Source organism: Nothoprocta perdicaria, unplaced genomic scaffold (genome assembly GCF_003342845.1).
Source record: "Nothoprocta perdicaria isolate Ctin4 unplaced genomic scaffold, notPer1 scaffold_14, whole genome shotgun sequence".
NCBI lineage: Eukaryota > Metazoa > Chordata > Aves > Tinamiformes > Tinamidae > Nothoprocta > Nothoprocta perdicaria.
Genome location: NW_020454538.1, coordinates 6,623,445 through 6,695,371, shown reverse-complemented (window position 1 = coordinate 6,695,371; position 71,927 = coordinate 6,623,445). Strand labels below are relative to the sequence as shown.

Sequence of the window (71,927 nt, the reverse complement as noted above, 5' to 3'; positions counted from 1 at the left end):
CCTTTGCTCTTGCCCTGGGCAGAGGGAGAGGGAAGTAGGATGCCCTAATAGAGAACCATGTTCTGTGGTGGGACCTGAGCTCTTCAATAATATACACATAAAGCTCAGCTGTGCGCTGTGTTTGTGTAAGGTTGGCTTCTGAGCAAGGCCCGATGTTCTCCGTAGGGTTTGCTTGTAATAGGCTGATGCATGGTTATTACTCAGTTGCTTTTCTGCTTTTTTTCCCTTGTGAAATCATTTTTGCTGAAAAATGCTTAAAAGCAAACAAGGAGATGAAATGAGTAACTTAACTAGCACTTTGTTTCTCTATATCTTTCCTTGTTTAATTGTGCTAATGTTTTTCTTCTTATGTTAGCATTATGTCAGTGACGCTGCTCTTGCTCCAGCAGGAAGCACATCCTCAAGAGCATCACCAGGTCCTGCAGGACTTGACCAAGTTCACACTATGCTTCTGCGTAGAGGCGGGTGCAAAGCTACCCCAGATACCTCTTGGTGACTGTGTCCCTCGCTGTGATGTTCAAGAGAAGGTTACCTAAGAAGAGAGTTGTTTTGGCTAGTGGGTGGCTGATAGGGCTGTTAAGCTGCTTGCTGTCTAGCTCCACTCTTGGTGATGAGCCATGCAGATTGAAATATCAGCTATGAAAAAGACCACACAAGGAAATGTTGGGCGCTCTCTTGAATCTCTCCAATTTGCTGCAAATTCTTCCATTAGTTTATTGGGAATAGAGCTGACACTTAAAAGCAACACTTTAAAAATTAATTATGAATCCTTTTGCTGACTTTATAACTATGCAAGTTAGAATAAGAAGCATTTTGACTTTCTTGTGCTTCTGGAATACATTAGTTATGCAGGAAATTAATACATTAATTATAAAGGAAAACAAAATTTCAAGGACTGGTAATAATTGAAAGTTAATCCATTTTTAGTATTCATCTTAAAGACTTTTAATACTGTGGCTTAGCAGAAGCGTATCAGAATCCTAGATATGAATAAATCTAGATCAAAATTAGCCCTAATTTCTTAATAGTAATTAAAAAAGCCCTAATTAACAGTGGTTGCTCTCCCACCATAGTTTTTAAGGTATGAGAAGGTTTCTTCAGCTCAGCATAACTGTAAAGTTTTAAACTCTCATATTCTTTTATGAAAAAAAAATCTAGAGAACTTCAAAATTGATTTACAGAAAAAGGACTAGATTATCTATTGCCATAAATTTAAAATGATTGCACTGATTCATTCTTTTTATTGGAAATCAGAAATACATATCTAGGGACAGAATTTTGATTTACACAGTATTTTCTTCCATTGAAATGCAGCCACCTGCAGGCAATTATTTAATAGTGCGTAACAACACTGCAACAATTGCATGTAATATATGGCCAAATTTAAAACTTCTCACTGCTTGGCACTGAATATTATTAATGTTAATACTGTGCAGGACAAGTAAGGAAAAATAAACTACTCTTAGAAGAAGCTTCAAGTAGGTAAACTGTAATTATCTGCTTTAAAGGGTTTGTTTGTGAGCTTGCATGGGAATGATTTTTCTAGGAAAACTGAATTCAAAGCATTTTCTTTCACAGAGCCTGAGAAGTTGGGAGGTGCTGAAATGCAGCAAGGCTCATTCATCTAAGTTATTACAGCATTCCTAAACTTTTTGTGGGCTTTCATGTAAAACAATAGTATTTTCTTATTAATTTAAAAATGAAACAAAAACTAAACCAACTAGTGCAGTTGTGTGGGGCTTATGAAGCAGAACTGCGGTCTGGTCCCAGGCACCGCTCTGTTTTTGCTGCCCGCAGCCTCATGTGGCTCAAACAATTTCTTTAGGATTTATCATGAGCGTTATATACAGCTAGCTTGGTTAAAAGATCTCTTGCCATGCAATTGGATGTAAATCAATAATGATGATATATATAGATAAGGGCTATAATGTGGAATGTGGAAATAGAGCATTTGGCACATGCTAAAGGAGGAAAAACTGCTAAGTTTTGCAATACATTAGCGTGTGTTTGGTCACTAGTACCACTGCAGAAATAAGTACTTCAGTTTTGGATGGCAATTGATTTCTAATGGTACCTCTATCGCTATAATGGTACCTATAGCTCTTTTTCATGCCTATGTTGAGATGATTAGCTGTTATAAAGACAGACTAGGGATTTAAAGGTAAAAATAACAGTCATTATACTTCTTAAGGAGGAATTCTCTGAGGATGTGTGTCTGTGCTTCACTTGTACTTGCTTTCATACAAAATGCACTGTGAGCTATTCAGAGCTTTGGGGAAAAAAGCTGCTAAAATTAAAATATGATTTTTTCTTGTCTTTTTTTCCTTTTAGAGGATCTTTCTTTGTAGGATTCTCTGTTTAAGCATGCATTGTTTAATGGCCAGCTTCACCTTTCAAATATAGTAGTTTATTACACAAAGACTTTGTATTTTTGACAACTCTGAGTTCCAGTAGTCTTCTAATAGAAACTTTAGGTGCTAAGGCAAACAAAATGTGCCTTATTAATAAACCAGTTAATATAAGGAATTAGTCATACTGAGGATTATAGTACCCCTAAAGCAGTTTAGAAGTGGTTAAATGTACTTTTCTTGTGTCTGAAGCACTTGCTAATTTTTCATCCCAAGGTGCCATGGGATGTGCCATCCCATTTTTTACCACCTGACTATTCGCCATCGGTGATTGCCACAGGCTTCATTTTTAGAGTAAACTTTGAGATGCTGAATGCAAATTGAATTTATCTAACACCTGACAGAATGGCATTCGAATGCAGCTTGCTTGGTCTTCTTTGTTAAAGCAATAAAACTCGACAGAAGGCAGCAATGGGATTTGTCTGGGATTAATGAGGCAAGATTTGGACCTGATGTCCCTGTGGCTCTTTGCCACCTTCCATATGTATTTATGTACCTTGTGATCTTATAAAATGTGCAAATTGGAGGTCTGCGTATTGAAAAACACAGACAGTCAACATATAATACAAAACATGCAGCACTTCAAAGGGTAGCAGCTGGTGGGAAACATTGATTAAAAAATACAGGATCTTCTGTTATGCACAGTGATATAACTCTTCAATCAGCATGTAAAACCAAGGTATTTTTCCACTGCTTCTTGGATAATAGCAAAGTCTTTGTTTTGGGGCTGTTAATGGATTTGCCTGGAGGAAAACTTTCTTTGGAAAAGGGTTCCTGGCATAAAATTCATGTTTGTGAAGCTGAGGAGGGGAATAAGGAGACAAATAGGTAGCCTACTGAATTCCTTCCCTTCTCGTTGTTAAAAGAGGAGACAGGATCCAAAAGTTTTCTGGTCTTGGGAAGCTAGGCTGTAGCTGAGCACAGGCGATCTGCACAGTCTGAATGTGCTCTGTCCTTAGAAGGAGAACTTGAATAGGATCCACTGCCACCCAGGGCAGAAGATGCTGAATCAGAGCTACGCACTGTGGAGGACGGACCAGGCATCTCGCTGCTCATCCCAGTGAGACACCAGCGTGATACTTATCAGTGAGGATATTACAGTTGCTCCTGCTTCATCAATCTGCTCTGAAATGCTTGAAGGCGAAATAACTCAAGTATTCCCCAGCTGTCAGTAAATTTCTTGGGGGTATGGAAGTTGGATGCTTGTGTACTTAATAAAAGCGTATTTAATCTCTGTTAAGTGTCTTGTTAATGTGCAACAGAGGAAAAGAAAACACAGATATTTATCAGGTTTAAAAACTGATTGTATCAGTGTCAAATATAATTAATATTACATTAAGAATAAAAAATGGTTTGTGTGAGTTGCTGCATTGTCTGTATTGCTGTGCCCTCCTTTAACCACTTGCAGTGCTATTTTACTTATATTCTATGAAACACAATATAATAATATTAGGCAGAGCCAGTGATGCTAGCCTTGTCTTTAATAGATATTTTCTTAGGAAAAGGTACAGAATCAATTACTATCTTAAAGTATGCTACTCAGAACTCAGTCACAATTTTGAGTGGATGACATTGCATAAATAGACTTTTATCCAAACAAAAATTTTGGATTTGCAATTAAAATATTTTCTGGGATTTAAATTTTTTTTTTCCTTTCTTTCGCTCTTCTTTAGGTAGTAGCAAAAAATGCCTTCCAGCACTCAGGTATTTCACAGCTGTTCAAATCTGCTGTGCTGGGTACTTCAGTGTATTAGCAGCGCAACCAGACATGAGAAAAATAAGACTCTGCGGAAAGGGAATGCTGCTGAGATGCCACGTTTCTTTTGCAGGTGTTGCATGCAAACTGATTCACTCTCCCCACAGAGTCTTGCCAAATTTCCCAAAGCCCAAAGGCAAAAATACAAGCCAATTAACCACCAATTTCTCAATATCCCAGAGCTCACCGTACAAAATCGGTTTATCTGATAAGGACAGGACATCTGGATGATGCTCAGAACTTCAGCATCATTCTCTCCCTTTTTCTATTTTTAAACATCTGTGCAACTATGCTTGGTGTTTGGGCAGCCCTCTCCCCTGTGAACCCCCTCTTGCTCGATGGAGCAATTCCAGCACAGTGGATATAAAACACTCTGTGGTGCAAGATGCAAGACAATGTGATGCAAAGTATTTCATATCTTCAAAAAAATGAGTGGTAGCAGGCCTGAAGGAAAATGAAAATGAAGCCGCCAAAGGAATTTTCAGTTCCTCTGATGCTACTGGGGGATGACAGCACTGAATTATTTTGGTAACTTGCTCACAGAGTGCTCTCCTAAATGAATCGAGTGGCTTGTGGCCCTAGCTATAAGAAACCTTACCATGTTCTAAAGGCTTGGAGAATGGCCTAGAGGAAAGATTAGGTGAGTTAAAAATTTATAGCCTAGAAAATTTGGAAATCCTTAAAGTGCATTTTCCTGAAACCATTTTATAAGTCTTGACAACTAGCTTAAAAAGGGAGAAAAGAAATCCATATACTTTTTCCTTGCCCCTCCAGCAGTCCTCCAAAAGAAGTTCAAGCAGGATTGCCATGACTAGAGGCGATCCCTGCAAAGTTAATCCTTTGATCCTGTCCTCACTCTGCTAGAAATTTTTGCTTGAAAAAGAGTATGTTACTCTGAACACATGTAAACAGCAAATCTGTTATTTCATGAAGATCAATTAATGCAATGATTCGCATATGTATGTGAATAAAAGCACAATGATAAATAAGAGGCAGATATACTGTCTCTTAAGTTATTAATTGTGAATATGATGTCTACTGTTGTATTAGATATTTAATAATTTGAGTGAGAAACCATTATGATTATCAGACATACAGATCTGGCTTTCACTAAAATAAGATGCTGGCTCATCAGTGGTTTCAGTTGTGTTGAGCAGAAAAAAGGAACTACAAAGTTAGTATAACTTTGTGGGATTAACAGAGGAAGCAAACATAAAGCGAGTACTCTAAGTATCTTTTTTTTTTTTTTAAGTGATATACTATTAGAAGCCACATGGAAATGAACACGTATCACAATTCTGAAGCTTATTGGGCCCTTTATAGTGGGGAGGGCTCCTGAAGTTGTTTCTGAGCTTACCAAAGCTCATTTGAAGAATGAAAGGATGTTCTTGAATCAGAGCTGGATGAAATTTTGCTGGATTGATTTTGCCGTTTATCTCAACTCTCTTGTTCTCCAAGGCATTCTCCCTCATACCTAGAAATTGCTTATAGATACTTCTATCACCTCTTCCCCCCCAAAAATAAAGAAGACAAAAGTTTTACGGATGTGATCAATATTTATCTTATTGTAAAGTTTTAACTAACGGTCTCATCTAAATGTTCTCTACTGCAATTCAATCTATTAATACTTTCAGTGACTACTTTGGACAAGCATTTGGAGAAGCGTTCTTTTCACAGAAGACTTTACCTATTTTGAAACATCTTCTCTGATGAGGCCCAGGGACTAGTTTCTCAGTCCTTTTCGCTAAATTCAGCCGATGTTTTTGACCCCACAGTGCTGTTTCTGGGCTGTCCCCGTGCTGCCCCTCTCTCTCGGAGCAGGATCCTGGCTTTTGCAGCGTGCAAACCTGGCTCTGCAGCTGTGAGCAGAGAGCACGGCTGCCTCCCTGCGCTCTGCGGGCCACCATGCGGTTGCCCTATCTGCAGCACAGGGACATTCTCCATGTATCAGCTTGTAATCCAAAGTAATCCCTAATGTACCGCTGCCTCACCAGTTATTTATCTTCTGTTGGCTTTTTGATCCATCCTCGGATCTCTCCTAGAGCAGAGACCAGCTGGGCAAAAAAATACAACATCCTGTATGTGCTCCCGTTAAGTTTCATCTTATTTTTTTTTTTTTTTTTTTCCTTTTCAGTCCGTTTGAATCATTTTAACAGCAAGAACCGTAGCAGATTGTCTTTGAAAGTGAAGAGTCATTTTGTTAAATCTTTCCTGGATGAATTCCAACAGAGAAACGGATCATGCGTTGGGATAAGGAGCGAAGAAGCAGAGGGGTTTGAATCCCTTCCAGTCCCATGTTTTCATATAATGTTTTTTTTTATTTTATTGTTTTCTTTGCAGTTAACAAAGCAAGCAGGAAAGTGACTGCGGATGATTCCTCAGTAGTGAGCTCCACCAGCTGCTGTATCTTGTTTGCTTCAAACCATGTGGATAAATTCCCATTCCACTGAAGGAACTAGGTAATTTTCTTCTATGAAAAATACATTTGAATTTTGGATTCAATAGAAACATAATGAGTATTTTCTGATTAAAATATAAGGAAGAACAGGGAACTGCAGATTCTCTCACATGTTGAAAATGTGCTACTGCTGCTGTGCTTCCCTTTTTACAAAGGCAGAATTACATGATTTGTTTCTTTATCAAGAACAGTATTTTTAGGAAGTGTATCTCAGAATGAAGCATTTGTTCTATCTGTAATTCATACAAGTATATTAATACTGCATTTTAGCACTGGAGAAGAATAGATAAAACATGTTAAAAGCCAAAGAACTGCTCTTAATTTGGTATTTTCTTGTCAACATTTCTTGTCAGCATTTGCTTAAACCTAAACTGAAGGATATTAAGACTACAAAGGCAAGTGGTCCATGGGACCTATAGAAGGGACCACTCTTGTACTTGACTTTGCAGCTGCTTCTGCCCCTTGGGTAGAAGCAGATTTTGTTCTTAGTTTGTTTGCCTTTATTTGCAACCTGATTTCTTTTGTTTAGAGGGCTTCTCTCTGACTTGGCTCTTGGCAGGGAGAGGGTAGGAAAGAACTAGGTGCTACAGCATTTAATGTTAATTTCTATATTCTTAGTATAGAGAACTTAAATGGTGATAAATGTCAGTAGTAGTAATCTTTAATGAAAACTGATAGGTTGATTTTGAGATGAGTTTTTATTTGTGTTGAAATTCTCAGAGATAGAATAAAGTTTCATGATACCATGAGTGCTGGTGTGTCCACAAGCTCGCATGGCCTTTTCTCCAGCTGTATCCCTTCGCCTGATACAAGCTATTGCCTCTCCCCAACACGTTGCTGTGCTAAGTGATTCATAAGGCACTTCAGAAATGGAGTTCAGTAGCTCTTGCAGCAGAGAAGCAGAGCTATAGAAAATGATAAACGTGATCCCTGACACCAGGCAACATGTGAGCAGGAGAGCAAGGCAGGATGCTCAGATGCTTTGGTATTGTTGTGCTCTGGTCCCCAGTTTTACACTTACAGTCATTGCGTGGAAGAACTTCATGATGCAGAGATGACTTTAAGTCTATGCTGAAAGTGGCTTGATGTTTTTAGCAAGGCTGTTGATTCAGCACTTGAATTTGGAAGCCTGATCTTGCTTTTATATTTTTCTTCCCCCATTAATAAAAATGTAAATTACAGGGTATATTTGATGACAGAATCTGCAGAGAAAGCCACATTTTCATCTGTACGTTAGTGTTTTGTTTTTTAATGCAGTTGCATTTTTAAATGTTTGCTGTGAGAAGCAAAATGTATCAGTAATGAAACGTTTCTGATCACCAGAGTTGTCATTTTGGGATGCTGACTTTTTTTTTGGTCTGTTGGGAGATAGTATTTCATGGGAACACATGCTGTCCAAAAATTTTAAATGAAATTAGCCATTTTTGAGTAAACATTATGGTAACTTAAAATTTTGAGTAAAATCCATGATGTCATTCAATCACATTCCTGTCTTGTTGCATCAACTTTTTACTGAAAGACCTCTGCTTTTGTTTTTTGTTTAAAAAAAGCTTTCTACAGGAATTTATCTTCAAATTTCTCTAGCATGCCATGTAAAATAACAGTATTGACTTTCCTCTGCAATTGTTTTCTGTATGCTGCTTTTAGTCATATGTTTAACAATATTTGGTTTAAAAATATTAAATATTTAAATAATTGGATGCTGCAGGCACTCAGGGGCATAACTTTGTACCTCTGTCAAAAGCACTGACTAATTGTAGAACTCCAATTATATGGGGAGTGCAGTTTCAGAAACTTCTCAACAACTCCAAAAATAAGAGTTAACTGGATCATCCTGGCTAAATTCCATATTGATATATGTAGTTAGAAATATATGTTTTGTTTTGTCCTGATAAAGGGAGCATTTATTTTGTAACATTTATTAGTGTTTAACAGTTATTTGTACTGATAAACAATAACCGTATTGCACTGCAGAGGTGACCATCTTAATGGCACATGGAATAATTCCTTACTAATGCTAATATTTCTTGGAAAGTTCAACAAGATGACAAAGCCTGGTACACACACTGCATTTGAGTCATTCCAACTCAGGCTGCTTAATATGTATAGGTTGAAGATATGTATGCCTGTGCATGACTGGTAGTATAATTAGAAAGGAAAATTTGTCAGATTTTTTTTTTTTAATAGAAGCGGAATCTGGAAATCTTCTATGAAAACCGCAGCCAGGCAGCCAGTCCACTTTTGTAACACTTGAATTGATAAGCTTTGCTCAACATTACCATTTTTAAATAAATCTTTTTAGAACTTATGTCTGGATAAGCTGATATAGTTCATTTAAAACCTATGGATTTCTGTTTTTTGTTGGGGGTTTAAAAACTCTACATTATTAAAACACTGATTCTTCTCTATCATTGTGGGTTAAAAAAAAATTTTAGTGTTGGTCTTATCTCTTTGATTCCAGAAAATTGTAACTTTATGAGTAGAAAGGAAACAATGAAATGATTAAAGAAAGGACTTAAAAAAAAAAAAAGACTGAAGAGAATGAAAAAACACTAATGGAGCCTCTTATACATTCCAGCCTTCCTAAGTGTTCATGCAAAACTGTGTTTTTAGGTACTTTTTTCCCACAATTTTGGAGTATGGGCTATGAGAGCTGTTGTATGAACTTTCTATTCGGAATCTGCCTGGGAACAGGATGATTAGAAGCATGGGCAGTAGCTTTTTGTGAGTTCTCACTGGCAATTTTAAGTCTTGAAAATCTGTGCCTGAATAGGAACACTCATACAAGGATCTATATCCTGGAAAATTAAAAAAATATATATACACAAAAAAACACTTATTTTCATTAGCCTTTAAGGAAGTTATTTAAAAAGATGGATGAGGATTGAGAGATGTGTTCAGGAAAATATTATTCAGACAAATGCATTTTTCAAGAAGACCTAAACACATGGATTTGTCAGGATTTAGAGTAAAATGTTTTCCTCTGTCCCGTGGGAGTAGATCTAAAGAATACCCTGTGGCTACAGAATTATCCTGCTGATGCTCTTTCACATGCAAATGTTGGAATATTTCTTCCTGGGTCCTCATAAAAAACTGCTACACAAAATTAAGCTGTAATTGTGTTGACATCTCTTTTAATGATAGCTGCCTGGTGTACCATGGTTGTGCAGTTCCCTTTTCATGCTGAATAACATCTTTCCATTCTGTCAACCTCAGGTATAGGTAACTATACCTAAATTCAATATTGTGCATTTTTTGTTTCTGATGTCCATATGGTTTTCTTTTGGACATATGAAGCAAAAGTGTGGAATACACTTTGAATTTAGTTTTTCAGGTAAGAGGTTTGAGCTCTGAAATAAAAAAGCTTGTAAAAGGCATATTAAGGGTAAGAAAGTGAATTAAAAAAAATTTAAAGGCTAGCAATTCAATAATTATACAGTATATACATTTTATTCCTTTAAAGAATACTAGTATGAAGAATAAAAAGATTTTTCTTTTTTTTTTTCTTTTCTTCTTTTATTTATGTAGAGTTATAGAAATAGCATCTGGATAAATGGACAAGGATAACTTACATAATAGTGAATAGAAGTTCTCAGGTAATATCCATCACCCTCTACAATTCATCTTGCAGTAACTACTGAAGAATCTAGATGTTTCTTTGTCTCTCTACCTTGCATAGTTGTGTTTTCCCTGCTGCATGCTCAGTTTTATTGAATTTTATTTAGTGCACTGCTTTTCATCAGGCTTTATATATTTTGCTCCCTATACCATCAACACACCCTGCATAAAAAAAAAAAAAAAAAAGAAAAAAGAAATCAAGTATCTTGTGTGTGCCAAATGTTCACCTTAGAGTAAAGCAGTATAGCATTTGACATTAATTATAGTGCTTCATTTTTTTTATTGAAATATACCCCATGTTTTCTTTTTTATTTTTATTTAAAAAAAAAAGGGGGGATAGGACTAGATGATCTCTAAAGGTCCCTTCCAACCATATGATTCTATGATTCTTATCACTTTTGTCCCTCAGCAATACATTCTCTGTTGTCTATACAGCCAAAAACTTAAAAGACAGGTTCGAAAGCTGTTGAACAGTCAGTCAATTTATTCTTCCTGACCTTGCAAACACCTGGATCTGCAACAAGGCTTTACAGTACTAGGCCAAGTACAACACTTGCTTGACTTTGAAGAGCATTAGATTTAAAACTGGCTTATTCCAACTCGCTTTATGCAATCAGATTAACCACTAAAACAGCAAGAGTTGCTCACTTGCAATAGGTCTCTTCTTCTCTCCTTTCATCTCCATCTGTTCTGATGCTACGAGCCTGATTCCACCTCCACAGAGGATGACTGTGACCCAGCACCTCCAGGAACTATAACCCTCCAGGTTTACAGAGCCGATTCCTGCTGCCTTGAGGAATCAAAGGAAACATTTTCCCACCTTCCTGGCCTGATTCTCTCAAGAACAGGGCAGCAGAGCTGCTGAGCTATAAAGAGCTCCTGCCTTTGATTCTGGTGGCAGCCCACGCTTCATCATGTTCAGCGCTCCAGGACAGGGCCGTGAACAGCCACGTGCCTCCTGTGCTCTCCAGCTTCAGTCTACAAAGCAAGACCAAAAAAATTTCTTTAAATCGTAGTCTTTGCTGTTTTAACCTTTTATTTTTGCTGTTGTCAGTCTTGCTGCCTCATTTTTCATGTTGATGATTCAATGCTTAAACACTTCAGTGATTTTCAAAAGCTGAAAACTTGAAGTTCCTTTTCCTCCAGTTTCTGCTAGCATTATCCAGAAGTCACTTTGAAAAAGTACCAGATACCAACATAGCACTTTTAATAGAATTTTTTTTAAAATTTTAAAATTTTAAAACAACTTGTTTTCCAGGTCCAAAAAAAATGAAATGAAGGTCTTAATTTTCTTCTACTGTTATATGTCATCTATTAAGATGAGTAGTTTTTATGAAATTTTATAATCAATACTTTGAGTTGGAAATTAATTTTGTCGTCCTGAAGGCATTTGGATATTATTCTTCAAAGTCTGAAAATTTAAAAATATTATAGTTGATTCTAGGTTTTCAGTTTCCTCTACACTGAACGTTGCTAAGTCATTTTTCTGTGCAAAATCCTTCTTAATTATTCATAAAGTTACAGTTACAAAACAGATTTAGGATTATAAAAGCTTTTGAGACCTTTTAAGCCTTCCGAGAGCCTTTCGGTCAAATAATGCTAGGCTTTTTAGCATAGAAAGAAAAGAATTTTAAGGTTATTTAAAAGAGCCGTGCTGTGCTGTGGCTGACGCTGCCTAACCAGGCTAACCCTGAGCTGTGGGCCGCCCTCCTCGCTGGACGAGTGACACGTCCCACCACCGTGCCCGGTGTTGGGGATGGAGGGACAGGCCCGGGACAGCGAGGCCCCTCTCCTGCCCTCTGTGTTACCACACTCAGCTCCCGGCTGCCCCTCAGCTGGCTGCCCGGTGCCCTGGCACCCCTGGATGTGATGCCCGCTCTCTCTTGCGGAGTCACAAATTGTGTTAGTTCAGGAAAACCAACTGAGGCCCAGCACAAGCTGCCAAGCGTTGCAGCTGCTTTGGTCCCTCGATTGCTTGAGGTTAAACTTGAGGTTAAATCAATCCTATGGAGCAAGAACAGCAGCAGTCAAGTTTTACCTCCCGCTACAGGGGTGCTGCTGTGGTCAGCAGCGAGCTCTGAAGAGCACCAAAGCCAGCAAGTTAGATAACACGTGAAAATCATTTTGAGGTGCTCTAACTGCTAAGTACCTTTCCCTTCCCTTCCCTTCCCTTCCCTTCCCTTCCCTTCCCTTCCCTTCCCTTCCCTTCCCTTCCCTTCCCCCTCCCTTCCCCTTTCCCTTTCCTTTCCCCTTTCCCTTTCCTTTTCCTTTCCCTTTCCTTTTCCCCTCTCCTCTCCTTTCTCCTTTCCTTTCTGTCTTTCACTCTCAGATATGCCTTCTTTTTCTTCCTGGATTTTTTTTCTAAAAGAAATCTGATTTTTCTCACTTGCTGAGGGTTTTTGCATGCTGTCAGACCAGTAGCTAATTGGGTGCATTACACCTGGAAACCTTGCATATGGGAAGTGGGTGCTGCAAGTCTAAGCCTTTAATTTGTGGATCTGATCAGTCTAAACTGGGGCTAAAATTGTAAGACTTGCATGTAATTTAAGCTCCTATTAGTAAATTAGCATTTCACACTGTCTGCTCTGTGTGATTTCCTTCAAAAAGCAAACCTAATCTCAATTTCACAGGAACAAAGTGGAATGTATTGCTTGTATTTATATTGAAATAGCTTCTAGGAACCTGATACTGGATAATGCCCAGCACATAGCACCCTGTTCCCACTTTCATAAATGCCTGTGAGTTCAGGAAAATCGTGTTTTCTATCATTTTAATATAAATCACTTTATTTCCTCTACTACACAATGGAAGTTTTTACTAGCTGAAATGCAGCAAAATCTTTAAAGACTAAGGAGTGCTATTGCCACCTGGTGGGAAAGTGGTGCATATCAGCTGAGTAATTACCAGCAGCATTTTAAAGATGTTGAAAAACCTCAAAGAGGTCAACACCATCCTGAAGGAACATGGGTTACAGCTGTCAGCAGGGAATTACAAGACACTTGCCTTTGCTATGGCAAAATAGCATTATGGAAGAGCTGAATCCTGCACCTCACAAAGTCAGGTAAAGTTACTGCTAAAGTTACTAAACTCTACTGCTTTTCAACTTAGTTAACAGGATTGGAGTAAATAAAATCTGAAGAGGCATAGTGAAAAATATATAGTAAAGAAGTTGCTTCCGAAAGGTTTTGAGGAGATATGAAATGACTGAATGAAGAACAGACCTTAAGTCTTTGTGTTTCAAATTAACTTTGTTGTGGTTATTTTAGATAACTGACAGTTAATAATGTGAACTTTTATACTAACAATTTGGAAATTCTCTAGCAAGTCATTAACACTTTCATACGTATGCACATGTGCTTGTATTCTGCGCTTACAAATGGGTGGCCAGCTCCTAGGCAGGAAGCAGTAGGGTTTGCAGACATCAATGATCTGAAAGTGCAGGAACTAACACAGGACTAAGAAGGTTTCTGGACTAAAAACATGGAAAGCCACAATGTGACAAATACAATTTAGCATATATGTGACTAAGAACATGTATTATTATCAAAAATTTGTTTGCACTTAAAAAGTGTAATTAAATTCTATGAAATCTCTATTAAAGAATCCTTTACAGTAAAAATACCTTATATTGGGGAAAAAAAGCAACTCAGCTTCTCAAATACCAACCTATCCATAATGTTTGGGGATGGAGAACAAAAGGTCTGTGCAGCTGTGCACCAGATGGAAAGGTGGGATGACGGTTTACAGAAAATGTTTGTAAATTTTGCTTTGCAAACTTTTTTTAATTCAAGTAATATGAACTTGTCTGTTCAACAGAGATGGTAATTTCTATTTGTCCATGGTGATCCAGAGATCACTTCCTCCTGAAATAAGTGAAGATGCCTATAATATTAATTCTGAATATTCAAGAGTTAACTATGTTAATTCCAGAGCTAAATTCCCTTTCAGACAGATTTTCCCTGACAGATTTAAAACTGTCAATTATCAGGAATTTTCATGGACAGCTAACTTTCTGTGATGTTCTTCACTTTCTTCTTTTATCCTGTAATTTTGACAAAAATAACAACAAAACACTTCACTCTAAAGCTATAACTTTTAATCCATTCAAATTGTACAGAGAATGAGGCGAGGGGAAAGGTGGTTACTGAGACATATAGGGTTAAAAAGTATGTGTGTATATACATATATATATATAGTATTGGTTAACTCATAACTGGGGCCATAGACTGGAGGATCTGTATATTTTACAGCAGTCCTTATAGAAACTTTTGCCTTGCTGCCAAATCAAACGATTTGTATGTCAGAAACAAAAGCTAACACAGAGTTGTATGGAACATAAAAGCCATCTCCTGCACCCTGGGAATACTGGAAAATACCTGAACCACACTTCTTTTGTTTTCAACTGCTACATAAGGAAAAATCTAAGCAAAATTACATAGGAACCAGGGAAGATTTTTATATTCCTTGGATATTTTGTGTGTATCAGGGAATGTTTTGTTTCTTATTCATGCTTTGCTTGTTTAACCTATAAAACAGTTTGGTATATAGTCATACAGGTAGTACATGCATGTCCCATCGTGTACCTTGCACAGGTAACAGTATCAATGTATACAATGTATATGTATGCAACACGTTATCACAGAATCCCAGAACAATTATGGTTTGAAGGGACCTTCTGAGACCATCTAGTCCAACCCTCCTGCACAAGCATGGTCACCTAGAGCAGTTGCTCACAGTTGCATCCAGATGTTTTGAATATCTCCAGAGAAGGAGACTTGGTTATCGCATATTCCCATACCTTAACATTGGACTGGATCTGGAAGTTTGCTTCTGATTGAGTGTTACGAGAGCTGAATTTATCTCGATTATTTCCTTCATTTACACTAGAGGTCACTGTGTGCAAAAGATTATGCTCACCTTTCAAAGGAAAAGAACACTAATACATTAATGTACAGGACAAAATTCATGGCACACTTTGCAATTTGAAATATTGATGTGAATTCATCTGGGCTAAATGTGTTGTTTGGCCATGATACTTACTACAACCTCATTTATTTACAATTTACAAATCCTAACATGAGAGAGGACCTACACCAGGAAATTCTCAGCGTTTAAAAACAGCCCATTTAATTTTAGACAAAACTTCATCTCTGGTAACATCAAATTCATTCAAGGTATACTTCCAGACTTTGTTTTTATTGTTGCTGGTTTTTAACATATAAGGATCTGAGCTTATATTCCTTTCTTCTACAGAAAACCAGCCAGGTTTCTCTAGGTTTTAACACAACAGAATAAAATGCAATTTGTTTCAGGCACAGTTTTAGGCTTTGCAGAGCTACATCCCATTTAGACTGTGGTTTAACGGTGGCACGAGCAGCTGTCTCATAGGAAAGCTGTGAAAAGAAGAGCCCAGAACGGTCGAGGAAGTGAAAGAGGAGTTTGCTCCCCTTTGCACCCACCTGAGGAGTTGCCTCTGAAGAGCTGCTGTGTTAAATACACAAGGCAGTGGACTTCTATAGCCTGGTTTTACAATACTTCTCACAGTATATGCCTGTGGTTAGAAAAGACAGTTGTAGACACGGAGAGAAAAGTGAACAGCTGATGCCATAAAACAGCATTCGTGAAAAGGCAAATATGGTCCCTTTGGTCCCTTTCCCTAGTGCTGTGCAAGCTTATGGGAGGACCACTGTTGCCGTTTTAAACAAAGCAAAGATCCCAGATTCAGAATTCCAGAATGGATGAGGCTGGAAGGGACCTCTAGAAATGGTCTACTGCAAGACTCAAGCAGGGGCTCCTACACCACGATAATGAATATAGCTTGCATGCTGCCATCCAAAGACTATCTGGCAAAAGGGGCAGAGGAACAGAGAGAGAGGTTAAGCAAGCAGGGGAAGATACTCACATTGCCCTAGGTACTTTTGCCATGCAAAGGAAAAAAAAATAGCCTATCCCAACCCTGGGGTGCTAGTGGTCTTTAACAGGCAGACCTGCGAAGAAGATTCTTCATCCCCAGTCTTGACAAACCTCCTTGAACCTAACTGCTTTTCTAAAAGAAATGCTTACAGCTTGAGGCTTACTTGCTGTCTGGAGAAAATAAAAAGGAAAAAAAAGTCTGGATTAGGTTGCTCCTTAGTGTCTTGGCTGCTCATGAGGCATGCTAGGCCTTTACTGCACTAATTTTATGCTGATGTAATTCCTCAGTCAATTAAAATATACTGTTAAAATGGGTGTAAGAGAGTAAACAACTAAGGCTATTATTTTGAAATGACAGCTGTTCCCTTAATTGGAAAGGTGGGGCAAAAAAGATCATTTTAAGACAACTTTAAGTACAGGTTATTTAACATCACTTACATTCTGTTTTCAAAATGTAGAGTTAATTCCCTTTTTGTCTTTTGTCTTCCTTTTGTCAAGGGATTATGCCTTCCTTCCATAGTATGTAATTACTGAAGATGCACATGACACTTCTATGAATTTTTCAGTCTTTCTCTCATAACGTGAGTAGTATCAGCATTTTTTTTATTAGGATTATCGTATTCCAGAAACATCCAGGTTAGTTACCTCAGATCTGTTTCTGATTCTAAAATAAAGAAATGGACTCCTATGCAAAGGTATCATGACAAGGGTAATCACTGGAGTGATTCACTCAGATCATTTCTCTTGGATTATCACTGCTTTATCTCTTCATTTTAGGAGCTCTTTGCATAGCTCCTTCTCTGGGCCGTCCAGAAGCTGCTTGTGTGCAAGCAGTGCTACAAATGGGATTGTATCTCAGCAATATGACAATAAATCAGTTTGCATTGATTGATTTAATAACAAGATGTGGCTCAGCATGACCCTGTGGCTGTTATTTAATTTTCTAAGAGACAGACCTTTTTAATAATTTCCATAATACATGCATGTAAATGCTGGAATACGAATTTTGCAATAGAACTTCAGTGAAAACTTTAGACTTTGCAGCACACACCAGTCACTGCAGCATTACAGAGGCTTTATACGAGTTAGTGGCTCATTAGATGTCCCTGCTCACTTGTATTTCTAGAACTCACTGACAAGTATATGACAGAGTAATTAATTTCAGCTTATAGCTGGGTACTGCCCATAAAAAATTCAGGCTATCATTCACACTGCATATTATCATATCTTGAGTAAACAATGGTTACAGAAATCAGCTAAAGACAACTAACACCATTCTGTAACCTTACAAAATGGTTCTTGACTATTTAATAAAGATAGAACAAGCTGAACTGCAAGCTTCTTCTATTGTGTTCTTACTGTATTTTTTAAATCATAGTACATAGATAAAATAACAAAGATTGTGATAATGCCCAATGCAAACTAATGGTTGTGGGAAAGGTGAGCCAAAGTGAAATCAGTGGGGCCGATAACAGAAGCTGCCCACTGTTTCAATCTGAGCCATTGCCAGTAACATTACATGTATTTGTATATAAGTAGGTGTCCATAAAACATGTCAGTCCCTTTAATGTAGTGCTCTTGCTGGCTTTTCCTAAATTAAGGATCTGATTTGAGTTCAGCAACAGCATCAGTCCAGTGTAGGGCTCATAAGCAATCACAGAATATATTTCACAGTTTTTCACGGTGAATTAGACCAGTATTTAGTGGGGGCAGTTTTCACCTTGAACGCAGGTCCTTCGGAAGGGCCTGTTCCCCTTGTGGCTGCACAGAAGCAGCATAGGGAGCTCTATGTCACCCGTTTGGGTCGGTTGCTTTTCCAGCTCCCGCTTGTTCCCTGTGCAAATCACACCACCAAGCACACTCATGAGCAGGTTACTGCAGGAAAAAGTGCTTTATCTCAGCTAAACCACACTGTGAGATCAAAGAAACAGCTGAACAGTAACATGAGACAGGCTTTTGAGGCCTCTGGTGAAACAGTTAGGTTTAGACTACAAAAAGCTCTTCAACACTTGTTTTATTCCACACTTTAATTTCATTTAAAGTATTATTTGTTATGACTTCCAAGGAAAAGACTAACAAAACCTTGGATGCTGAGGACCATGTTTCTATTTAGGGCTTATACAAAACACAGCGAAGTCAGTTTAGTCAGATCTGAGACTGTAAAAATCATATACTTCAGCTTCCCATGACGCGCTACAGACTTGCAACTTCTGAAAGATCATAAAAAAGTGATTAAATCACTCATCTGAGCAACTCCCAAGTTTAAATTTAATCTCCTCTTTGGAGCTTGTGGTTTTATTTAACTAGAAGCTATTCACTGTCCCATACAGAAACTAAATCCTTTTAGGTTGCTTTGTAGGTGGATCATAAATAAGAAACCACAGATTATTTCTGGACAGAGATTGCCACAAGAACAGCAGCAACCCTCTGGCATTAACTCCTGTCTCCCACACGCATCCAGGCACTTCCCCTGCACATCGCAGAGCCCTGACACTGGCAGCAGTTTTTATTTATCAATATTTATCGGTATTTAGCTTCCTTCCCTTCCTTTCGCCCCCTCTCTACATCCTGACATAGCTGCTCCAGGTCATATTGAGGCCTGCAGGTGGGAGGATGCATCTTGAGCCCCTCAGGCTATGACGTTCAGACCTGCCCCAAAAAAGGCCTTTCTGCGCCCAAACGGGGCAGCTTCGGGGCTAACGGGGTGGACGTAAGGAGCCCGTCTCCATTAGCGCTCCCTCAGCCCCAGCCTCCGCGGCCATCTTGGCGCGGGACCGCCCCGCTCCATGGCGGCCGCGCCGCCCCCTCGCCGGGCGCCGCGGGGCGGGAGGCGGTGGCAGGGGCCGGGCCGGGGCCGCCTCTGTAAGGGCGGCGAGCAGCGCAGGGCGGCCCCACTCCGCGCCCGGCCGCCTCCCCCAGCGCCGGGAAACTTGGCGCCGGGAGCCGCTGCCCGCGGAGCGCCGGGAGGGGCGGCCGCAGCACCGCCCGTCGCCGCGGCACCCCCGGCCCGCGCCCGCGGAGCAGCCCCCGCGCAGCCCCGCGCAGCGGTGAGTGCCTCGTGGCCGCGGGCGTCCCGGGCGGGCGGCTCCGCCAGCCGCGCAGCCCGCGGGACGCCCCGTTGCCCTGCCCTTCCTCTTCCCTTCTTTCCCTCTCTTTTCCTTTTATTTTTTCTCCTTTTTCTTTCTTTTCTCTCTTTTCTTTTAAACCCCGGGCAAATTCACCGCGAGGTTTTAGCGTGTGCCCGGCCGCGCGGACCCCCGCGGGCCCGTCCCGCCCCGGGAGCACCAAGGTCGAGTCTGGGACCGCCGCAGAGCAACTTTTGTTGTGTTTTGTGATCGCCTGCCGGCTAAAAATACCCCGCTGCTTTACTGGGAAAGTATTCTAACCGCTGCGTTTTTCCTAGGCCTGTTGCAAGGCTGAGTATTTGAGCTCTGTGGATTTATTTGTAACTTTTTATAGGATGTCAATGCAGAAATGCGTTTGTTTCCGCTGGAAAAGTTATCTGTGCTTTTTTGTTTGGCTTTGTTTTGTTTTCAAGCGAGTGAGGGGTGTAAATTTTAAGTCTGTGTGTCGCTCGTGGTGCTTTTAGCATCCTGTCGTCGTTTGTAGTGTCCTCTCTTTAAGCAGACTGCAAGTTTCGGCTAAACTTGGTATTTGGTTATTTTACTTTAGTCTAACTTTTTTTTTTTTTTTTTTTTTTTGAATGAGATCATCTCTAAGGTGGTGTTCTGAACTTACAGAATTAAAAAGCAAATTCTTTAGGCAGGTGTTTACTGCTGTGTTGTGGGGAGTGCGTAAGCTGAAGGTAAGGGCTGCTAGGCAGCTGGAGAAGGTCTGTGTGGGTGCCATGTGCCTGCCCCCCTGTGTGTGAAAGCAGAACTCTCTATCAGTGCTATTTCTTTAAATAAGTAAGTAAACTTTTAGAACTTTCTCTCTAAAAAGGGAGATTTTCTAATCTCTCCCTCCCTCCCTCAGTGGGATTTGTGTAAATTGTATTCCATAAAATCAGATAATATTTGAATAGCAAATAAAGTCAGAGGGTTTGTTTTAGGTAGGTGATTTCTATCTTTCTATTGCAAATAGTCTACACAAGAGCAAGCAGACCTGATGCGCCCACAAGGTCCCATCTTTCTTTCATTCATTTCCAGTGATGGAGTTACCCATCGTCTCCTTTTTTGCCTTCTCATCCTTCTTCCCCCTCCCCCCCCAGTCATTTAAGTGAGGTGGTGGCTGTAAAGCAGGCCCTTGATGCTGAATGAGCCTTGCTGTCAGTATTGACATGTCGATACCAATACCATTCTATAAAAGATAAGTGCTTGTCTTTTGCTCTTCTGCAGGTAAGCAGAAAGTTAGATTCAGAGGAGCTATGCACTATCTATATGTTTCATCCATGAGGTTTAGAATTTATCTGTACCTGGAAAGCTTTGCTTAGGTGTGAGAAAAATTACTATTAAATAATTCTATATATGATAAGTTATTTCATAATAGCTGTTCATGCTTGGAATTCTGCAAGAATTTATAAATACATTTTTGAAGCAGCTGCCAGCATTCTTATCCTTCTCTGGACTTTTTGTTCAACTGATCATATATACACATACACACACACACACACACACACACACATATACATTCAGGTGTGCATTCTTTTTTCCTTTGGTCTTACAAAGGAATGATTAATCTTTATTCTTTTCTTCCTTTGCAGCTAAAATGAATTCTGATCCCGATCCCCGCTCAAGTCCCTCTCACTCGCAGCTACATCTTGGGAGATCCCAACTGAATGCAGCCGCTGTGGACCGTGGTGAGAGCAGTCAGATGCCTGGATCAGCTTCAGGAGATGCTGCAACTTCCTCTGCAGTTCCTGGTTACTCCCATAGTAGAGAGAGAGCTGAAAAAAATGGTAAGTGTGAAAGCAGTTTTTATGCAAGATGTGCACTGAACATTAGGAGATTGACAGATACATACATATATATGTGTCTGTGCAAGAACGTATGCTTATGTATACATCTGTATATAGGGTGTTTTAAATCTCAAACTGTCAAACAGAAAAATAAATTTCTCTAATGTATCTTAACCTATTGTTGTAGAAGACAGACTGTGCTTATGCTGCTGCTTTTTTATTTTTGTGCGTGCTTTCCACTTTTTCTACTTCTTTTTTTCCTTGAGTGCACAGAGCAACTTGGATGTGATTTGTTTGTAAAACAGGCAGGAAAACATAAATATAATTTAGTATAGATTAGTTTTCAATTTAATTTCTTCAGTTGACTAGACCACATGCTAACTATAGCCTTAATATGAATTATAAGGAAGATGAACAGAACTGTCGTGCAGACTATAAGAGTAATAAGCTGATACATGAAACCAGAGCAACAGAAATATGGTTAAGATTAGCAGGCAAATAAGATGGATTAAGAATCACGATACAATTTCAAAGTCAGAATGGTACTTTGAAACTCAATAGGTTGACACTGGGGTGGGCAGGAGGAAAGATTAGAAGTAGTGATGGAGGGATAAGTGAAATGCCTCATGCTAGATAGAAAGCCAAGTAGAAAACAATGTCCTGGCTGAGTTACAGTTTTAAAATCAGTTGTATTCTAATATTTATGCAAGAACTCTTGCATTCCAAGTCTAGCAAGATTACTGCTCTTTAGCTTTCTTTAAAGCTTTAAAACTTAAAAACATAAATAAAAACAATTTAAAAATTTATTTTTTTTTATTCCAAAGGAGCATATGTGCAAACCCTTTAATTTGTGTGTATATCAGTTGCTGTAATGAAGGTAATAAATAAGAGTTTGAAATTACTAAATGTGTGAATCCAAGAATGTCTACCCGGGATGTATCAGATGCAGGTGAGCTCTGTACATGGGTCGGAGTGACTATGTTACCACATCCGTTATTTGCATCTAGTTTAAAGTTGGTTTTCGAACTTCATGGATTCTTGACACCAAAGAGCACATTCCGAACCAAGAAAATAACCTTTTGCATACCTGCACTTCTAACATGCCTCACAGTTTCATTACCAACTTTCTCATCTTGCCCACCAGTAAAATAATTCAAAGCTTTTGAAGAATTGACACTTGTGCTGTTAATTATATGATCCTTCATTTAGGATCAGAACTGACAGGTACCTTTTCTCTCTCTCTTTTAATTCTCCAGTTTCTCTGTATGTTTCGACAAAAAAGAAAATAGCAACAATAGTAGGAGTACAGCAAGGGAATGTCTTGGGTTTTGTTACAGTATCTTTTAAAAGAGGAAGGCGTAGGCTTCTTGTCTTGATACCTACATTGCAGCAAGATTATGAAAATGAATGCCAATATAGTGGTATGTTCAGTAGAGGTTGTCAAGTATTCTTATCCAGCTAACTTGGAAATTTCCTTATTCTTTATAAATATCTGACTTTGTGAAACATGATTTTGTCTAACTTCTGTCTCGTTATGGGCCTGTGAATGATTGAGCATTCCTGTGCTGTTACCTTTGCTGCAGGTAATTGTGTTAGGGCTCTTATAGAGGAGTATCAAGCACTGCTATATTTCTGTGTTTCAGTAGTGACTCATTCCTGATGACTTCAAATCTCTTTCCATAAAAATATTTTAAGTGCTTGATGTTGTTGTAATCACCCTTTTTATTCCTTTCTTAATATGTTTAAGTATTTAATGCTGCAGTGATCTTCTGTTGCCGTTGTTTTGTGTCAGAGTCTTACAGCCAGGATTTTACAGCATTTAGATAGCAAATGTGACAATGAGAAAGTGTTTATTCATCCAGTGTTTTCTTGTACTATCATTTTCCATAATACTAACAGTTTCTATAACTGAATTTTCATTTGAAAGAAGACAAGAGAGTTCTTCTACCCTTTACAGCCTCGCTCGTTAGAACTTACGGATTTAAGTGCTCCAGAAGAAGCCTTAGAAGTATAAATAAAAAAAGAGTGTTCTCTCAATCGGAGAATTCACAATTGCAAATTTGACTGTTTTTAAAATACTCTGATAAAGGAGAATCACTGGAAACCCTATCTATAGATAAAAGTTAAATTCCTGGTAGTGGCAGGAGCAATGAAGCATCTGATCCCTTAGCCATGGGGTGTACTTCTGGTTTTATGAAAGGACAAATACACTGTGCACAACCAAATCCCCGGGAAGGGTGTAGGTCTGACTCCTTCCTTGGACAATTAAGGAGTCGGCTACTTTGAGCAGTGTCACCATGTGTCACTGCTGTCCTCTGAGGAGTGAACCAGGAATGAGGCAGAAAGGGACTGGGAAAAACAGCAAATTGTTATAACCAAAAGATCAGTAGATAGTAAGGATGTAGAATGCCTTCTGCTCATGGTGACTTGTGTTTTGCACAACATCTGGAAGACTTAAATTTGTTAGAAATTTAAGCAAATAAATATGGTTTGGAGATAAGGAGATGTGTTGTGTTCGTGTTAAAACACTGTTGTGATATAGTTTTAGCTCAAGGTCTGCCTAGCTCATGTCTTTGGCATATTCTTGCTTTATTTCTGGTCTGTGCCTTTTTTCCTCCCAATTTTTTGCTCCTGTTTACTGGGTTTAAAGCTATAGTATCCATATTTCATCCATATTGTCAAACATCATCCATATCTTCCAGGATAATTCAGGAAAGGAACGAATGCTCTGGCACTCGTTCAGTGAAGTACTTAAGCCCTTATTAGCTGGATATTTATTTTATTTGGGTCAGATGCCAATCTTAAAGATTTTTTTTTTATTAGCACTTTCTGAGTTCACTTTCTGCTAATTTATCATGAGTCTTTGTTGTTGTTGTTATCCCTTATATAATTCCTTTCACAGTGGAAAGGAACAATACTTTAAGTATTTCATATGTTAATCAAATCTAGATTTGATGAAAGCACCAATATTTAGCTGGTAAGAAGATAATTTGTAGATCTTACTGTTTTGTGTGTGTGTGTATACATATATTTTTACTTTCAAAGCAGGAGTTTATTTTTACTTCTGACCAAAGCTGTTATGTTTTCTTGAAACCTTCTGCCTATGTAAGTTACAGAGTTTAGTGTATATATTAGGAATGTAATGAATAACAATTTGTTGACTTTTATGTATAAATCGGACTTGTTACCCTTTTGTGGATATGTTTGTGGATATGGACAGGAAGTTTATTAGTGAGAGAGTCCTACTAATCACAGCCTCTGAAAATTTAAAGCCAGTGAGTCATTGGCATTCATGTAAGGAAATCACAGGAGAATTGCCAGTTGCTTAAACAAAAAGGTTTTGCCATTAGTTGTCTGGGGCAACAGGAACATTGTCTAGAGCAAGAAAGATCAGTGTCTGCTTGAAGTCTGGTGAAGACTGAATTAAATTAAGATCCAAATCTCCCAAAAAAGCTTTTTCTGCCTCCAGGGTGCACAAGCCCCTCAAAACTTGCATCCATCTTCTACCTGCCCTGTCCGAACTTGCATCTTTTTGTTATCTGTATTTCATCAGCTTTGATGTGTGCGCTTCTTCCCTGGGATATACAGAGCTAAAGCAATACACAAAAAAATAGCTCAGAGCAGAGCCCTGGAGGCCACAAGACAGAATTCAGCAAATTGCCTTAAAAAACTCATTCTTGCAGGTGGAATCATTTCTAACTGCACAGTTAGAAAAGAGGACACCATCAGCAACATACTCACTTAGTTGAAAAGTTGGATTGGTTGTTTACAGCACCTTTCCTGCGCACTTGTTGACTAATCAGGTTGGAGAGGCTGAAGTGGGTAGGAATTCAAAAGTGAGAGTTTGGGTAGCTGCAAGAACACTGTGTGACTAAATTGTAGTGCTTTAAGATGCATTTTTTTTGTTGTTGTTGGTTTTTTTTTTCCTGTTAGAGGACTAATATTACGTTTCCTGCGTGCTTGCTTTTAGAGAATAGGGCACAAAAACTTCTTGCTCTGGAACCCAGAACCTATGTGGAAGGTATTTGTACTGAGAGCTTTGCCCACAGGAATCATTTTCTTCCTTTTTGTTTGTAGATGTGCAGAGTTTTGTTTTGTATTTAGGGAGGGTTTTTCAATCTCAGAAGAGGATTACTTTATGATTTGTACGACTTAAAATTTTTTATACTATTTATACATGCCATAAGCACTTTGCATGTTTCTAGCACATTGCTCAATGAGGGCTAATGAATAAGGGCTCTCCAACTTATAAATATATTCTGTCTTAGTCTCTTCCAGTTAAAGCTAGAAAGAATCTTTGCTTGAAGGTCCGTTTTAACACTTGTCTTTGGGTTCTGACAGCTTGCTTGTACAGAGTAATTCTTGAGGAAAAGTGAAATGCTGGGCAAAGCTTCAGGAAAATGCAGAGAAATCTTTGATTGTTAAAAGAGGAGGAATGTGCCTTGAAGTATTAATTGCTTAACAATTTATCTGTCAGTTTATTAATGTCCCTTCAAACTCTGCCTGTAATTACGAAGGCTCTTTGAAAGCTTATTTGCCTTTTCAAGCAAATTTCATTAATGTGGAAAAAAGATTCTATCCAAACAAAACTCAACGGCTGTGTATTCCTTAGTAACATTTTGGGGCACACTCACTCTACAGTCATGGGAATTTGCATGTTCAGGTCTGCTGCTATTTGGGCCAATAGTATTCTGGTGTTTTGCCTTCTGTGGGGCAAATTTTGTCCAAAAAATTGGGCACCCACTTATATAAGAAAATACTTCTCCTTCATGACTTTTTTCACCAATCAAAATATATGATTTTTTTTTTGTCTTTAGCTGAAAGCTGGGATTTGCACAATGCATTTCCTTTATCAGAAATGTCTTGTAACGCTGAAGCTGCAGAGGGAATATACTGGTGTTGGACACACACCTAGGCATTTCTTAGGGGTGAAAACTGTTTCCCTGTAGGTGAGTGAAGTTGTCCTGACCTTCATTCCTACCCAGTGGTCTGGGACTGCAGGATTTTTTGCAGTCTCACGATGAACCAAAGTAAGGAAGGTGCTCTAGTTTAATCTTCCTCTATCTTCATTATTTTTCAGGTGGGGTATTTCTTGGTCTGGTTTTGATGCATGCTCACAGTATATTTGTGCTGTCCCTGTACCAAATGCTACAGGGACAGAAATGAACAGCAGAAGGGTAGCAGGACAACAGTGTTCATGTTAGTAGGTAATGCAATGAAATAGGAGTGGATCTATCAAGTACTTGTTGCTAAGGACCCAAGGTTCATACTGTACACGTCCTGTAAAAAATAATGTATATTAAATTTCATCAGCTCTAAATTTAACTCAGCAATTGGAATGCTGTTTTTCAATTTACTGCCTTCTAAAAGGAATCCAGTGCTCATGTACTGCTATTGTGCAAGTTAAACCCAATGAATGGGAACAATGGTGAAGTTCAAAGCACATTTCTCATCTAAAGCAAGTTCTGGAGGCATCTGACTAGCATCTGTAGGCATTTTTGCAGTGGCTTTTTTAGGAGAGCATTTAGAAGCACCTCGTATCTGTATATTTATCTTCAAATATGGCTGCAACAAATCTCCAGTAGCCAACACGCAGGAAAGAGAATAAACTTGTGCTGTTAGAGGGCCCTTTGTAAAAGCAGGCAGCCTGCTTCAGTGCAGGAGGGGAAAGGTGAGACTGGAGAAGCAGAGGGAGAAATAACTCCAATTCTCTGCCAAGGCAGTTAACTATTGCAGTGCTTTAACTATTGAATAAGGAATTGTGAACCTGCAAATCCTTTTCTTTTTTGTAATGCAGTAAGTTATGAACTGAGAGACTATGTTGAAGAGCCTCACTGCACTACAATTTCCCCAGAACATTGTGTGGATGTTATGATAACTTTCAGTCTTCACTTAAGTTATGATTTTGACTCGTACTGTTTTTCTTTAAGATTTTTTTATTTGTTTGGGGAAGTTTTTGTTTTGCAGAGAGGGTTAATGACTTGCTGGGTTTGAAGCACGTGAAAGAACTATCTTGGTGCTTATTGATAAAGGTGTTGTTAAGGGGTGCTCCTGCCATGAAGAATCCTGTGCAGCAAGAGCAGAAGGGCTGTCTCATTAGTTGTGTGTGAAATTATTTTAAATAACTTTAAATAATCACTGTACAATAATAGCTCTGTTAGAAAGAAGTACCTTTTAAGAATAGTTTTTCTTCCACTTTTACAATTTATAGTGTCTATAATATCACTCTTCGTCTTCCACCTACTTGCTACCTTTTTTTTTTTTTTTTTTTGCCTACTCTCCTGATAATTTGCTTTCATTTTGTGGGGGTGCAGAATTTGCTCCCTTTTCAATTTAATGCTATTTGATGATTTGTGATTCTTGTGTGACTAAGACTATTATCATTATCCACAGAAGCATTCTTGCTCTTGGAAAAAAGCAGAGCTGAGTCCTAGACTTCAGCATTACTTTAAACAAATGTCACTCCCTTTCCCTTCCCTGTTACCACCTTTAAAAATAAATTCCTGACAACATATGCTATTGTAAATTACTTGTTTTTGACTGTTCTTGAGGCAAGCAGGACCATCATAACTTCATAATATGGAAATTGAAGGCTGTAGAAGAACAACGTGCAATGTTTTTATTATAGTCAACCTTTGTTTTTCAGTAAGATAAGTTAGCAAGCTTCTGGATGAAGGAGAGGATTTAACTCTCACAGATGAGTAAATAAGGGTCTGAAGTTAGTAACAACACCTAACAATGCAGTGATATTTGTCCTATAAAGTATTTCTGTTTCTCCAGTCAGCTCTTCTGTTTGTCTCCTTGTACCCTGTGTGAACAAATCACGTTTGTGACATGATGCCTAGTGCTAACTTTATGAGTCTTTAAGAAACTTTCCTCCTACGGGGCTGTTGCACACAATGCCAGTGAACTTCTGGAGCTTGTGGAGAGCGAGTAGGAGGATTTCTCCAGAGACTCAGATTGCACTATTGAGCTTTCAGTGTTGAGAAGAGCCAATCTAGTGACACATAAAAGCTATTAGAAGATTTTTTTTGTTATAAAATGTACAGATCAGCCTCAGCTTCTTCTAAAAGCACATAGATAAGACATCCACAGGCAGATGAACAGTTTTAAATATCCTATTGCCAAAGGAAAATATATCCAACACCCTCCCCTTTGAAGATGTGTTCACATATTCTAGCAAATAAAAGCATTTTTTTTGTCATTAATATGTCTGCCTTTGCTCTTAAGTGACACCTGGGTTCTAGAAAACCTATTTTGCAGCTAAAATAAAAACTTTAATAAAGAACTGATTACTGACCTCTGAAGGTTTTAGCTTTATTGTTTTAACAACAAATCCATCAGAATTGTGCTTATAGAGTGGATGCTGCTCTAAATGCTACATCTGTGTGATGCTGCTTTAAAATAACTACCATCTCTGCACCTTCTTTGGAAGTATATTAAGAGCACATGACTCCTAAACAAATGCCTTCCAGTTTCTTCCTCAATATCTGTTTTGAGCAGTATTTCTGAGTGACCCCGCCCAGTAGTCATTCAGTTTCTTGGGTTTTCCTTGAGAATTTTTATTACTTGAACAATTACAATGCCAATTTTACTGTGTATAGCTATGCAGTCTTCTTTCCTGCTTAATACTATAAAATTTTCAGATTCAAAAATAGTAAAATTTTCTTTTTAAATAATGAATGGACTATTGCTGGGAGTTTGCAAGAAAACTTTATAACAAATAGATTTCATATGTGAACTTGAAGCAAATCCATCCAGTCTTCCATTACAAATTGATTAAATTTAGTGTCATGCTGTTACTTTTCATACTTGAGTCATGTTTGGTTTTAATAGCTCCAAAAGACTAGCTCATTACCTACAGCTCGTCATTTTGAGCTTGGGAGCAAAATCTCTCATTTGTTGTTATTTGCTTGTTTTTAAATCAACACAATAGCTTCTCTCTTTAGCTGCAACTAAAGTGAAGATAAAAATCAGAGGAGCAGAGGAAAAAAGTCTGAGATGTGGCAAGGGGCAGGAGACAGACCTTGCTGGGAACACGGCCCTGAGAATCCCTGTGACTTTGGTTAATGCCCCAGGGAGCTGATGTTTCAAAGCAGTGAGCAAATAACGCCTTTTTTTGCAGGCAGGTTGTTCTAGCTCCTGGGTGCTGGTTTTAAGAAGTCAAATGGTACATTTCCAGTTTAGTTAGCTTTAGTTATCTTAAACATTCTGGTTTAGTTTAGCTGCAGAAAGCCCTGAAATCCATGGGATAGGATGTATTTGGGGGTCCTTAAGTACAACTTTTTCTAGAAAAAATGAATATTGAAGGAACACTGGCTTCCAGGAGGTTGATTATCTCCGTGCGGATGTCTGGAAATTATCAAGGTGATGCTCGGTCTTTCTGTACCTCCACTAGCTGCTGTCACACTGAATCTACAACGTGTTTTGGGGCTGTTCCTGGCTGTTTCTGGTTCAGGTGAGCGAGATGGCTACAGTTTATATTAAACTCTAATTTCCCTGTTAAAACTTCTGTCACAATGTGTTTATTTTTCTGAGCTACAGGACTTACTGTAATAGGAGAGCAATTTGACTCTGCCTTTTAAGTATTATTTAGGTGCCTTTATTGTGTTAAGTAAGGAATAAGTTTAGCTGTTGCAGTTCTGAGCTGCATTGTTGCAGAACACCAAATGCAAAAGATGGAATAAACATCCAGGTTTAAGCTGGCCAGAGAGAAAGTCATGGAAGAGGCTCTTTCAAACAGAGAAACTGATCTTCAATATATCTTCTCTGTATTATATCTTCATACATATTTACTTGTGCAATTTCCTTTTATGAAAGCTGATTTTGGGGACGATGAAACTTAACAGTGAGCATAGATTATTCATATTGATATCATTCCTTTTTAATCAGTCTCTCTTTCCTTTCAACTTATGTTAAAATGGGGCCTTCTTGATAAAGAATTTCAAAGCTTTCAAGTAACACAAGCTTTAAGCTTCAAGAAATGCAGTCATGACACAATATGTAGCACAGATCAATTCAGATCTCAGTAGGCTTGGTGGTACATGGAGAACTTGCTCAAGTGTGGGAGCAGATCTAATGCCAAGGAAGACTCCCTGCCCCTCTCAGTGATTTAGCTGGTGGAAAAAACCTGCAGATGAAAGCTGCTTCTGTACTACTCTTTATAAAAAGCATATTAATTGCTCGAGTCGGCTAAAAGCATGGCACTGAGGGAACGGCCAGGCAGCCTGTGATTTCTTATAAGTACGAAACCCACTTATGCAAGCAGAGATATTATTAAATAAATCTGTTAAAAATTTTAAAAGTGTAGTCAATCCTTCCTATGGATGCTGTTGTGTGTTTTCGTGTCCCGTACCTCAAATAATATTCTGGTTATTGCCTGTAAAGTCTGTGTGAAGGATTGCAGGAGCTAGTATTGGTGCTTGGTGTAGTTACTGTAGGGGAATCTGAACAATCCCTAACTGCTTACAGGATAAAATTCTTGTTATTTTTTCTGTGAGAAAACTTTATGCTGTTATTTACAGCATGACTTAGAGTGGGGGAGCTTTTCTCACACGGAGTGTCAGTCTCCTTGTTTCGGTACATTCATGTTTCGCTGAGATGTTAAAGATGCACGAGAGCTGTTCTCTTATCCGAATGTTCCTCTGCTGCGCTTTGTAACTTAAGGGATGTGCTGGTCCCAAGGTGAGGTCTGTGTGTTTAATAACCGTAATGCTCCTCACTTTCTTCTGCAGGTTAGAAAGTCCTGAATAACAGTGCCACGTTCCAGCTCTGAGCTGCTCTTCCCATAAAGCACGGTTACGACTCCAAGGCCTCATTCCCTGCCTTGTAAGAGTCAGTTCAGAGCCTGTCAGTGGGTATCACAGTGATAGATGGTGTTTTCTGTTTGTGTTTGGCAATGCTGAATTTCACCTGTCCTTTTATCATTTAATCAGTCATAAAATCCCTCAAATCCCTCTGAAATTTTTTTGCACTCTTGCTTTTTTTTTTTCCCCTCCTGTGAATAATATGCAGTCCTCAGCAGACTGTCATGTCAGTCTTCAGCCCTTTCTCCACATCACCTTTATTGAATAATGCAGGCTTTATTGCATGTCCCTAAACTGCTAATCTTTCTCCAGGAAGAATGTGACCTGTGTATTTTTACTCTTTATCCATGTAACACCCTTCTCTAATTTCTTTAGAGGACCTTTGTGAGAATCCTTAGTACTGATGGAGATATAAATATAACCTTCATCTGTCTGTCCTCAAACCCTTTGACTCCTTCGGAGACAACTAAGGCCAAGGCTGCTTGTGTGAAAGTTTTGCTGACTTTTCCCATTATGTTTTTTCTCCCCTTCACAAATTAGGGGTTTTTTTTCCTCTATTTGCCTTCTATGGAGATGAAAATTAATGGTCCCTGTTCTCCTGGATTTCTCCAGCATTACATTTGCCACTTTGGATTCCTCAAGCTTTAAGTGAGAGCCTAGCACCGTTGTAGTTCAAGAGACTTAAATCCATTAGGACACTTAAATACAATGAAAAGATTCCATGAGTTCTTTTCAAAATACAAAGCTTATTATTCTTCTTCCAGCACGTTTTTCTTCAAAGAAAGAGAAAAAAAAAAGGTTTTGCACAAGAGCCTCTCCATTCTACTACTTGCCAGGTTAAAAATATCTTTTACTTAATCATTTAGGGTTTTTTACTGTGATCTTCTCTTTTCCAAGTATTCATTTGGAGTTATAGTTAGTTGTAGTCTCCATAGTCTCCCTGGTTTGACACAATTTGGAGGATTTTTGGCTTCTAACCTCCTATGAGGGTGTTAAGCCTAAACTGCTATTAGAGTGGCTGACTGACCCCTTGATTTAGGCTCTGTGCATGGCTCAGAAGCAGGAGTGTTTTCTGTGTTCTCTGACTAGGTGCTTCATGAAGCATTTATTAAATTTGTCTGGAAACTTGATCTTTACATCAGTCCCAAATGCGACACTCATCCTGTGTCTGTGAGGGTAGTGGAAGTCAGTAGTACTGCTTTCTGGCCTTGTTCCTCGGAATTTCACAGCTTGTCTTTGCCATATTTATTCAAACAAAAACCTTAGGAAACTGCCTTTAAAAATCTTACATTTAAAAAAAAAAAATAAAATTTGTAAAATCAGATACCAGATCTCAGAAGGCCCATTACTTACCCTCGCTTGGGCAGCTTTACTAGGTCACCTCAGTAGCAATTTCCAACTTGGACAGCTATCGTGTTTTCACATGAAGTAATAAAAATGCATATACTTTTCTAGCTGTGTATTCAATAAGCATGGAAGAGCATTAGCCCTAGTTGGGACTGAATGTATCAGTCCCAACTGATGAATGGGTGTGTTTTGCACACAGCCAGTTCTTACTGCCTGTTTCCTATGCCCAATTCTTACTGTTTTCATTCACTTCAGAACTCCAAGAATTAAATAGGAAGGCGAATCCAGAAACTTTGTTTCTTATCTTGTCACCTGCAATTCTTTATTCCTGCAAACATATGGTTTTTTCCTTTTCCTCCTGCAAGTCCTTGTCTCTTTCTTTTCTGAGCCCAAATGAATGCCTGTAGTCGTGATCATGTTAAGTGTTTTCCACACACACTTCCTTCGTATACATAGTGTGGGTGTTGCTTAATGCAGTAATCTTTTGTTCGGCAGCAGTTCCATGCAGCTTTAATATTCACTTGTAAAACCTGTAATTTCTTTTAAACTTATATATTTCAAATGAATATTGTGTCTTCATTATTGCTTCCTGTCTGAGAAGCTGCTTTCAGTTCCCTTTTATCCTATTCTTCATTAGTTCCCACTGCTTAAAGGCTTGGAAGCGTCTGGCCTGTGTATGTGTAAAAAATGGTATTTTGTGCATTGCAACAGAAATGTCTTCTATGACTGACCCATATAACTGTGCAAACAAAGTAAGATCTGTGCTTAAAATTTCCTCCCGGACGAACTTTCTGTTAGGAATTAGTTGCCTTTTTGTCGGTTTGATTGTTAAATTTCAAAGTTAATGGGGAAGAGTTGTATCCTCGGACAGTGTTGTTTAGTATTCTTTTTAGAACTGAAATAGTCCTCTTTGCAGCATTTCTTCTTTCCTGCAAAAACCTAAGAGAAACCGTAAAAGTGCCAGCCTCTGCTGAAAAGTAGTAAATTACTTTTATATTCTATAAATTTCTTTTATATATCTGCTGTATTCTTTGCAGCTGACAATTTATGTATTTGTTTCCACTTTTTTTTGTCCCTAATTGTGCACATGTACAGGGAGGTAAGGGAAGATACTGTGCACTGGTAGGTGCAGGTGGATAGATCAGGGACAAAAATTTTAAGCAAAACTTGTATTTTTAGAGAAGATAATACGTTTTTGAGCAAGAGTTAGTTTCTGCGTGTGTAGAAGGGAATTTATTCACAAATATGTGGAGGTGGATGCTGTAGATAACTAGCATTATACAGGCCTATGTGATTAATTCTCATTGCAGTTGATAATGTGCCTTACAGAAAAACAAGGAAGCTTTTGTGGGGGATGACATGCAGACAAAGTGACAGCTTCGTGTCCATCGTTTTTATATTGAAATTTTTGGAATGGACCTTAGGAAATCAAAGGGCATCACATCAGCTCATATGTGAAGTTCTTGAAGTTCTGGTAGACTTCACTGGCTTGTATGTATGCACCTTGTACGCAGCGGCTGGTGAAGCCTGTGTTAGTTGTTACAAAAGACACAGGAGGTATCGTACAATGAATGTTACTCTCCCCTGGTTTTTTTTGTATTCAAGACAATTGAAAAGTATCATTTTTTAGCAGAGCTGGAAAATAAAAGCTTCTACTGACAACATTTCCAATTGCAGTAGTTTCATGTGGGAGGAATACACCTCAAGAGATATTCTAACTAAATACATGCTAAAGAGCAAAGGTGATCAGTTGTAGACCACCACTTAGCCTGTTTATGCTTGCCAAGTGTTTCTCCTCATAGTTGTCACTTGCATTGACAGAAGGAGTTTGTGTTATCCATCCTGGTTCCAAAACCTGCTTTGGACTTACAAGATTCCTCTATATGTTTTGAAGGAGTTGATGTATTAGCCACACAGCTCAGCATTATCCTTTTGCCCAACCTTTCAGCCAGGCCTACAAAGTAAAGCAAAGGAAAATTACTGCAAGTGATGGAAACGCTGAGAAGTTCTAAATTTGATCTTCCAAACACACAACCATCGTCTCTTTCACCTTTTCCCTACAACTAGAGATCCAACCCCCAGACGTAATTTTAATTAGCTCTCCTTCATTTGCATTTATAGGGCACGTGCTGGCACGTTGACAGTCGGAAGTAATAAATGAGTGGGAGCAAGTGGGAAATGGTGGCAAATAACAGCAGGAAGCAGCTCTTCCCACTGGCGCTCGGCTCCGCTAGAACAAACATTTTAACAAGGCTGCCTGCACTCCCCTGGGCTCGTGATGGTTGGATCAGAAGGGTTTTAATTTTGTCTTTAAAAAAAAAAAAAAAAACAGTATCTTCTCTAAGCAAATTGTTTTACATGTTGATTTGTGATTTGATTGCTGTAAAGTGGCTGAAGAAACAAAATGGGCATGATTTACGGCTTTCTATTGTAATAAATGTTCTGATCTAATGAACTTGGGAGCGAGAGGTGGAAGGGGCCGGATCAAAGCCCTGCTCCCATGGGCAGCAAATGGAACTGGAGCGGGATGAGGGAGCTTTGCCCGCTCCTACTGCAGCGCCCTGGGCGAGGGGGTTTCAGCCCATGTTAAAGCTGAGATGAGGATGAATCTGAGCCCAAGTGCCTGTTGCTTCTGCGTGTGTCAGCCCCTCGCTGGCGGTTGCATAGGGTGTTGCTGTGGGGATTAGGGTGAAACGTAGGCCTGGGCCCCTCGGCCTAGCGCAGCCGTCTGCACCTTTCTGAGGAGAGACCCCCTGATGCCTTGCTGCTTCAGTTTGCTCGCTTTGAGGCATTTATATCGGTTTAGCAACCTGCTTTTGCCAGTTCTTTTTAATACATAATTCTACTTGTCCATAAAACACTTTATCCTATTTTGCAATAATATTTTTACACTCTTCTAAAAAGAGGGAGTCCTAAATGAAAACCCTTTTTCATGATGTTCCATTTTTAGCCAGACAACATGTTATAATCTGGTGTTAGTCCTTTCCCGAATGCAGCTTGGCAGACTAAGCTGTGGTGTGGTAAAAGAGAAAACTTGCTTCATGGTTTGCCCTTGTTGAAATGCACCCATTTTAATGAAAGCATTGGCCTGTAGCCTGTCCTTGTTTGGAAGCAGTCCCAGGGATACCAAAGAATGTACCTAGTGCTGCTGTCAGGGAGGTTATTGAGCACCGGGCTCCCTTTTCCCTCCTCCTGCTTTCTGAAAAGTAACTGCGATTAAATGGCACCTCATCTAGCCTGGCTACTCACCAAGGTTCTTGCATTATTACTGCCTGTATTGGGTTGAGAGCAAAGTCTCTGACTTTGGGGAGATGCCAGGATGCTTCTCTCAGTCATTTTCTTATGCCTGGAAACTCTGCTTCCTCACTCCCGTTCTGCTTGTGTTCCAAAGTGACAGGGGCTTCGGAGCTCAATTTGGGTTTGCATCTTCCTTTCTAGCTATAATTCTCATCTGTTTAGTAACTGATAATATGAATCAGAGGTAAATCATCCTTTTCTTGAACTTTACCCAAGTTAGAGTGTATAAGTTTTGTTGTTTTACTTTTTAAAGTTATTCACAGATCATTTTGAAATGTAAAAGTCATCCCATAAAGAGTAGCAACTATGACATTTATCAGCTATTCCATCAACCTTGCTCCTCATTCATAAATGGTACAAAGCATGAACTTATTTACCAACACTGGTTGTCAAATAAAGGGCTGAAACTCTTCCTTTATGATTGGCCAGGAGAGCAATAAGATGCTTTTGAGGTATAAAATTGCTTAGATCTACGTATCTGTAAGAGCAGATACAAAGGGTAGAAAATGAAGCATTGAGCTGGATAGAAGATAATGAGCTTTATAAAGGTATAATCATATTTGGCTTCTGTGTACTCCAGAAATTGGAGAGTTGAGCCTGTTTTGTCAAGTGTACTGGATATGTTTTAATGATTTGTTAGTCAAAACTCTTCAAAGGCTGCATCATAGAATAATCAGGCTCCTTGCTGCAAGAATAAAGTACCCTTTTTAAGGTACTGCCAGGAATAAGAGTAATAATAGTCCCACAGTTGAACCATCTCACATGTTCTCTTGGTGTTCATATTTACCGTAATGATTTTTTCTTTCTATTGAGAAATTCATCCTATGGAAATAATGAGAAAATGCTGACTGTGCATAACGTCCTGTGGCAAGTGCGAAATAGTAAGTAGCAGGAAATACACTGAAGTAGGAAATTAAGGTTGAGTCTAAATATTATAATTAATTAATGCATAGCAGTTCTTACAAAACACTCATGTTGTATGTTTAATATATGTCTTTTTTTATATGTCCTTTGGATTTTCAGCCAAAATTAAACATTTCAACAATTTATAAAGTAATTCTGAATGTTTCTAGTAAACAGCTTTCTTTATTAAAATTACCTTTTAGAAGCCATGAAGGAAGAACCTGAAGTACTCTTTGAAGAACTGCTTGAGAGGGCCAAAGCTGGAGAACCAAAAGCACAAACTGAGGTCTGTGTTGCTTTTATTTTATTCCTAATTCAAAAACAAACAAACAAACAAAAAAAACCCTTCCTGCTTCTGGTAGGACTGTGATCTCTTTCAGAGGTTCTTATTTGAACTATATCTTTTTGATCTTAATTTAGATAAAAAAGATAAATAAAAGGGATGCCAAATGGTCTCTCTGCATCAAGAAATGCTGCTTCCTTGGGAAAGTTACTGGTTTCATGTCCAACTCTTGCTTAAGCCTTTAGGGTACAGATCAGAATGGGATTGGGGGGGATGTTTGAGCTGAAAGCATGGAGAAGACGTGGTGCTTTGCTTTCTTAAGGAGACACCAAAGACCACTGCACTTATGAAGGTCTGTACAGTGACTACTGTACACTGCTCAGATGTAATTTTCCCTTTGGAACAACATTATTCCTGATCTAAATGAAAGATGAACCAGGGCTTGGTTCAGCACTCCACTGCCTTCAAAGGTATCAGGGTTCTTAAGCTGGCCTCTGTGGAAGCAAAAATACAATTATGAAGTGCATTAGCAGAGATATCAAAGGGGACAAGATTGATGTTTCGTTGTTACACTGTTTGGGTTAAATTAACGCGTTTTGCACAAGAAGCCACTCCTGCTTTCTTCAAACTTACTACTACGTGGCTGTGTACGGGCACATGTGTTTGAAGTGGCAGTGACAGCCCTAGCCCTGTGCGTGTTTAGGCTTCCCTTCTATTTTGGAATAGTTGTATCTATTTCCTCATCCATCTCACTAGGATGGTATGTGGGTCTAACAAACTTAGTACAAAGACTTAAAATTGTTTAAAGGAGTTTTAATTCCCTTTTTGTCTGGTTAGTGAATCACTTAAACATCCTGTCCCATCTCTGTCAAGAGAAAGAAGTGGTTTTTATCTCCCACCTTTATTTTGCTGAGATTTTTTATATGCAGAGACCACCACTTTTAGGCAAACATTAATGGTGTGTGTGGGGAAGAAACCCTTTTAAAGCTGGTAAAAATAAAACAGTGCCAGGCTCACTGGTCATTATACCTCAGTCTGCTTGAAGGGCAGTAGCAAATTCCTCACATCTGAAACAGCCAACAGCTTTGGGAAGAATGAAGCTTTGGTCTTGGGGCAGTTGCTGCTAGATGATCCACATTTTGGCCCTTTTCCTCCACAACACAGCAAAACCCACAAAAATCCTTTCAGGATAAACTTTCCAGTCATGTAGAAATACTTCAGCTAATCTAAGCTTGTGACTTGTGTGTCCATATATATAAAAATAATTATTTTCTATCTTTATCCTCAGTTCATTCCACCCTTCCTGTTAGCTCTTTAACAGTGTACACTTTCCATTCCCACACAGAGACAGGATTCTTGTCCACAAAAGGTCCAACATAGAACTTTGCTTCAGCATTTGTTCCGGACAAAGACTGCATGAAAAGGAATAAGGAACTCAATACAGTTTGTTTTTAGGAAATTGAATTTTTAATAGTCAAAATTGTCTTTATTAAAAAAAAAAACTAAAAAGCTTTAAAAATGATTTTTTATTGTTGGATCTTTCCCTTTAGAATCCATTCAGAAAAAAAAAATAGTTTGTTTTTTTGATTTCTTAACTTCAGTGGGAGTAAGAGTGAGAAGTTGGATGGCTTTGTTGCATAGTTTGTCAGTTCAGTGGCTTGCAGTTCTTACTATGAGGTTATTCAGAAATAACCTTGCAATGACTGTGGAAGTAAGTGCTCTCTGAGTGGCTGTCAACCTGTATTACCGTAGCTTTGTATAGTTTCTTTATTGAGAAATAACTGCACAGCAGTTATGTAAATGAGATGCCCACAGCTGGAAATCTATCCTGGAGAAAAGGCAGCTCCGTGTCGTTGACTAGAGGATCCCTGCAAGGGGACTGCTTGAGATGACTGCTGCTCTTAGCAGAGCCCAAGGTGAGCAGGAGGGAACAACCTTTTGAGAAGCACAATGTGAAGATCTAGGAAGTCAGTATCAGTTATGAGTTAAAACTTGGAAAGGAAATAGTTGGAATCCAAAAAGCGGTCTCTAGTTGATCCTTAAAGATGTCCGAGGATAACAGTCTTCATTCAATCACAGAGAGTTCCTCATTTGATCACTGGTGCTGGAGCTTTGCAGCCAGCGTGTGGTGGTTTTGGTTGGTCCTTGCTGTGACAGCGCGGGGTTGCTCACTTACCTTGCATGAAAAGCCTATGTGTTTGGAGGGTTTTTTCCTCATCTAGTAGCCTTCTGCAATAGAGCTAATTCCTGAATCTCCTGGTTTATGTTGCAACATGAGTGTGACCAAGAGGTCACGCTGTTTTTGTAAACTTGAAGGAGCTGCATCATTAACTATTGAGCTTTATTTTGAGCTTTGCTCAGAATTTCAGTAGCCATAAATATAAACATGCTGAAGAAGCGGCTCTACTTGTCAGAGGATGTTGTTTGCTGTTCAACTGCTTTAAGCATTTCCTTCCTTAAATAAGTATCTAAAGGTACATCTGCAGTTTGCTAACAAATCCTGGGAAATGGAAATATCAAGGCTGAAATTTTAACTTTTTTTTTCTTTATCTCTTACATATCTGCTGTTATATATATATGTGTGATTCTGCGTTGTTGAAGCCTGGAATGATTTTGTGGTTGTGTTATTTCTGTCTTGTAGTTTACTTAGTTTGAATTTTGTTTTTATTTCTGTGTGCTTTGGATAGCTTTACTACATGTTCTAAGTATTTAATGCCTATGATGTCTACCCAGTAACTACGTGTGCAGAAGTTGTTGAAGCATCCATGTTAGGTCTATGGATTCAGTTGAAAGGCTGCAGATGTAATTTTTAATGGAAATAAAATATCTTTTTGAGATCAGAGTGTTTAGTCTGCAGGTAAGAACTGTGGATTATTAATGTTTTAGAAATACTGCTTTAGTCCCCTTTATTGGTGGTATCATAAGCAAAGTTTTAGAGAGGCTGCCAGCTAGGAGTTGTGGAGCTTATAGTGGGTTTGTGAAGCTCTAAGATTGCATTAGTCACCCCTGAAACATAAGTGAAGCAACAGTACAAACAGAGGGAAAGCACCAGGAAAGTCAAAGCATTGCCCCGAGTCTCCAGATAGACAAATAACAAATAAAATGTCCAATAATTTTGCCTGCTATTTGATATTTTGTGTTTTGTCGTACTTTAAGCAAAATAAAGCTGACTTTTTTTTAACAGTGCAATAGCTAATTGCACCATAATATTTGTAACTTTAAATAGAAGAATTTTTACAGATTGCATCACTTACATTGCTTAAGTAGTATCGTTTTTATTCAGCTCACTAATCATGAGTGCAGCTAACGAAGGTCAAAGCAAACTGCTATGAGTAAATCATGTAGCTGCTTGAAGCTTCCATCCATGTCAGCATCCTTTCCAGATAGCTTGTTCCATCTGAATTTCTGAATGACACTGGCACCAGGTTATTGCACTCAAATATTCTGCAGTTCCCTCTTGCCTCCAGTTCTGGAAGCTGATCCTTGTCTGCAGAACGGTGGCAAGAGGATCATCTTACGGCTTATGTTCCTTGGCGCTGGGAACAAATGTTTTGACCTTTTGTTCGAGGGAATTTATTCTAACAGAGGGAGGGAGTGGGAAGGAGACTAAGACAACTGGAATCCATTTCAGTAATTGAAGGAATTCTGTTTTCCACTTATTCTAGGTTGGAAAACACTTCTTAAGATTAGCAGAAGAGGAGGATGAAGAACTTAACAATTGTAGTGCGGTAGATTGGCTCATCCTTGCTGCTAAGCAAGGTCGAAGAGAAGCTGTCAAGCTGTTGCGGAGATGCTTAGCAGACAGGAGAGGTAAGGCATCTCTGAGACCCTTTGCTTTGACTTCTGCTTAATTTGAAATAACACTATCCATTCTGACATTGAAAAGAGGCTAGAATTCAGTGGGAACGTTCATAGCAATGTTACATGAGCAGTTGCTGACAACATATTAAAAAAGGTACTTTAAAAAGGATTATTCTACTGATACTGCTGAGAAAGAAACATTGATCACTTCAGTTTCTTCATGGAATTAATGTTCATAGAATCATAGAATGCCCAAGGTTGGAAGGGACCTCAGAGGTCATCGAGTCCAACCCCCCTGCTCACGCAGGGTCACCTAGAGCACGCGGCACAGGGCTGCGTCCAAGGGGGTTTTAAAGATCTCCAAAGACGGAGCCTCCACAACCTCTCTGGGCAGCCTGTTCCAGTACTTTGTCACCCGCACAGTGAAGAAATGCTTCCTTAAGTTCCTGTGGAACTTCCGATGCTTCAGTTTGAAGCCATTTCCTCTAGTCCTATCCCTGCCCACCACTGAAAAGAGGCCGCCCCCCTCCTCCTCACTGCCTCCCTTGAGGTATTTATACACGCTGATCAGGTCCCCCCTCAGCCTCCTCTTCTCCAGGCTGAACAGGCCCAGCTCCCTCAGCCTTTGCTCATAGGGCAGATGTTCCAGGCCCCTGATCATCCTCGTAGCCCTGCGCTGGACTCTCTCCAGCAGCTCCACATCCCTCTTGTACTGGGGAGCCCAGAACTGGACGCAGTACTCCAGATGTGGCCTCACCAGGGCTGAGTAGAGGGGGATGATCACTTCCCTCGACCTGCTGGAGACGCTTTTCTTAATGCACCCCAGGATCCCGTTGGCCTTCTTGGCCACCAGGGCACACTGCTGCCTCATGGTCATCTTGTCATCCACCATGACACTGAGGTCCCTCTCTGCAGGGCTGCTTTCCAGTCCTGTCTTTTCCATGTTCATCTCTGTCTTTTCCCTTTCATTGTAACTTCCATGTTTTGAACACTAAGATCATATATAACCACACACCAGCTACATATCTGCTGTTTTTTTATTCTTTTGTCCCTCTCCAACCTCTCCCCTAATTGATCTTTTGCGTTGCCTTTTCCCCTTAAAGATTCACACCTTCCATCATGTTGCTTCCCACGCTTGGCATCGTCTCCTCCCCTCTGCCAAGTACCTGAACTCTTCTCAAAAAATAAAACCAAAAAATCCTTCACAAAATTCTTGCTATTTTTTATGTATCACTCATACGTATCTGCACTGCCTTTCGTGTGAACAGTTGTTCTTCAAAGGATGAAGAAGATGTGAGGATAATGCATGTCTTGCACAGTGTTTGAATTGAGATTTAATCAATGTAATTTCATTTTAATAAGCTGTGGACAGATGGCATTTGAGTGATTTACTTAGGTACTTGAATGAAACTTAAATGGTTCAGGTTAAAGTGAGAACAATAAATTGTGGGCAAGTCTTTCATTTCTGCCTGGGTGTGGGATAATAGTATCTAATGTGTTTTCCTTTCTTGAGGCATCACTTCTGAGAATGAGCAAGAAGTGAAAAAATTATCGTCTGAGACTGACTTGGAGAGAGCTGTGAGAAAAGCTGCCTTAGTCATGTATTGGAAATTAAACCCAAAGAAGAAGAAGCAATTAGCAGTTTCTGAGCTACTGGAAAATGTTGGTCAAGTTGACAATGAAGGTTTGTAATCCAATCTACTGGTATCAGATACACGTAGCTTAAATTTATATATGTAAATGTAAAAGGAGAATAGAGTTAGAAGCCTGAAGTTCTTTATAAATAAGCTGGCATGCGATGAAAGTAAATGTATGATCTAATTAAGAAAAATAACTCTTAATGACTTTAACTCCCTTTGAAATATTATGTTCTCTGGACTGATAGTGTATTTCATAAGGTCGTCTTGCTGTAGCTTTTGATTCAGTTAAGGACCATTGCAAGTGACCAAATATAAAAAATATCTCCATTTAGCACTTGATATCCTTACAAAATGATCTTTTATGGCTCTGCATCTTTTACCTTTTTTTTCCCCTTAATAATTATCCTAATAACTTTTCTAGATATTTCAGTTTGTAAACTCCTGGCTTGTTCTGACATTACAGCAATATATATATTAGCTATAAAAATGCTCTTCCCTTTTCTAGTATAGCAAGAGGACTCTAAAAAAAATCTGTCCACTTCTAACCTACTTCCACATATGTTTGTCTCTTCCCGAGTTTGAGGAAATAACCATTCTCGAGATACTGCAGCTTAACTAGCATTACAATTATTATTTGATTATTTTAATTGACTACTTTAACTCTCCATAAACGTCTTGTTATTGAACCAGATGGTGAGAAGCAGCCTGGCCCAGTCCCAAAGTCAGTACAGAAGCAGAGAAGAATGCTGGAGCGACTGGTGAGCTGTGAATGTAAGTGTGGGGACTGCTTTCATATCCCTGACATGGCTTTGCCTTTTCTATTTTGTTCTGCGAAGCAACTTTGTGCTGCCACTAAAGATGTAGAGCAAACTTATGGGTTGTAAAGGGATCTCTTCAATTTATATGAACAAGGTAAATAGTTGTTCTGCATATTAAGCCGTAGAGTAGATAAACATCATGTTCAACATGTCGGTAATGAGTATGCAAGAGGGGCTTGCATGTCATTTGCCATACTTATTTTCTTCCTTTACCCAACTCACAAACCAAAACTTTTTTTTGCACTTCCAGTGAGTTTTAATAAGTAAATCATAGTAAACTTTCTGATTCCAATACGGTAATCACTTATGCAACTTTTTAAAATAAAGAGGCCCCTCATTCTTTTTGCCTTGCTTCTGTTTGCAATACCAATTCTGTTTGCAATTGGCACTTGTCTTTTCGTATTTGCCCAAGAACTAATACAGGAAAGATGTACCAAGGTTCCCTTTTCATCACTCGGACAGAGATGGGATGTGGGGATAGCTCAGTTCTTGTTGGCAGAAGAAATAACCTATTCAGCCTACACAGGAGTAGATTCCTAGACTCCCATCAGTAGGGAGTTTTATGAGATACAGTTTTGTTGGAGTAAAGTTCTCTGCAGCCCTGCATGTCTAAGAGGCTGCCATGCAGCTGGGCCACATCATGGTTATTGTTTCTGTGTTTTATTTGTGCAGCCTCCTTTGCATTTGGGGGAAGGATCCGGTGGATGTAAACGGTACCGCCTGTGAGTGAGAGTGTAAATGAAAATCCTGTTTTTTGTGACAGCAGCACAGAAAACAAAATGAACAAGCTTGAAGCTGTAGATCACAACCATGAATAGTCTAAAAGATTGGGGGAAAGTCGTTGGGTCCACAGCTAGTTCTTAAATGGGAAATTATTGTCTTGTTTAGCAGACAGGGTCAAAGCAGAAGAATTCCATGTGAATATGAAAAAGGTGAAAATTCAAAATTGATTTGAAAATAGGAACAATGGTCTTCTCTCTGTTTTGACCAAAGTATTAAGCAAATATTAATCTTTTTGTCAGAATATTGAATCATTAATGTTTCAAGTGAGTAATAAAATAAAAAATTATGCTCACTAGAAATGAAAAGCCAAACACACTTACAAAGGAGTTTAGTTTTCTTTTTAAGGATTTCATCCAGAAGCCAAGTGACTGCTGTTAAACATCATCTTCTAGAGAGTAATGTCAAACAAGATATTGGACTGCATGGAGTTTTACCGTGGCTTGCCATGAATTTCTGTACTAATAATATGCTCAGTTGCTCAGACTGCATATGGTAACTACTTTTATAAATGAAGAAATGAAAACCGGGAAAATGCAGAGGCTTTAAGAGAGTGAATTACAAAAGATGCAGCATATGTACTTTTTGAAGAACATTATCTAACCTAAGGTTCAATTTATCACTTAGGATAAAAATTTTATTTTCTTAAAATGTGGTAATTCAAATGAAATTTCGCCCACTTCTTGAAAAGCATTTGTAAGTGTCCTGAAGCACATTACATCTGCAGTGTAGAGTGCATATAACTAAATTGTCATACATGGTTTACTAACCTAAATTTAAACTAGTAAACAGGTCTAAACTACTTAATATATTAGGCTTACATTTAATTAGATCAATTGACCTCTAGCTTCAAGGATCCTGTTTGTTACACGGGTAACTTCTGAATGAAGTTGTGCCACTTACGATGGAAAACAACATTCCTACGAGGGATAGAGTACTGTCCCAGCAGTAGAAAAGCCATGTCTGCATATGTGTGTGAGAGAAGTGTGTTTTGGAGCTGAAGCTACTGACCCACCGGAATTGCTCTGGTAATAGATTAGTTGTTTTTCACACTCGCTTGCCACTTCTGGAAAGCTCCTAGTAGTCCTGCAAGGGTAGGATCAGATTGTTGTGTTTTTGTCTTATTGCCTTGTCCTAGCACAGATGTATCCGAGTTCACTGGGGCCAAGTTGCTTTGGCACCTGGTGGATGACGCTAGAGTTCTTTCCATCCCTTAGCATGGATGGAAATGAATTGGCACATGCTGATGGAACAAGAGTGCAAAGCAAGACATTTTGTTCTGGAGTCTTCAGTAATTCAGAGAGTGTCAGTAAAGGAGACAGTATTTTTTTTTCTTTGAAGCTTAGATGGCAGATGAAATAACAGGAGAGTAAAAGAACCTACATGTAAGCGTAGGCAGAAATTGATGTGCATATTTTCTACGGTGGATGGGGGAGGCAGGGAATTTGTCATAACCAAATTGAAGAAAAAATCTATGAATAATAAAGTAAAATCTACAACATATACTTTTTTATATCAATTTAAGAGACACTTGGGTGACAAAATACTAATAACATTTAAAAACAAAAAGTTTTCATCAAACACTTAAAGTAGGAGTTAAGCTGTTCCCTCTTCTCTGGAGAGCTTTTGTCTGCTCATGGATGAACAGACTAGCTGTTACTATCCAGCATTTACTACTTTGATCCAACGAGTTTTGCCATTTATCTTGTCAGTGGGAGAGATTCTTCCCGCTTAAAAACATTACCGATACTTGGAAGGTAATTTGTAAGCCAGGTACTTGTTTTTAAATGTCTGGAGTCTATTTAATGGAGGCACAAATGGGATTAGAGGTGACATTGTCAATGGACAGTTGCTGGAGAGTGTGGATGTCATCGCATTTGACAGGCCATCTGCACATACTAAGCTGTTAACTCTTTCCTTCTCAAAACATCCTATGGTCCTGTGAAGGAATCATTATCAAAATCCTCTTTGGATTTCGAATCTTTGCTGATTCCCCAGGGAAAAACTGTCTTGCTGCTGTGTTTTCGTGCAAGTGGGGCAGTTGATTTTGATGGCACATTCAGCGTTAGACCTGATGTGAACCCCCAGCAGAGACAGCTAAGGATTTCTCTGGTTTCCGAGTGCCTTGCAGTGTGGCCTCACAGTCTGTGAGCGATAAGAATAGTTACCAAAAGGTTAAATCATTTCTTGTCACTTGGGAGGAATGCCAGATGGCATTTAGTGTGACATACGGGCACATGCAATGCAATGGAAAAAAAATAAATTTAAAGATGCAAGCAGAAGTCAATATCCAAGTCATAAGATTGAAGTAAGATTTAAGCTGCTTTTTCAATTTAACCCCTTCAACAGACTTTTTCCGCTAGTAGATATCCTGACACATGTGCTTTATTTCTTTCTGCATCTATGGAGTTTTAAATATTACAGCAAAATTTCTAATATATGTAACTTATATAGATGTAGTGTTTTTATAAGCCTAAAATTATAGGCTCAAACCCCGTAATCCTATGACTTGAAATATAATTAAATAGTGCAATTTTTCTGTCTCTTTAAAAGCTTAAACTAGTATTAAGCAGGCCGGCTTTCATTTCTTTGTGTCAGCTGACTAGCAGAACTTACTGTGTGGGAGGTGTATTACAGATTTTTGTCATTCAAAAGTCTTTCATATCTGCGGCAATGTCAGTTGCTTTAGTGTATGGAAAAAAAATGCAGTTAATTATTCTCTTTTACAAACAACATCAAACTTACCCGACATAGAAGCGAAGTATCCGTGCTAATACAAGGAGATGGCTGTGGAAGAGAGTTGTGAGCAGCTTTTGAATCGTCTCCTGTCTTGTAGCAGGAGACTTTAGAGGCCAAGGCCCCCTCTTTGTAAAAGCAGGTTGGAATCTTCAAGGGCCATTGGCCATCAGTGTCCGTGTCCTGGCATTCCTGGTTGTCACCTAGCGGAGTGTCTCGCTCCTTGGACTTCCCATCCATTGAGACAATATCAAAGGCAGGATGTTAAAAAACAGTGGTTGGCACAGGTAGTTCTGCTGCAGATTCCTGTCTGAAGTTCCCCTCCAGCTTCCAAAGGCAGCACCGTATTTGATTTTAACCCACTCTGGTCTGAACCTCCTGAGGTCGGAGGGATTTGTCTGCAGGCCCTGTGCCAAAACTTTCCACCTCCATTATCTTCTGTGCCATTGGCCATACTTCATACATAATATATAGTTCATCTATATTATCAGCTGGTGACAAAATATTAGTGGCAGAGATATTTTATACCAGTAGCTGAGTTGTGTGCTTCCTATCCGGAGACTTTTCAAATGGGCAGAATGATAAATTTTGTTGCTGTGTACAACCGAACAAAGTGTATTTTCTTGATGACTATTTTAAATTGTATTTCTCGTATTCAGGAGAAGCTTATTGTATAGCCACATAGCACATAAAATTAATACACGAGTGGTAATTATATTTAGTCCTGTAGACATGAATAATTGGACATTTCCTGTAATTATAATTCATCTGTTACTTACAAACTTAGAAAAATGACTGCTCAGCTTGTCAAGTGAGAAGTTAGTTTCTCACTATGGATAATTCATTACTTTTCCTGCACAATTCTTTCTTTTCAGCATCTGCTACTTGGTAATTTTTTTAGAGGAGTCTTTAAGTGTAATAGTTTATCACTGAAAACTGTGTAACCTAATCTCGTAGTCCTTTTTCCCAGGAATATTTACAGATAAACTTCATCTACTTGCTTTGTTTTCCTACTTGTGAATGTAATACAGATTCCTACTAATCTAAAAGATTTGGAGTAGTCTTATTGTTGGCCCAAGCAGCTTGTTTTCAGCACCAGTGTCTGGGAAATTTGCAAGGTAGATCTGTATTGCTAAAGGTTCATTTTTTGAAGCTCAGAGGGGAACTAGTTTAATTCCAAGAAAGAAGAATTAATATTCCAACTCATATAATCCATGCAGTGTGGTACTGATACAGAACTGATACAGACTGTTTACAGAGAGTCTTCATTTTCTTTTAGCCAAAAAATACATTGCTTTGGATGACTTTGTCGAAATTACCAAGAAGTATGCAAAGGGAATCATCCCGTCTAACCTGATTATGCAGGAAGAGGAAGATGATGAATTGGCAGGGAAGACTCCTGAAGAGCTACCCTTGCGACTGAAGGTAAAAAGCCAATAATTAACATGTTACATTGAAGGAATCTTAACACATGCGTTTGGACCCCAGAATCTGAAAGATTATCCAATTACCCTTTAAAGAAGCTTAGATTAATGTGAGTGTGAAAAAGAGGGGAAAAAAAAAAAGAGAGGGGGCAAAAGTGTTTTTGAGAGAGCACTTCACTCTCTGCACTTGATTCTTACAAATGAGTTATACCTTTCTTTAAGTCTGAGTGGAGTGACAGAGTCTGGTGTGGGAGCATCTCGCAAGAGCAGCTCTCCCAAGGAGTTGTCCACAGAGGAAGACTGTGTTATTCCGCCTGGGAGAGGAATTGCACCATCAGGCATCCCCACCCCATGCAGCCTAGAGGTTTTGCAGTCCCTGAGCTGGCACTGGAGAGGGACCAGTCTCCTCAGAAGCCTTTGAGACTGACTGCAGAGTCCCAGCAGGTTTATTCTGCTGCCAGACTCAGCCTTGCTGCTCACCCCTCGCTGCTTCACGTCTGACCTGCTGCTTCAGCCTGCGGGGCTGCGAGCCAGGTCTTTGTCCAGGCTCAAGCTGAGAGCTCTGCCTTAAAATTTACTGCTTTCACATGCATTAGGGATATATTTAAGGGAAAAGTGTAATGTAGTGTAATGTATTTTCTTGGAAACAGGCAATCTAACTTGGTTACAACTCAGTGAGGTTTTAAATGTTTCTATAACTGCCATATCTTTACTGCAGATGCTGTTATGTACTTCATACCCATTCCTATTTAAATAAGGATAAGTGGGGAAAATTATCCATGGTTTTGAGGTGTAAAAAGGTTTTATTACAAAGGAATTTAAGAGGGGTGGAACTGCTGTCAATGGTTTTCATACAGAGACATTTCTTTGGGCAGTGAAAGGAGAGGGGAAGATTTAAGATGCAGATGTTCAATACTGGTATAAATTTCAAGCAAAGTAGGGAATTTCTGCCTGCTGCCATCAGAGTTTTTATTGTCATTGATCTGCATTATCATATGAAGGGGAAAAGAGCACAAACAGTATGTTTGGCTGGCATTTTGAAAAGCTAATTATTCTGAAAGCGACATGTTTTGAAAGACGAATGGGGATCCCTCCCCAGTTCCTCACTATGCACAGACCTTTGCTATAGAGCAGTCTGGACTTGCCCCTTGAAGTAATGTGCAAAGCATAAGTTCTGGGAAAATGTAAAAACTGTCTTTTTCTGAGGTAGGAAGGGTTATTTGCAGTGTGCAGTTTTTGGATGATAGTATTTGAATATTTATGTGAAAAAGTCCTAACCCCTAGAATGTCTTTTATTATTATTATTCTTTTTGTCATTATTTATTATCTTTATTCTACACAGTGTGGCTGCTGGAGGATTTGATCCAACAGTTCCACTCTTGTCATGTTTCTATATAGGAAAATAACAGAGAAGAATTTTAAGGCCCTGTACAGTTACAGTTATAGGGTTAAAAGAATAACTATAATTAAATTACTACATAGGGAAAAGTTCTTCTGCTATTCAGAAAATACAGAGATTTTTGACAGCTGCCTCCATGGGGACTTGGGAAGGATTTTATTTAAATAAACCATAGCTGTAAAGACTTGCTGTAAGTGCATATAATAATGCAGAATGTATAACATAATCCTTGCAGAACTGTGGCAGAGTTAAGTGCTTTAAGCTACAGCACTCACAGCTCAAGTAATGACTTCAGATCGTACAGGAGTGCTGCCATGCAGTTTATCTTCGGTACAAAGCTAGCGGAGCAGAATATTTGACTAGGAAACCATTTAATTATATGTGTCAAAGGTAATGAAATATCTTCGTTGCCAAAATCAGAATAGCCTCTGAGCTTCATGTGACTGAATTAATCAAAAGAGAGCTAATAATCCCAGGCAAAGTAATCTCATTTTATTGGCAACATTCTTCTGAAATGAAAATCTTTTCACGTCAGCGGAGGTTAGACAATTTCCTGCTACTGTTTCAGCTAAGAATATCTGTGATGTACCGGGTACGAGATTGCTCATAAATAAAATGTCTCTTTTTCTTTTCCAGGTTGTAAAATACCCACTTCATGCCATTATGGAAATTAAAGAGTACCTTATAGATATTGCATCAAAGGCAGGAATGCACTGGCTGTCTACCATTGTTCCCACCCACCATATCAATGCCCTCATCTTTTTCTTCATTATCAGTAATCTGACGATTGATTTTTTTGCCTTCATTATTCCGTTAGTCATATTCTATCTGTCCTTCATTTCTATGGTAATTTGCACACTGAAGGTTTTTCAGGATAGTAAGGCCTGGGAAAATTTCCGCACTTTGACTGACTTACTGCTTCGTTTTGAGCCAAACCTAGATGTTGAGCAAGCTGAGGTGAACTTTGGATGGAATCACTTGGAGCCGTACGTTTATTTTTTGCTCTCAGTATTCTTTGTCATTTTTTCCTTTCCCATAGCAAGCAGAGACTGTATACCATGCTCAGAGTTAGCCACCATCTCTGTTTTCTTCACAGTGACAAGCTACATGAGCTTAAGCACATGTGCAGAACCCTACACACGAAGAGCACTAATAACTGAGGTAGCAGCTGGTTGCTTATCCCTATTGCAGGTATTGCCTGTGAATCTGAGCTACTTGAAATTCTTAGGTAAAACCTTCTTCACCCTTCCCGTAGGCCATTTCTTTGTGATCAATGTCAGCATCCCATGCCTTTTGTTCCTGTACTTGTTCTATCTTTTCTTCAGAATGGCCCAGTTACGGAATTTTAAAGGCACTTACTGCTACCTGGTCCCATACCTGGTGTGCTTCATGTGGTGCGAGCTCTCCGTGGTCATTCTGCGGGAGTCCTCTGGCATTGGACTCATCCGTGCGTCCATTGGTTACTTCCTGTTCCTCTTTGCGCTGCCAGTGCTAGGCGCGGGCATCGCCCTCATGTGTCTCTTCCATTTCTTTAAGTGGTTTGTGTCTCTGGAGCTCATGAAAATTGTCGTCACTCTGGCTTTGTGTGCGGTTCCTCTGCTCTTCCGATGGTGGACCAAAGCCAACTTCTCTGTAGTTGAAATGGTTAAATCCCTCACTCGGAGCTCAATTGTGAAGCTCATTTTGGTGTGGATTACGGCTGTCGTGTTGTTTTGTTGGTTCTATGTCTACCGATCAGAGGGGATGAAGGTTTACAACTCCACCTTGACGTGGAATCAGTATGCGTTCCTGTGCGGGCCCCGCGCCTGGAAGGAGACCAACATGGCGCGGACCCAGATCTTATGCAGCCACCTGGAAGGACACAGGGTGACTTGGACCGGGCGCTTCAAATACGTGCGCGTTACCGAAATCGATAATAGTGCAGAATCTGCCATCAACATGTTGCCCCTCTTCATCGGCGACTGGATGAGATGCTTGTATGGGGAGACCTACCCTCTTTGCGACCCCAAAAATGTGACTGTGGAGGAGGAGGAATTGTGTCGCCTTAAGTATCTGACAAAGCATAAGTGCCACATGAAAATGTTTGATCGGTACAAATTCGAAATAACTGTGGGCATGCCTTTCAGCAGCAAAAATGGAACAAAGTCTGTAGAGGAGGATGATATAACCAAAGATATTGTGCTGAAGGCAAGCAATGAGTTTAAGAAAGTGCTGCTGAACTTGAGGCAAGGAAGTGTAATTGAATTCAGCACAATTCTGGAGGGCCGCCTTGGCAGTAAATGGCCTGTCTTTGAACTGAAAGCAATCACTTGCTTGAATTGCATGTCTAAACTCTTACCTGCAGGGAGGCATGTGAAAATAGAGCATGACTGGAGGAGCACAGTGCATAAAGCCATTAAATTTGCTTTTGATTTTTTCTTCTTCCCATTCCTGTCAGCTGCCTAATGAGCTCTTATGTTGGTTCAGTAGCATCTTCAATGTACGTTGCATTTACACTACCAAAGGTTTGGCATTAAAAAAGGGGGAAACAAAAGTCCTGCTGTAGCAATGCTCAAAATGTGTGCTAACATAGAGCATTGGTTGAGGTCTGTAAGTGTGTATATTGTATCCTGCCTTTATACACCTTATGACTGAAACGATACATACTAGTTCAATATTACTGTAAGTGAATGCAGAGGATTGCTGCTGATTACTTGCATGGACACTCTCGTCTGAAGTGGACTTGTTATTTGCCTGTGGTGTAACACTAGATTCCTTCACTTGCTTGACGTTAAAAGCACTTTAAATATTCATACATGCCTATACATATTTTCAGGCCTGATTTAGAGCAGATATCTCATCGGCTGCATTAGCCCTTGTATCCCTTGTATTTATTTGGTGCTTTCTAGATAAAGGTGGTAGTAATATCGTCAGTACCTGGTGATGAGTAATGTCTGTGTACAGAATTCATTGTTTCACTGTTTAGCAAGATACAGTGTTTTTTGTTTCTTTTTTTTGAAAAGAAACACCATTTCACACCCCAGCAAAGCCCAGAAAGAGCTCTCTCATTTTCATTTTGATTAAAATATTCTTTACAAAATATGTTATTTGTTCTAATTGGTTATGATAGGTACATATATAACGCTAAGTTATTAGCCGTGCTGGTGTATGAACGACAAACACCAGATTGTAAGGCTGGTATTGTGATGGTGCCAGTAACAGACAAGCCAAAGTAACTGAAAATAGTACACAAAAAATGAATCTACAGTGGGAACTGAAGTAAAATGTGTTTAATGATTTGTATTGTGCAAATAAATTAAAATATGAACTTGAATTAAAATAGAATGCAGCATTTGTTCATTGTGCTTTGATATTGTGAGCAATTATTTGTTGCTTTCTTTTCGGTCTTTTTCATGTTTTAAACTTTCTCATATGAGATACTTGAAGTTGAACTTCATGTTATTTCCAGGTAGCAGTAAAATTAGAGTATATCAGGCCAAGTTCTAGTAGCTGTGAGAGCCAGAGATACTCTTTTGTCTTGCTTTCAATGTGACTTTCTACCTTTTTTTACCTAGTGGTTAGAAGAGTTGAGAATTTTGGATATACTTGAAACTATTTCAGTGAACACTGTTCTGTTGGTGGTAAACTATATCCTTTTGGTCTTTGCATTATCACTCATTCATTTTGAAAGTTACATGTGAAAACACATTTGATAGGGGAGACTTTTGGAAAAATGAGGCACCCGACTGCACTCCAGCTATTGGGAACCCCTTAGCCTTGACTTGGGCCTGCATTTTGGAAGAACCTGAAGGCACCAGGAAATGCCCTTCCCAGAGCCCACGTGGTCTGAATGTTCTTGAACTGTGGACCAGAAACCTTCACATTTCAAAACCACATAGTTGTGCTAGAGCCCATCAGGAAATCTATCTTTAGAATAGGGTGTCTGTGGGATGCTTATAGTTTTGTTGAAAACTTGAAACCATCTCTTCTTTCAATCTGAGAAAAAGAAATACTATAAGGCAGCAGGATACCTTTGCATACATTAGCTTACCTGATCTCCTTTTGGCTGGAAACAAGGAGCCAAACTTAACTTTTATCTTCTTTTCTTAGAATATTCATATGCTCTTTTAAAATACTTTCTGGCTCTGAAATGTGAATACAGAAGTTTTTTATTTATTTATTTTTGTTTGTACTCCGTTATGTGTAATATGTCTTCCAAACATATTTGTTTGTCGGAAGAAAGCAGAAAAAAAGCAAAACTAAAATTAAAAGTTGTTCCCTTTTTAACTTCTACTCTTTAAATAAGGAGGTCAATTGGCACACTGTGAGAAATTTTGAGGAATTTACTGCATATCTCCAGAAAGGGAAAACTGAATGAAGTCTGAGTAGAAAGTGTTGCAAAAGCGGGGAGGCTTAGTTCTTTTTAGTTCTTTGGAGATAGTTTATCTGTAGGATGAGACAAAAGGTTTAATCAAGGTACCTCAGTTTTCCATCCACAGCACACCTGTTTTTTTCAAGGTTTAATACAGAGAACTTTGGGATTTTTAGATTCTAGATTTTTAGGTTTAGATTTTAGATTTGTAGATCCTCCATTTCTGAGGGGGAAGGAAGGGATATTAGTAACAATTGTAGTAAAAAAAATACTTAAAATGAATAGTTATGTTGCTTTTAAAAACTAGGTCAAGATCTGTAGTTTTGCTTGAAACTGTGGGAGAGCCCATTGAGAGAAGGGACAGTTTAGTTTGATGGATGTTTCTTCTCAGTGAAGATGGAAAGCTCTTAAACTAGCATATGTGAACTCGTTATCCATCCACGTTCATGGTATTTCCAGCTCTTGTCTGCATCTGAAAGGAAAAGAGGTGAGTTTGACTTGAGAATCTTTAAATGCAGCCCTTTAATGTCCAGTCCTTTTAGTGCTTTTTTCTTTTTAATTGGAAAACAATGACACGTTGACACATGAGCAGCAACGTGATGATCTGTACTCCATTTTCTTGTCTGTCTTGCTCAGCATGCTGAAACCCTTGGCTAATCTTGTCTTTCTAACTCCTATCAATCACAAAATCACTAATACTTGACAAGCAATTGCAGTCCCAGGCAAGTTGTTTTTGCAGCGGCTGCTTAAACTTATCTTAAATCTTGCAGGCAAACGCTGAGCCTAACTTTGTCCTGCTGATGTATCCTACAGTTTTATATTCCAAAACAGTCCAACTTCTAGATTGGAAAGAGAGACAGGGCATGGCAACTGTTGTTAACTATTCAATTAATTCTACATTTATTATTTTCTTACTCAGTTTTGAAGAGATGCTGAATTTTAAATAGTTCCAAAAATAGGTGGCCTTTCTCAAGGCTGATAATTCTCTTTTGAATTAGTATTAATTAACTGAGGAGGAGGATATTATATAGTTATTGACACATCAAAATTAGGTACAGCTGTACTTCTCTAAAGTCAAATTTCAAATTTAGAAGATGTGCAAATAAAGTAAATATTCATTATGTGATTTTTTTTTCTTCACACCAAGTAGCATGAAAATGTACTACCTGTTCTCTGAACTGGTACATCATTCTGTAAAAGCATAGAGAAAAACATCAAATCACATACAGAAATTCTGCATAATTTAAGTGCCCACTCTGTAGTGACTAACAGCCTCCTGTGGCAGGCAAGGATGCACGGAGTTTATTACTTGTGTTTTGCCCAGTTCTAAAAGGGGGTGGAAAACGTGTCTGTATGAGTTAGATGCACTTTGCTTTCCTAGCACAAATTGGTCTTAAGTATGTAAAATAGCTATTACTAATTATAGATTTGTGGTTTTGTTTGTATCATATGATAATAAGAATATTACAAGAATATTGCTCTAGGGGTAGCACTGTGATTCTGCATATTACTTTTGGAGACCTTGAGCCCTTGACACAAAGCAGTGTGCCCCTTTCCAGCACACACCAGTGTCTGTTTTGACTTGAGGCTTTTCTCTTTCTGCTGAAAAAGGCAAAGTAAATTTCAGGATTTTAATTGTGTTCTTAATGCTGCCAGAGTTGTGTTTGGTAAGAAAGTGGTTAAGAGGAGAGAGGCTGTGATCACAACTTTGCCGTTAAAGCAATTTGAACAGTCAGCAGGTAGTCATTAAGGAAAAACTGCTTCTTAATGATTAAGTTAAGAAAGTACTAATCTATGCAGCAAAACCTAGGCAAAATTCAACAACTTGTAAATAGATATTAAACCTGCTCTATCAACTTCCTATATGCATACAGATGCTACCTATAGAGGAATAGAAATGATTAGAAACCAGACACCCAAATCAGATTGTCTATCTGCCTTACTTTAAGGTGGTTTGTTTGTTTTCTTTTATCCTAAATAAAATCCCTGTGCCCATGGAATCACAGCAGGAGGAGGAGACATCCTGCCCTCAGGACAAGATGGTGGCCGAGGCCGCCCGGCCTCTGCCCTGGGGCAGACGGAGCCCTTCTCCCTCTCACTAGCAGTTTAGCCAATGACCCCGAGGTGGAACATGAATTCCACTTACACTGCCTCACTTCACAATAGGGAAAATAAAACCGTGACATTGTGGTGTCTCCCAGTTCACTCCCTCTGTTCCTCCTGCCAAGCGGGCAGGGTTTCCCATGCTTGACTGCGGGCAGGAGGCTCCCATCTTCATCAGACACACAAAATGAAGACACGTTCCCAGGGCAGGGAGAACACCAGTAACTCCAGTATGACCTTGGGGCCTGGGCAATCGCTCAGTCCTCGCCTGGACGGACGCGCCCAGCCCTGGAGGCTGCGAGTGCTGTTGGCTGCAGGCCCTGCATGCAGCTCCCGGCTGCCAGTTCCCCTGGAGTGGATCCACAGGGACAGTCTGCTCCAAAACACCCACAATTTGCTCCATCTCCCAATTCAATGTGAGGAGAGGGGGCCCTATACACAGGTCTGTGCCTGCTGAAGCGGTGGGGTCTATGGTGAGAGAGGCTGGGTTCAATTAGCTCTGAGTTCTCCCAGCTGCCCCCATGAAGAAACTGGGCAAGGTCACACATAGAGGAGTCTGCTCCAGGGCTGCTGTCTCTTGTTATCCCAGTCCAGAGCTGCCAGTAATTCTCTTCTTGGAGAAAGCACATCTCTGAGGGGCAGCACTGCGGGTGGCCTTGCTGCTCTGGAAGGCCCAAACTCAGTGTTGAAGATGTTCCCTGTGGGGCCTCTGTGGAGCTGCCGCTGCCCAGGGCCGGGCTGAGCCCCAGCACCGGCTCTGGGCCACGTCACCGCACTTGCAGGTCTCTGGTCCCAGCCTGCAGCCCCCATACTCCTGTCTCTGGGAAGGAGTATTGGAGCCGGCTCTTCCTCCTGCTACACAGTGCAGGAATCTGACTCCTGGCAAAATTCTTTCTTTGCCGGTTTTGTATTAATCACACCCTTTTTTTCTAAGGCCTTAGAGTCTTCTTTTCCAAGTTGTCTTTAAATAATGGGAAACAGACTGTTAATTAGGAGGCATTCAGAGAGGAAACTCTCAGATGTCTTGAATTTCCCCATCACAGCCGGTCCTTTTGCACTGGTGGTGCAGAGAGACTCTGACCACGCGCTGCCCTGTGGGGTGCCCGAGGGTTCTGTGCAGTGGGTCACCCTTGGTGTTACTGTGGGGCTCATCACACCTCTACACCCGCCGTGAACGTTGGAGAGACAAGGAATGTGCTTGGAAAGCAAATAAAAAAATAGCGTAGAGCAGAGTTGCAGCAGGCTGCTCTTGGGAAGCTGTTTCTTGGTGCTGATCTGCTGATTTCACGTTTTATTGCCAAGTTTTAGCCGTGTTCTGTTTGTGCAGTTGGATTGCAAAGTCCACTAGACTTGGACAGAAGGGAATGTAAACGTTTATTCTTTACTAAGAATAACTTGCAGCAGACTCATACGTAATTAGTTGTGTGTGCACATGGTAGTCACAGTGTTGTCACCTTAAAATCTCGTGCCTGGGAAGTGGCATTTAACCTTCGTGATAGTAATAAAGCCCCAATTTTTAGCATATATATTAGAGCATTAGACCACAGATCTGTTGCTGTTTGTTGGATGAGAATTAAGCATCCTCTGCCTCCAGAGCAGCTCTGCCTCCAGCAGCGCGAGGCTCATAGCACCAAAGCCTGGGAGAAGGGATTTTGCCACCCCTGTGTGAACAGTCCGTGGCAGAGGCAGCTTGAGCTGCCCATGAGCTCAGGCTTAGTGCACAGCGAAGTCCTGGAGCTGCAGCCTCTTTTCTGCCACGTTTCTCTTCCCTCTGTGCCTCTCAGAGCACAAGTTCTGCACTTCCCCTTCTGCCTCTGCGGTGTTGCTAGTTCTTATGATTTTATTCTTTCTGCAATGACATGTGACATTTTGTGTTTCCCGAATCACAACTAGATATCAGCATATTTCTCAAATAAACAATTTGAGCTTTGAGAAGACGCAAGTGCTCTTTATGGGCTAAAAAACAAACAAAAAAGGTAAATGTGCCTTAAAATCTCCTCACTTTGCCGCCACACTTGCCGCTCGGTCCTGGTTTCCATTGGCCATGGAGCTGGGTCAGCAGGGGTTGGTGAGACCTGCGCCAGCTCTATCGAGGTGTCAGTCATGAAGGTAATTAGCAATCCATGTTTGCTTTGCTAATTATTGGCAGCAATCTCCCTGGAGTCTGCAAGAGGGTGTCGCATGCCAGAAGCATCACAGTAGAAGCCTCTCCCAACTGTTGTCGGGTTGTACGTCAACATATGTGCCTATAAGGTGAGATAGGATAGCGGAGAGGAGTCCAGCTAAAGCTGTGCTGTGTATGGACGATATGGGATGCATCAACCTCTGGCAAGAGGAGGGAGCCTTTGTGACTCCTTGTGCATTACCTAACTTGCTCTTTTTTGCCTGGTGGTGCTCAGTTTTGCACCAGGCACTTGTCATTTCTCTAGTGAAGCTGCAACCTGTGTGGTTTTAATTTTGTGCCATCAGATGGCACTCCAGGTTCGCATTGCACTTGCTCTCTTCCTAATGTCATCTCCTGGGGACACTGCCAGCGAACAAAAGAATCACATTCCAGTTTTATTCCGGTTTAGAGAGAATTTGGAAATCTTTTATAAAAAATAGCAAACTCTTTGTAGTCTCCATCTCCCACCATCACCACCCCAGTTCCACCAATGTCACCCAAGTCACTAGCAAAGTCGCTGCAGTGATTTCTTACATTCTGGGAGAGCAAAATGAGAGGAAATATGTTTATGCTGATAAAATATTGTGCAGTAATAACCTAACTATAAGGAAAGAGGGCATGGCAGTCTTGTGAAATGGGCTCTCCCAGCCGCTTTGTAGTTTAACTGCTTCTGAGAAGCTTTCATGCTAAGCGCTATTGGGTTCATGGCATCGTTTGCTTCTGTCCTAACTGTGGCCACATGCAGTCCTGATTGCCCTTCAGTGCAAACTCCGCTCTCTCTTGGGCCTTTATGGGTTAGACGCAGAAAATCCGGCACTTCTTACCGTAGCTTAAAGATTTTTACTAACTGTCTGTTACCTGAACAATGAGAAAATCTGTGAGATGGTTTAATTACAACTTAGGTAGAGCCATGGTCTTTTAAGGGAAGTTCTGGCTGTAACTCTTGCTCCAGATCTCCATTCAGCGGGGATTGCAGCACTGAAGGGGAAAGCAGAGAGGGTGCGTGTCAGGATCACACGGCAGGTGAAGGCCCAGACAGAGTCAGAATTTGAGTCTCAGGGTGAGGCCCCGAGAGTCAGAATTTGAGTCTTTCACAAATCAAATAGATGACAGCAGGTGCTTCCTTGCAGCAGCTTGTAACAGAGTTTTTGTTCTATTTTTGAAGATGGCAGGATTTTTTCCTGCAAAAACAACAAGTTCAGCACCAGAAAGGTCCTTGCAGATGTTGCTGTTAGCTGTGGGAGATGGCAGCACTTGACAGCAGGAGCTTAGTGTCGTCTTAAATTAGAGAGGGCTTGAACCAAGCCTGCAGACATCCTAATATCTTAGGAACTGGTGGATGCCGAAGGCCTTTTCCACATGTCAGTGTGGCCTGTCTTTATGTGCAATAATTCCCTCGCTTTAAAGAGAGGCTTTTCAGGGAAGCGTTTCTTGTCCCTCACCTCCCTCTCCGTTCCTCCCTCTCCATTCAGGGCCCGTGACAGCAGAGATGTTTCCACGACAACAAGCCCTGCGACTGGCTCAGGTGACAAACTGTAACTTCAACAAATACCCCTCAAAATAGCATCAAACAATTGCTTGTTTAGGTAATGGAAATGTTATTTTAAGAGGCCTTCAAAAGCAGCCTACCGAGCGGATTCTACTCAAGAATCTGTCTAGGATCAAACCTAAAAACTACTGTTCAAATAGCAGGGTGGAAAATGCTCAGTTTGGTCAGAAAGGTGAATGCTGGACAGTGGTTGGGCAGAATTTCTTGAACTGAGCAATTAGAGCCACATTTTACGCTATTTTACCTTACGTTTAAGGCAACGGAATTTGTGACAGTGATGAATGCAGGAAAGCTACTGTTCCTGCAAATAATAGACCTCAGTGATAAGGTAGTAGGCAATCGAAACTTAGTAGTCAGGATTGAGTAAAATTGGTAATAAAATGTGAAAGTCTCACTGTAACAGCTGACTGTACCCTGGACTGACTGTGAAATACTAGAAATACTAGAATTACATGTGTTTTTCTTCCAGAAAAGACAACTAAAAAAATTTCCTCAAGGGCATAACTCTCTCTCTTTTCTCCCTCTTTTTTTTTTTCTTAATTTAAAATTCTGAACTATTGTAATTTCCTCACAATAAATGTATTTTTAAACAACAAAATGCTGGGAACGCAATACAAAACAAGGTTTTTTGGAGGCTACATTTTGTTGGAAATCATCAAAATGGCAATAAATGTGTTTAAGGAATTTACTAACTTCCCACAGTCAGTGCATTCAGTTAATGGTAGGGCATATTATGATAGGGTTTGTGCAATGTGCCCCTACAGCAGCCAGGGAGATAGATGATGATTCCGGCAAATGGTTTTGCAATAAATGGATTTTTCAGTCTTCTCTTCACAGAAGAGTCTTTCCTAGTGTTGTAAGTGGATGATTCATAAATCTCTCCTAATGCTGCTTCTAGTAACAGTTCAATTGATCTGTAATCGTCGCTTTAAAAAGTGAGTCTCCCTGGGAATGTTTCAGCCCTATATCCTGAAGTTTCTCTAGCCCAGGGCTATTGCTTTACCTTGCAGCAGAGGGAGATGATAGTAAAACATTCTTTAAAGACAGATGGATGTCTTGGGTATATGCATGTGCCTTATATCATGGTTCTCATGCAAAACTGATACTCCTTGGGCCTGTTGTTGTCCTGGCAGAACTTTTGTTCACCTCGCTTTGTTTTCTTTCTCCAAAACAGAGCACGTATGAGGCTCCCCTTGCAGCGATGCTGCAGTTCATCCCGCCGTGGTAGAGGCTCCCTGCACAACAGGGACCAGGCGGCTAAGAATGTAAAATGGAACTAAACATTTTTAAAGTAGGAAATGGTGAAAGACTTTGCAAAAACCTGTTGTCTTTGTTATAGCTTTGCTGGGTCAAGGTATCTTAAAAGGTAAGATAAAATTTCACAACAGCTTTTGAGTGGGATGTTCACTTGAAGACAAAGGGGCTTCACTCTGGTTCATGATCTGGCTGGAATGCATGGAAGAAGGGAACTGAGGGAAAGATGGTATCTCTGAAGCATAAGGTTTTAATTAATTAAGATTTTAACCTATCAGACAAAGAATGTATTTCAATTCTCTAAGTTGTACAAATCGGTGAATAAAATCTGGTGTAGTTTGATGAGGGTTACATCCCTATTTTATTCTGAGTTTTCATTGTAGGACTTCTTTATTTCCTTTTGTAAACTAATGAGATGAATACAAAAGCCTGGGAGACTCCCTGCTAAAAAGCAGCTTTTTCTCCACCCCACTCCCTGCAAAAGAGTAAGTGATATCAGGAAAAGAGGAGATTGACTCGGTGTCACTTAGGCAAGTGGACGTGGATAAGGCAATCGTGTCTTTATGAACTGCTCTAATGGGTTTTTGTATTGTCCATGACAGGTGCCTCTTTGTGGTTGGTCCTTTTAATTGAAAATTTGAACAGATAAACTGCTTTCTTACAGCCTCTGTAGTTGCTAGGATCCAATCTCTCGTATTCCGTCAATCTCCCGCTTTATGGGATGTGCCGTGTCGGCAGGTGGCACTTTGTGGGGACGGGGGGAAGACGGGGCACGTGCGGCTGCCGCTGCAGCGGGCAGAGGTACCCAGGGCTGGTCCCATGGGGACACTGGGGACATGTGGCTTCTGGTCCTTCTGTGTGCTCCAGGTGGAGACTAGCGGGAAAACTGGCACAGTCATAGGATGAGGCGGAGGGACATTGGAAGAAAAGGTAGCACTGGATTGCTGGCCACGTTAGGTGAATGGGAAGCTCGCCAGCACTATCTGTAATGTCAGTAACAGGCTGAAGCAGCCACATGCTGTGAAAAGCAGCACAGCTGGGCCCTACTCACCCACAAAATCTGTGGGTGTCGGAGGGTGCCACTCACCCGTCATGCTGTTCTGCCCGAAGTCTTTCGCTGTTCGGGTTACAGAGACAGTTTTTAAAACGTCCACGGGGGCGATGGCTGCGGCCGGGGCTGCCTGGGGCTGCCCGGGGCCCGGTCCAGGAGCGGTGAGCGCCGCCGCGGCGGCTGCCGCCTCGCACGGACACTCGCGTGTGCGGCCAGCACCATCTCCTCTACGGAGACAGTTTCTTACTAGTTTTACAGTAAGCTTGCAATAAATAAGAAAATATATAAAATCAGCATAGGAATTAAAGTAACTCTTTAATGCAAACTTTTTTTTAATATATTGCCCGTTGAACTGGCTGATCTGTACTGATAGAGCATTTGTTGCTGAGTTTTCTGCCAGGTGCTTTGCGTGAAGTTCTTTGCATCACAGGCCAGACTCTGGCTCCCTAGGAGCCTAAAGGGTCATGCTCCCTTTCACTGAATAAAATTTTGGTTCTAGTCCAGCTACAGAGAAAAAAGATTTCCCTTCTAACATAAAGCTTTTCATGGGACACTCTGAAAACAAATCATTTCTGGATGCCTGGCAAAGCAGCCGGAGCTGCTCCTGGCTTCACAAAGCGAAGGAAACGTGTCCTGTCCTGAGCGCCTTATAAAAGTAGGCCTAATTTTGCCACCTCTACCCCTTCCAGTAATCCCCTTGCCTGGTGAGGTGCCACCACATGAGCAAGATATGTGAGTTCACACTCTAATTTTTTATTTACTGAGAAGACTACAAATGAAATTGGATTACTATTGGAAGGGGGGGTAAATGGATGATAATAAAGAAGTTACTGAAAACAGGACCTAGAAGGTGAACAATCCTTACGGTTGCCCTCTTGTTAGGGATTAATAACCACAGCCTTGGAAGGGTCCAGGAGACTTAGCTCTGTGCCTGAAAGCAGGATGTGTTGGCTGCAAACGGGAGAAGCAGGTGGCTCATCCCACTATTTTCCTCGACCCCCAACCCATGAAGAGTTAAACCACCGTGTGCAGCTACTGAATATGCTTGCAAGAGCAGCCATCTGGTTATGCTCCTACTGCTGGGCATGTAGGGATGAAAAGGGGAACTGAAAACCAGGCTGCCTTCGTACATGGCACATGGCTTGAAATGCTGATTTTTTTTTCATTTTTTCAGGTGGCTTTTATCTCTTCAGTGCCTAGGCATATTTATCCATCTAAATGAGTGGGCTCGATTGTGCCTTCCCACAAAGGGAAAGGGGGAAAAATGGCATGTGAGCTCTGGGTGAGCAAAGCAATACACGGCCTCCTCTAGCAGCTGAAGCAAATTTATCCTGGTCTGCATCCAAAAACAAGGATTTAGCGCTTTTGGAGAGCTGGCTCATAGGTGCCGATGCCCACAGGTTTCCCGGAGCGCCGGGGCTCCGTATAGAGCATATAGGCAGCTGCCCAGACGGAGCGTCCAAAGCAAAGCGCAGGCGTTTGGGGCAGGCGCCGAGGCAGCTGCTTTAGTCGCAGCAGGAAACAGAGCCACTAAGTTGGGAGCAGAGGAGAAAGCAGCTCTTGGGACACGGGGTCACAGGAGCGTTGTCAGCACCAGCGTGTCGAAGCTGCCCCCCCAAATCCCGCTCTGCTACAAGAGCAGCTAAACATTAGCTCCTTCCAATCTAACTTAACAATAAGCCACGTCTCAAAAAGTCATTTATTTATGCCTTTTTTTTTTGTCGTAGTTTTATTGAAAAAGCTGGTATTAACATATTTATATTTTTATTCAACAACAGTTAGCTAATTTGTGCAACACAAGGAATGCAGCCATGAACAACAGCTTTCAAAACAATCAGATTTACCAACTTTACCATCACTTACTCTACGCCACTGAAAGCTCAAACTAAAAAAGAGAAAGGAAGTTGGAAACGTTCACAATGACGATGTTACCTTTCCATACATTCAAGAAGACCAGGAAACTGAACTCCAGTAGTGATGTCAAAGACATGAATGCAATACTGGTCTTTGAGAGATTACTATTTATTTCCTCTAGAATCACTTCTTCGTGGTATTTTGGTTGGGTATTTCAATAGTTTTATAAAGCTCCAAAGATATATTTATTTATTTAATTTAATCACGACCTTTTTGGTACCCAAAGCTGAAACAGAGTAAGGTACGCAAAATGAAAACAAAACAAAAATGTTGTATTAAGATCTGCTTTATAATAAGTTATCTATAGAATCTTACTTGAGAATGTTAAAAGCTAAATATATGTTTTACAGTACTTCTAGCTGTAAATGCCAATATGAGCTGATAGCTTTTTTTTTTTCTTTTTAAATTTTTTTTGAGCTGCAAAGGTTAATGGAAGAGGCCAAAAGTCAAAGAAATTGTATGACATCCTTTAAGCAGTAGTTTGGCATTAACAAGATTTCTATACAATTTACCACATTCTTAAACCTTTTTACAAGGAAAAAGAAAAAAAAGCAATTTTGTTAAATTTCATTAGAATAAATATGTACATATAATACTGTCCATGCTTTCTAGAGCACACAGTATCTTATAAACAAACATTCCTCATTCTCTTTAAAATTAACCTACACATTTCATACCATATGTGTTTAGTATGGCTGGAAACTGATGCACATGCGTTTGTGCTTCTACACACAAAATATACAGCGTTGATCTAGAAAACTTCAAACGTACAGATTTCATGTGTTGTGTTAAGATGTAATATAAAAGAGCTTTAGGCTTTGTTTTTTAGTTCTTGTAAGCAGATTTCTCACCCACCCTTCCCCCCAAACCAAAATATAAAAGCATGCAGATCCATTTACCAGTACATTCTCCACTTACCAAATAAACTGGTGCATAATGGCTTAAAGATTATTTTTTCTGAGATGTTTTAATAAGGGCAGATTAACAGGTCATCTGAATTGTGCTCTTTTTATTCATCATTTGGGAACAAATACTTTGGGACATTCATTTTTCTGCAAGCAGTATCAGATGGCTGCAGGCAGGTTTTTCTTTTATTTATTTTTTAATATTTTTTTCCCCCTGGATTAAGTACTTCCTTCCTATATGCTTCCCATATGCTTCCCACATGAAGTACAGCAAATGCATGTATTTTCATTTTCCATTTGCATCACTATTCACTGAAAATGGAGAAAAGTCTAAATGTATTTATGTGGAAGAGGGTTTGTTTGGCTTGGATTTTTTTTCTTCTCATTTTTCCAGGAGTATTTTCACCCTCCAGCCTTTGCCTAATTTACATACATAAACATATGAACAAACGAGGGATTTTCTGAGCAGTGACTTGACTTTTTGCTCTCTTTTAGGCCAATATTTGCCCTTCCAGACATCAGTTTAGCCTAGACAGGGAAACCTCCAGCCCTCATCCCAGTGGGGATTCAGTGTTTAACCTGCTATGTTGTACTTGAGCAGCCAGGAGTGGTGGCCCAGCCAGGCCAACTATTTAATTTGTCCTCCACATGATAAAGTTATTAGTTGTTTTAACCAGAGCAAAGAGACATCTGGAGAATGAACTTTGCACAATAAACTGACTAGAAGCTACCATCAGTTTGTCCTCTCTTCACTCAGAAAACCGAAGCACAAAGTTGTGAGGAGCTGTGGGACACGTGAGACGGGGCAGTTTGCAGCAGGACCAACAGCTAGAATTTCGTGTCCCGTCTTAGCGCTGGGAGAGGCCCTTCTGGTGCGGCGCGTGCCAGAAGGGGATGTGGCTACTCATTCCCTCTCAGGTAGGTCTGGCTTGATTAACGACAGGGAAAACGCTATTTAAAAAAATAAAAAAAAAACAAGAGACTGAGGCAAAAAGCTCTAACAATGTGGTAAATGCTGCGGCCTGCAAGACGCGCGGCCCCCGCTGCCCTGCGGAGCACGAGGCCCTGGGAGGGCTCAGCCCTGCCGGGACTCCCCGAGCGGATTCCCCGGATCCGGCCCAGGCCGCAGCACTGCACTCGCGGTCGTGCCCTTGGCTTGCATGGTGGTTGTGGCCATGGAAAACGCTCGGCTTGCCGGCAACGCTAGCGCAGGCCGCGGGCTGGGAGGACGCGGCCCACAAACGCCACCACAGGAGCCGCCATTTTTGTGACGATCGCCTCCTCCTACAACTCTCAAGAGGCTGGTCTGTAAATTGGAGGGATACTGATAAACCTAGTGCATTTCCGAGTTCACTTTATCCTGAAATATGTACAGATTGTTTGTCGCTGCTATAGCAATGATGTTCTCGGTGGGGTGCCACGCCGTGTGCAAGATCTTCTTGGTAAAGTCCAAACTGTCGACGCTGATGTCGTCTTTCCTGCGCTTGCCCCCGACGCAGACCCGCCGCGGCTTGAGGATGGCGCGGGGCTTGCTGCTCTCGCGCGACGCCTCCAGCGTCACGTCCCGCTTGGTGTTCCGGTCAAACATGCGGAAGAAGTTGTTGTAGGCGCCCGTCATGATCACGCTGCGGACACGGGGAGACAGAAAGCAGGGACAAGGTTAAATGGCAGGTTGCGGGGACGCTCCCAGTGGGAGGGGATCAGCACCTGAGCTTCAGCCTGTGATAGGAGGTCGTCTGGCAGCCACTGGAAAGCAGGCGAAAAGCAGGATTTTCCCCAGTGCTCTTTCAAGTGAATAGCTCTTTTTCCTACCGTTCTCCCCTTGCCTGCCACAGTATTCAGTGAAATGTGTGGCTATCCCAGAACAGGCATCTCACAGCATTCAAAAAATAAAGAAAATCACAAGTCGGGACCCTGACAACATGACTCTGCAACAGAATAAATGCAACAAGTTGCTTTTAATACCCTCCAACACACCGTTATTGCCTCACAAGCATCAGGATTTAAGGGTTTCCTTGTTTTTGCTTTTATCTTCCTTCTCCAGAGCCCTCCCCTGGTCAGGCTCTGGTGGCAAGTGCTCTGTGCCCAGGACAGCACAGAGGCACCAGCCCGGCTTCCCTTACCACCCCTCTGTGAAGCCTCCATTCGTCAGCTACCGTGCCATGAGGTAGCAGCCTTCAGCAGCAGCCTTTAAAAAACAAAGAAAAAGGTGAAAAAAAGTAAAATGCCACTGTAAGAGCTTGGTAAAATGTATCTCAGAAGCAGCAGAGGACCTATTGATCAAGATTAGCGCCCATTGCAGGATCTGTAAATCCAACATCCCGCTCCTGCCAAGCCGTGTCCCGTCATTAGGACTCGGGCAGTAAATGGTCATTCACAACACGAGGGAGGGCAGGGAATTTCACATCTCCACTAATCCGCACAGTCTGTGCTCCTAGCAGTGCAGCTCAGGGCTGAGCTGTGCCTTGCAGGCAGGATTGCTCCCCAGTACAAGAGGGATGTGGAGCTGCTGGAGAGAGGCCAGCGCAGGGCTACCAGGATGATCAGGCGCCTGGAACATCTGCCCTTGAGCAAAGGCTGAGAGAGCTGGGCCTGTTCAGCCTGGAGAAGAGAAGGCTGAGGGGGGACCTGATCAGTGTCTATAAATACCTTAATGGAGGCAGTGAGGAGGAGGGGGTGGCCTCTTTTCAGTGGTGGCCACTGATAGGACTAGAGGAAATGGCCACAAGCTGAGGCACCAAAAGTTCCACAGCAACTTGAGAAAACACTTCTTGACAGTGAGGGTGACAGAGCCCTGGAACAGGCTGCCCAGAGAGGTTGTGGAGTCTCCGTCTTTGGAGATCTTTAAAACCCGCTTGGATGCAGCCCTGTGCCACGTGCTCTAGGTGACCCTGCGTGAGCAGGGGGGTTGGACTCGATGACCTCTGAGGTCCCTTCCAACCTTAAGCATTCTATGATTCTATGATTTGCAGCACGTCGTGGCCATGGGCTCCATGTATCACAGCTGCAGAGCAGCGCAGGGCTGGGACAGAAGTGAGTGTCTGTAAAGACTCTTTTTATGGGGATATCCTCCTCCTTTGCTTGCTCTGCTTTGCATTAAAGCTGCCTTCACAAGCCATTTGCTTTTTAATTTCTTGAACTCACATATTTTTCAAAGTCTTTTTTCTTTAGTTGGCTCTTCCGCAGAGTTTTTCATTTTGTTTTAACATATGTGGATGACTGCTTTTCATGCTGTCCCTGTTTTTCTGCAGTTTAATGGCTTCATAAAAATGGCATTATGTAAATGAGAAACTGCCCATTCTTGTCCAAGGTCACAAGCACAGATGGATTATAGCCTTACCTGGTGCTTAAAATAATAAGGGAGAACTAAATGTAAGCCTGCTATTTATTCCTATTCAGGAAAATATAATGCAGAGCAATGCATGCCTGAAGTGAGGTCTTTTTTTATTCTCTTGTTACATACATAATAGAATAAAGATTGCAGCTAAATATAGAAAGTGTCTGCTCAGTGTTTCTGTATGGTTTCCCCTGCACAGCGCTGTTACAAGTGCTTGCCCAGCACCCCTGCAGTCAAGGCTGGCTCAAGAAGCAAAAGGAAAAGGTAGTACCTCCCAACCTTGTGATTTTGTATTTTTGTCTCTGCTTTCTATGTCTCTTTGTCTCTACTTCAACAAGCTTTTGTTGTTGTTGTTGTTTTTCTTCCCTTCCTCCCCACCTCCTCCTCCCTTCCTCTTTCTACTTCCATCTAGGCTACTCCGTGAATTTCCAAAACCTTCTCCCTGCTTCTACCTCCTGCTCCTGCTAGCCAAGTGTTGGCCCTAGCTGTGCTCTCTTGTACTTCACTGTCTTCTCCATTCTTCTCCTTTTCTTCTCTCGCTCTTACCCTTCATTTTTATTGAGGTCTTACTGCTCTCCTTCTTGGCCATCCCCCTCGTCACCGCTCCTGCCCCTCTCACAGACAACCAGCTCAGCCCTCGGGGACTGCAGGCTTCCCTCCTTGCCCTTCCCTCTGGGCTGAAGGACTGATCAACGTTGCTCAACAAGTGACCACATAGGCAGGGGTCCTCCCGCGTCACGAATAGATGACAGATTCCTGTGCTTGTGGAACTGGCTGGGATTTGGTCATGTAGATGTCACGAGACACACAAGGCTTGGCCGGTCACATAAAGCCACCAGCTTTACCCAGGGTGCAGGGAGGGAAATGCACTGCAGGTTGTTTACTTTGCAGGAACTTAGATTCTTAGATGTCTATCAGCAAGCAGGATGCCTTGTTAGCAGACACTGTACGGCCGTCCTTGGAGTGGGCCCCTACAAGGTTGGTTCTGAATCAGTAGAACATTTAACTCCTCCTTCTGTCCAGGACCTGCATTCAGGGCCCTCTGCCCTATGCCTTGCGTGTTGGTAGCCACGAGTATTTCAGGTAAGCTAATTTTTTATATCAATTTCCAAGCTGTAAAATTCTCTGATGCAAAGGATTTGAAAGAGTGCTTCCTATTTACATTGTAGGAATAACACTCAAAAGAAAGAGTACACTTGTTTACCCATGAATAACAGTTTCATATTGCATAATATCATTAATGTTTAATTTAAGGCCAAAGTTTTAAATCTGTACAGACTGGGTAAGGAGATGGTTACACATCTCCTGGGGTCTATAAAAGCACCCTCACAGCTACTGATGCCTTCAGCATCTTTAAGCTTCTCATACCTTAAAGCATCTGGCTCTGAATACTTTGTTTTGGCCATGACTCACTGCACTAACATTTTATTTAGCAAAATCTGAGCAATGAAATGCTCAGCATGTTCCTCTCCTTTCTATAAAGTTCTACTTCTGTACAAACGTCAACAAATTTCCTGTTTTACCTACCTCAGGGCTGAAGTCTGACTAGGACTTTATTATTTTATCTGCACTTTTTAAATCTGTACTTTATCTGATATTTTCTTCCACCTGATAATTTCTTCCACCATAGAATCAAGATATTGAGATTTCATCAAGCCTATCAGTCAGTAAGAATCGCTATCACTCTTCTTCATTGCAATAATTATTCTGATTTCTTCACTGGAAGAGAATCTCTTAAGTCTGTTGTGCTCTTGCAGCCATCCTTGCACATGAGCAGTTCACAACAGAACTGCTCAAGTCAGGCGACAGGATCTGCCTTGAAGCTATGGGGCATCAACTGCAACCAATGCCTGCATACAAAGCAACCTGCACTTGCTCTGCCCTGGCTTCTAAAGCCAGTTCTGGACTAACTCTGGCCCAGAGTCTTTCTCCTAGCTGCACAGAACTCTTCCTACAGCTGCACATTTCTGTTGTCCTGAAAATCCAGCTCTTGCTGGAGTTTCTTTTTTCACCATTGCCCAAGATGAATGGTAGGACATGGGCTGGGAAGCTTCAAGAACCAGCACATTCTGGGCTTAAAGATGACAAAAACTGTTACACTGTTAGATCCATTAATGGAGTGGGCTGGTTATTCTGGCCATTTTTACTTTATTCTGTGCCATGTGAAGCTAGTGCCTCCCCGTGTCACAGGCTGGAGTGAGTCCTCGGGAGGGTCATGCTGGCACCTAAGCCACCAGATTTGGGGTTGTGGCCACCAGGTCCACGCGATGGATGGGAAAGCAGAGCAGGGCCAGCCCTGGTCGTCCCACCAAGGTGGTGCTGAGCTGGGATAACCAAACCACGTTGTCCCGCTCGCCGTGAGGGCGGATTGGGGAGGCCTGGCCAAGCACTCCTGTGGGACCCCTCTCAGCGGCCCATGGCCTGTCACCTACCACCACCACGGTGTTCGGAAACCTCTGGAAAAGGGTCTCCCTGCGCCCGTGTAGTCACGTGCTTTATAAAAAAACAGCAGTAATTAAGGTATTCGCTACCATGTAGTGTAATACTACATGGTATACTGTATACTATTTTTTCTAATTTTTTCTTTTACTGGCATCTCCTGTAATTCCCAGATCAACAGCTCCAAAAGTGTTAATTTCAGGATAAAGCTGAGATAAAAAAAAATGGCTGTGGCTGACAGCGGGAGGAAGGCAGTATCCTGCAGCTCGTTATGGAAAGATTACACTGTAGAGCAGAAGGAGACAATTAGATGAAATTAGATGAAATTAGTGTATATCTACATAGCTATGTAAGCACGATACATATATAATACAGATGGTGGCATTTTAGGGCAATATACTCAACTACAGATAAAAACGTGCTCATCTGTTTGAATCACTTGGAGACCTCTGCTTGACTTCCCCCACTGACCACTCTTTTTGCCCACGTACTGAGTGATTAATGTTTCCTTCAGCAAATGAGATCGGGTCTGTCTGATTGTATTAGTTCCTCTTCATTGGAGTAACTGAGCATCAATCACGTCCTAATCAGAGCTCATATACATTGATTTTTTTTTCCTTTTCTGTAAACAGCCCCACCATCAGATTCTGTCATGATCCTGGATTAACTCCTTAATAATGACAAAAATTGCAGAAAAAGATATTTCCACCTCAATAAAAACATGCTTTTAACCAAACAACCCTGTTACTTTAGCTCGTCACTGTAAAGTCTGCAAAGAATAAACACAAAAAGTTTAGAATGGTGATTATTACTATGATGTGTATCTATTAATACTATAAATACTATAGACCCTTTCAAGAGTACCACGGCTAATAGGCATTGCTTAACTTTTACAGTAGTCCTTTAAAACATATATATAGAGAGACATACACATATTTTTAATGTAAAGAACCATGATTAAGTGACGCTAATATACAAATGAATTGTTCTTTAAGAGATAGTGGTATCTCAGTTAATCATTATATGTGTACACATCTACAGCAAAACAACAAAATACTTGTACACAGTAGCAAGCAGCTCAGAAGAGTGAATAAGTATTTTCTCTCCCTAAAAGACGAACATCTGTGCTCATACGCTTAACTCGCAAAAAGAGACAATTAAAACTGTTATCTTCTGTCAAATGTTGCCAGCTACTCTACTCAAGAGTTCCTTAAAAGCGAGAGCAGCGGATTGTGTTTAGTGATGGAGTTGGTAATTGTGCAAGACGAGCAACCCTGCGACGCCGAGGCAGTACAATAAATTAAACCCTTACAACGATACGCGCCCACTTAATGATTACTCACTGCATTGATCTTCCTGGTCTGTCAAGTATTCACTGCAATATTGCACTCACTCACTCACTGTCGCCCTGATAGTGAGTAACACTGCTCTGATGCTATTCCGAGAGTGGAATAGCTATCCCTTCACCAATGAGGTTGGCAGCCCTTCTCTGGCATGGGAGGAAGACTCTGAGCCTGTGAACATGTGGCTGCCCATCCTCTACAGTGGGAATTCCCACTAAGGAGGAACAAAAATG

At 40.5% G+C, this 71,927-nt stretch overlaps 2 protein-coding genes across 2 annotated transcripts in view; one reads left to right on the top strand and one right to left on the bottom strand.

The window, feature by feature from the left end:
* The first annotated feature begins 19,185 nt into the window (after window positions 1-19,185).
* On the top strand, window positions 19,186-52,303 carry WFS1 (wolframin ER transmembrane glycoprotein). The gene is made up of 8 exons (XM_026034128.1): window positions 19,186-19,200; window positions 20,856-21,050; window positions 36,607-36,689; window positions 40,352-40,496; window positions 42,001-42,171; window positions 42,818-42,898; window positions 47,741-47,886; window positions 49,921-52,303. The coding sequence occupies exons 2-8, from the start codon at window positions 20,861-20,863 to the stop codon at window positions 51,727-51,729; spliced, it is 2,625 nt and encodes an 874-aa protein (XP_025889913.1). The 5' UTR covers window positions 19,186-19,200; window positions 20,856-20,860; the 3' UTR covers window positions 51,730-52,303.
* An 11,276-nt stretch (window positions 52,304-63,579) lies between these two features.
* PPP2R2C (protein phosphatase 2 regulatory subunit Bgamma) overlaps window positions 63,580-71,927 on the bottom strand; it is a 55,767-nt gene continuing 47,419 nt past the window's right edge. Inside the window, exon 8 of the mRNA XM_026034063.1 lies at window positions 63,580-66,200. Within this exon, the coding sequence (XP_025889848.1) occupies window positions 65,909-66,200 (292 nt within the window). The 3' untranslated portion in view covers window positions 63,580-65,908. The remainder of the gene's footprint in view (window positions 66,201-71,927) is intronic.

Excerpts from the sequence above, each read along its gene's own strand:
- WFS1 (XM_026034128.1), top strand. The coding sequence starts at position 20,861 with ATGAATTCTGATCCCGATCCCCGCTCAAGTCCCTCTCACTCGCAGCTA. Across the intron at positions 21,051-36,606 it reads AGAGAGAGCTGAAAAAAATG|AAGCCATGAAGGAAGAACCT; the intron begins GTAAGTGTGAAA and ends ATTACCTTTTAG. Across the intron at positions 42,172-42,817 it reads TGGTCAAGTTGACAATGAAG|ATGGTGAGAAGCAGCCTGGC; the intron begins GTTTGTAATCCA and ends TTATTGAACCAG.